At 35.6% G+C, this 72,089-nt stretch overlaps 1 long non-coding RNA gene across 1 annotated transcript; it reads left to right on the forward strand.

Moving 5' to 3' along the window:
* The first annotated feature begins 15,605 nt into the window (after positions 1 to 15,605).
* On the forward strand, positions 15,606 to 38,058 carry Gm41480. Its single transcript, XR_876186.2, has 3 exons — positions 15,606 to 16,245; positions 25,110 to 25,216; positions 37,964 to 38,058. It is a non-coding gene; the product is annotated as a predicted gene, 41480 (long non-coding RNA).
* Positions 38,059 to 72,089: the final 34,031 nt, after the last annotated feature.

The following is a 72,089-nucleotide window of genomic DNA, read 5'->3' on the forward strand; positions in this document are numbered from 1 at the left end:
CGTTTTTTTCTTTGTTTTCAACTGTATCAAAGATCAGAACCTTGGTTCAAGCAATTGTACACTGCATGTGATGCTGCTTTTATGACAGCACCATTTTCTGCCTCCATCAGTCTAAACCTTCAGGATATATATAGTTTAATAAGTTGCCAATGGGTAAGCAAATTGAGTTTCCTTCTCCAAAATACTTTGCACACACCATAAATTCAGATTAATTTAGCTCTGGTTAAAAAGATCTAAAGTCCTTCATCATCCAAGTAATATAGATTTGCTAAATTAAAAATACTACTGGTCTCAGGTCTTTAGCAAATAGCCATAAATCTATTATTTAATATTCAGTTAAATTAATCAATTGTATTGAATTATATATTCAATATATTGTGAGTTTACATTTGTAGGCATGAGAAATACTATACTAGTGAATTAAAGACTTGACTTAAAGTAGTGAAACTATTTCTGTTTAAGATGTCTTTCCTCCAATTATGGGCTTACCTCTCTCTCCATATTGTTTGACACAGTTAATAAGACAATAAAAAGAGAACTTAGTAAAGTCTTGACCCCTTCCCATTCAGTTAGAAAATGTACTTTTTGGGTCCTCTTTCTGTAACCAACTTCTGCTTGGGTATTTGACCCACTTTCATTTATAGTCTTCAAAGTTCTTACAGCTATCATCAGTTCTAAAATTGCTCTTTCTGACAGCAAAGACTATCTCAGTTTTCGGCAAGTTTGCAGAGACTTTTCACTGGAATATAAAATCAAGTTGTCAGAGGAAAAAGAATAAAAGGCATTCCTTTCCATCAATCAGATTCAATAGGAAATGAAGTCTACTGTAAGATTGTGTTTCTGTCATTCAAGGTCAGGGGATAGTTAAGTAACATCACTCAGGATATTGAAGTTAGTCTTCCTGTCCTCTCCAGAATCTGAGATTGCTGTTCCTCTCTCTGCTCTTTAACTATAGAAATGACGATAAGCAACTTCAGAAGAGAATTTTTATTTGTTAGAAGAAAGAAAATTTCCATGCCACAGTTTTATCTGTTTTTTGGTTGTTTTTGTTTGTTTGTTTGTTTATCCTCTATATTACATCCCCGTGTCCACCTTCAGAGACTGTAAGTAACATTACAGTTTAAATAGAAGGCCAAGGATATGATCATCAAGGCAGTCCTGTTAAAGATGTGGTCCTTTCAACATTAGTTAGGTTTTTGTTTCATCCTAAAATGCAGGATGGCTGGTAATAATTTTCTTAAATGTCTTACCAGGAAGCAAGTCCCCTCTCTGAATTATGGTTTTTTTCCTTTCCTTTTCTTTTCTTTTCTCTTCTTTTTTTTTCTTCTTTTCTTTTCTCTTTTCTCTTTTTTCTTTTTCTCTTTTTCTTTCTTCTTTTCTTTTCTTTTCTTTTCTTTTCTTTTCTTTTCTTTTTGTCTTCTCTCACAATGACATTCTATAATATTCTCATTTTTCAGGGTCTATTATTTCTATTGTCCGAAAGTTAGAGAACAGTATCTCTTTTATATGTGTATGATAAAGATCAAATTTTTGCTATTTTATGTCTGACTGTCTCATATACAAAACACTAATTTTTGAAAATACATGAAGTTCATTAAGGACATTTTTTTTTTGTTTTTGCATCAGTAGGTTCTTTCTTTTTTTATTTTATTGGGAATTTATTTCATTTACATTTCCAATGCTATCCCAAAAGTCCCCCACACGCTCCCCCACCCACTCCCCCACCCACCCACTCCCACTTCTTGGCACTGGAGTTCCCCTGTACTGAGGCATATAAAGTTTGCATGACCAATCGGCTTCTCTTTCCACTGATAGCCAACTAGGCCATCTTCTGATATATATGCAGATAGAGACACAAGCTCCGTGGGGTACTGGTTAGTTCATATTGTTGTTCCACCTATAGGATTGTAGATCCCTTTAGCTCCTTGGGTACTTTCTCTAGCTCCTCCATTGGGGGCCCTGTGATCCATCCAATAGCTGAATGTGAGTATCCACTTCTGTGTCTGTTAGGCCCCGGCATATCCGGGGATCCATCACATAATCAGTATCCAAACACTGACACCATTACATACACTAGCAAGATTTTGCTGAAAGGACCCAGATAGAGCTGTCTCTTGTGAGACATTATTGACATTTTTATAGAGGCCATTGACTATATATGCAAATGAATCATTTATGTGCCTATTGTTTGCTTGTTTGAAAAATGTTTGTCTTTATATCATTACCTCTGTTTCCATTTATAAAATTGAGAATATGCTGTAAAATTCAGTCACGTGATAATTTTGGCATGTTAAGTAAATCAATCTTATTCCGGCCGTTAAGACTCTTTTAGTCACTAGGAATTTTCAAAGATTATATTGACTTTGGATAACACTTTTGGTGGTAGTGCTAAAATTTTTAAAATAATGATTATTATATTTCAAGAACATAAATATAATTCCATTTATTTCTGCTTCTTTTATGAATATGCTACAATTTTCAATGATCTTTTCCTTTCTCCGTTTGATTAAATAAATATGAAATTTGTTTTTAATACTTTTATTCTTATCTTAATCTTAGTACTGTAGGTTGATGTTAAATCCTTCAACATGCAAAGCAAGTACTCTGCCACTGCTAAGTCATCAGCCTCAATATGTGCATTTTGATGCTCTTTGGGATAGAACTTAAAAATCTTACGTTGTTTTGTTTTGCTATATACAAAACTTTGATTTGTGTACATTAACCAGCAAACTAAGAATATCTGAAATGATTATCACTTTGAGAAATTCATGAATTACCTCAGAGACTTTTACATCAGCCTGAGCTCAGAACCAGGGGAGATAAACCTTAGTAGGGAAATTGAGAGCTCCATCTATCTTAGTTTGAGTTTCATTGCTATGAAAAGGCAACAGGACCAAGGCAACTCTTATAAAGGCAAACATTTAATTGAGGCTGGCTTGCAATTTCAAGGTTCAATCCATTATCACCATGATGGGAAGCATAGCCAAGTCTAAGCAGACAAGGTACCGGAAGAGCCAAGAATTTTACATCTTCATCCAAAGGAAGCCAGGCAGAAAGTGTTCTTAAGGTAGCCAGTAGGAGGGTAGCCAGGAGGACAGTCTCTCTCCAAACTGAGCAGAGCTTGAGCACAGGAGCAGACCTGAAAATAGAAACCCACATTGACTCTCTTCCTCTAACAAGGCTACACAGCCTCTAATAAGGTGACACCTCTTAAAAGTCACTTCTCTTAGGCCAAGCATATTCAAACCACCACATTGTAAATAATTCAGTCACTATACCATGTGTTTAGCAAAGTTCTGTAAATTGCCCAAGTGATATACTTCTCTCTAACTTGACACACCATCTTGTCAGTAAACCCCTTCGATGTAAATTGAAGTTGATGAATATAAAGATAGGAGTTGTTAGTTGCAAGTGTCTTTAAGAACAAAGCCACATGCCGACGTCAATACGTCAGAAATATTATTGTAATTATTAATTGTAAAATTACTTATTTGTGTTTATGTAAGCCTAAATGTATGTGTTCTATTGTGTGCAGGTTATTGCTGAGACCAGAAGTACCTGGATCCCCTGAATCTTGATTTACAATCAGTTGTAAACAACAGGATTCCGATCTCGGAAGCCACTAAGCCTTGGTCCACTGCTATAGCAATGAGAGCTCTTGGCCACTGAATCATCTTTCCAGCCACCTCAAAAAAAATTTAAGGTCTATTTATCTAATATTTTCCTCATTTGTGACATGTTTTAGTTTTCAAATTCTATAATCCACTGAGTATTTCAATAATATTTTCAAAAATAAGTATAATTGTGATAGTAATAATTATTTTCGTATAATTTTAAGGTTACCTGTCATTGTTAAGTGTATATCCTTGAATGCCCACATGGCAGAATTTATATAAGGAAAGTGTGCAATATTTTAAAATGAATAAAAGATTATTATCATTCATTTACTTTGAAATATTGTGATAAATTATATCTAGTGGTCAATTTAACACAGTCTAGAGTCACCTGAGAATGCAGACACAATTGAGGAGCTGTCCTATTCTAATTGCCTGTACCACTATGATGGCATTATTTCTAGTTCCATAATCCTTGGCTACCTAAGAAGGCAAAGTGCAAATTAACAATTCACATTTCTCCATTGGATTTTCTTTAAGGTCATGCTTGTGCTACAGTTTTGATATCCAGATTTGTTTACTGTAATCTATAAACATAAATAAAGCCATGCCTCTTTTTAGCTGCTTTTTTTCAAACTGCTTTTGTCAAGACCAAAAAATGAACTAAAATAGGTATTAAAGATGAAAATACATTATAAATTATATCTGTGGATCATGGATCTAGTTTTCATAATTTAAAATTAAACAGAGTAAGAAATGCTTTAATGACATTATAATTACATATGTTAAATTTTGCATTCACAAGTTCTACTGATTCTGGAGAAATTCTGCATTTGGGAGGTGAAATCCTAAGATTAGACTATGGTTATAACCTACTGGTAAAACACAACATAATAACATTACTTTAAAAACTTAAAACAAATATGTTAACGCAACTAACATAAATTTTTAATGGATTTAGTTGGTTTGGGAAAATATTATATTCCATGTATATTTTTTAAGTCCAGAAGTTATTTGTTAATTGTATTTTTGTAGATTTAAACTGTGTCCCTTTGCCTACTTTTTTTATAGAAAATAGTTACTTTCCATATAATATCTTCAATTATGGCTACCACAGCCCAACTCCTTTTAGATGTGCCTCACCTCATCCCTCACACAAATATACATCCTTTCTTCTATCTCTTTTTAGAAAACAAAGCAGTATCAAAGAAAATAAAAGTATTAATAAAATAAGATTAAACAAGCAAACAAGCAAAGAAACTAAAAACCTTACAAGGACAAAATAAACAAAATGAACAGAAAAACAAGAGCCAAAGAAAGAACAAAAGAAACACAAACAAGTAGAGACATGCACATTTTTACACACAGATATTCCTTAAATTGGAAGTCATAATATATAAGCAAAAGTACTATAGGGTAAGATTTTTTAAAAATGCATAGAAAAACCATCATGAGAAAAAATAAATATGCACACATTAATACACACACACACACACACACACACACACCCATATATATATATATATATATATATATATATATATATATATATACATTATATATATAGAGAGTATATATGTATGTATATATATATATATATGCATACGTACATACATACATACATATAAACACACACAACATTTTTTTCAAAATACCGCTGTTTTTGTTTTGTGTTGGCCATTCATCTTTTGGGGATGAGGCCTGTGTTTAAGAGCGTTTTGTACACCTGGTGATACCCAGTCAGAGAGAAACATGTTTTCATTTGCATGTGGTAATCTTGGCAATGGAGATAGTTTCTAGGTTGGGGTGATAGTCCAACATCCCCAGATCTGTGCAGCTTGTGAGCATGCTGCCAAAGTTTCTGTGTATTTATCTGTGAATTGGACTTGACGTGGTTTGAAGGCCTTGTTTCCTTTGTGTTCTCTATCCCTGCTTGGCATGTACAATCATTACATCTTCCCTTCCACAAAGTTCCCTGACCTGTCAGCTTATGAAATTGATGGAGACATCCCATTGAGGACACTCTGTTCCACTGCCTTTAACTCTTTGTACATTGTCCCACAGTAGGTCTCTCTTTATTCCCATCTTCTACAGAATGAATCTTCTCTGCTGGTGGCTCACCAAGAAAGGCACTGATTTATGAGAATAGCAGAATATCATTAAGAATTTTATTTTTGCTATATTTCCTTAGCATAACAGTGGAACATAGCTTTCCTCTAGGTTGTTGTTCATAGGTTCACACCACAGCTTTTTCTACCTTGGGTTCCATCTCATGAGTGGACTTTAAATTCAATCAGATATTAGTTGGATATTATCACAAGTTTTATGCCACTATTATACTAGTGCAAAATGTACACATGGCACCATTGAAATCCAAGGGTTTATAGCTGGGCTGGAGCTTATGTTTCTCCTTTAGTAGCATACAGAGTACCTTCCAGTAACAGGAACACTAGGCAGTAGTAGCAAAAGCTCCATTTAGGCACCAGCTTGTGTTCTCCATGTTTCATAAGTAAGTTTGTAGGTTTTGACTCTGCAACAGGGCCTTACCATCAGTTTGAGGAGAGCCTTGTCAATAACCTCAGTTCTTTGACGTTCTTGTGGGTCCCCTTTAGCCACAGTTTGGTTAGAAGTAACTCATTTGCAGAACTGAAGCTTCCTCTAATGAGGAAGGATGGTGATGTTTGTTCTCCCCTATCACCTGGCAATTTACTGTAGTTTACCATTATATGATTATATATTTGAGGAACCTTCTATTTTATGAGGTTCCCATATAACCACTCAAATAGACCTTAATTTTCTGTCTTCCCTGTATTTGATTTCTCAAACTCCTCTCTTATCTTGTCTTTATTTGCTTCTCCTTCTCAAGCCAGTCTCCCTGATCAATGGTAGCTAATGTATTTTATATCTCTTTCTCTGGGTGATCCCTTCCTCTCCTCTAGACCCTTGCTCTGTACCTAAACCCTCTGTTTATTTGGATTTTTAGCCTGCTTAACAAAGGTATAACCGCTAACACTAACACATAAAGAAATTCATCCTATATTTGTCTTTTTACATTTCAGTAGTATTCTATTATGTAAATATACCACATTTGTTTTTATCTATTTATCCATTGATAGGCATCAAGGCAGTTACCAAATTCTGCATGTTAAGGACAGATTCATCTGTGTAATATTAAAGTGAACAATATTTTATTTTAAATTGTAGAAAATATTGATTTATTTTAAATGATGACTCTCTCTCTCTCTCTAAGATTAAAAATAAATATGTTTGGGTTGCATGTGGTCACCATAAAGCAGTGTCTTCCTGTGCTTTTCTTATTGATATTCCTATAAGTTCATCAGTTCTTCTATTTCTAAGGCCATATAATCTCTTTCCATTTTACTTACTCCTTAAATTCACTTGGGTAAATTAAAAAACAAAAACAAAAACAAAACAAAACATGAAAAGAGATGTCTTTTTTCATGCCATTTGCTGAATTACATTACAGCAATATATATATACAATAAAGCAGTTTGCTTACCAACCCATGAAACCTACTGCTGATGTAGAAATATAAATGTTCTCCGTGATTGACTTTTAATGAAGACAGATATGTATACTTTCAAGTACATGGAGAGAAAGGATATGGGAAGAGAGGAAGTCAGAATAGGCACAGCAAGTGAATGCATGTATGAGCAGAGAACCTAGAGTTTTTCTTGTCTGATTTGATTGCTAGTCATGAGTTTGAGGGGGCATGTAATCCTCACTAGACTTGGGTGAGCTTTTATTTTTTATCATGCTTATTTCTTATTTCATCTATCTCTCAGCCCAGTATGAAGATGCCAAATGAAGCACCTCTATTTCTGATTTTCTGGTCTAATTCTAACAACCTTTTCTCAGCAGTGAACATCACTGTTACATTCCATGAAATTGCCTGGTTTCCAAAATGTAGTATGAAACAAGTAATTTAACTTTTCATGCTTCATCAAAAGTACATGCTCTTTGCCGTCTACACACTACACTGACCAATGGCGGCTTGTCTTAAATTTAAGGTGTCATCACCATACTATCTTAACAGTCTTTACATTTATATTTGAAGGTTTTAATTAGCAATACTGTTCAAGCTAGATTGCAAGAAAAATAAACTTTAGTATTAGTTTTATAATCTCTTTGTACATGTGCTTATAGAAATCTATGTAGTTTTGCAATTTCTTACATTTTACTAGAATTACCTTTATTTAGCTCAGAATCTTGAGAAAGATACATTATTGGCATCATTAGTTGTACTTAGCAGTGTGTATAAAAAGTAAGCAATGTAATGCTTACTGGTGATATTTTTAATCTTTAGGATTTTGTGATTTTCTTCTTGAATATCTAATTTCATTTGCATACCTGAATGAGGGGGTAAAGAGTAAGTTATTAGAAGCATAGGCTGATCAGCATATCGAATGTTGAAAAGGTTGAAGCAGTAAGGTGTCTTTCCCAGAATTCATGAGACATGATTTTGATATGTTTTTTTATTAATGATGAGATTACATTGATAAATGAAACTGGCACAAGAAAACAGTCACTATTCTTTAAAGGGCTAATTTTTTTCAAGATTCAAAAAAGATTGGGGTCTTTTTTTAAACCTCGAAATTTGAATAGTGTTTATATCAAACTGTTAGGTTAGATGTAGTTCATATGGCATACCAAAGTATATGGATATGTATGAGACATAAGCTCCATTGGTAGTTATATTTAATCTAATACTCTGTTTTACTGCCTAATGCTGCATACTGTAGCACACACACATATAGTAACACAGCTATGTCCATGAAGGTGTTAGATGACTCTGGAGGTTGTAATTTGTAAATATAGTAATAGATTTTAAAAGCTGTATGATATATAAGATCACAACGGAATCAATATAAAGAGAATTAAGAGTCTATCACTTTTCTCTAATCATATAGTTAAACATGAGCAAATATATAACATTTAGCTTCCTTTCTTCATTAAATGTGTCTATGAAAGTATGATAGTTTTAAAAGGTTACTTTGTATCAGTTATCATAATTACTAAATAATACTTTGTAAATTGAAGTAAACATAAAAAATTAAATTTTAAACTTGATATATCACAAATTTGGCTGGTTTGAATAAAAGTGATTTTTGGGGGGCCAAAAATAATTCTTAGAGATATTAATGATTCCTGATGCCTCTTCTTATCTAAATCCTAAGAATCATGATTATTGTTAGTTTAAAAATACTGTGAATGGATACAGAAAATGTGGTACATTTATACAATTTATTTATACTTAGCTATTAAAAAGAATGAATTTATGAAATTCCTAGCCAAATGGATGGACCTGGAGGGCATCATCCTGAGTGAGGTAACACATTCACAAAGGAACTCACACAATATGTATTCACTGATAAGTGGATATTAGCCCAAAACCTAGGATACCCAAGATATAAGAAACAATTTGCTAAACACATGAAACTCAAGAAGAATGAAGACTGAAGTGTGGACACTATGCCCCTCCTTAGAATTGGGAACAAAATACCCATGGAAGGAGTTACAGAGACAAAGTTTGGAGCTGAGACGAAAGGATGGACCATGTAGAGACTGCCATATCCAGGGATCCACCCCATAATCAGCTTCCAAACACTGACACCATTGCATACACTAGCAAGATTTTATTGAAAGGACCCAGATGTAGCTGTCTCTTGTGAGACTATGCCGGGGCCTAGCAAACTCAGAAGTGGATGCTCACAGTCAGCTATTGGATGGATCACAGGGCTCCCAATGGAGGAGCTAGAGGAAGTATCCAAGGAGCTAAAGGGATCTGCAACCCTATAGGTGGAACAACATTATGAACTAACCAGTACCCCGGAGCTCTTGACTCTAGCTGCATATGTATCAAAAGATGGCCTAGTCGGCCATCACTGGAAAGAGAGGCCCATTGGACACGCAAACTGTATATGCCCCAGTACAGGGGAACGCCAGTGCCAAAAAAATGGGAATGGGTGGGTAGGGAAGTGGGGAGAGAGGGTATGGGGGACTTTTGCGATAGCATTGGAAATGTAATTGAGGAAAATATGTAATAAAAATATTAAAAAATACTGTGAAAGGAATTTCAGGGTTCATTCAACACCCTTCCATAACAGTTTCTGTTTCAAAATTAATTCACAGAAAACAGAAATATGTTAAGCATGGAATATCCTATATTGCTTAAAATATCCCATTCACATTTCAAGTATGTTTGCCCCAATTTGAATCATAAAATGTAATGGGATGTTTAGCTTAATTATGAAATTAGTTGATATTCATCCTGAATATACTATTAGATATATAGTATATTGATAGTTTTGACCTTAGAAGTGTTTTACTCTTTTGATTGAATTCAGTATTCCTAATGAGAAACCTATATAGGTAAATTTTAATGTTCTTATTAGCATTGTTATAGTACTGTTGTGTAACACTATTCATAGACAGACAGGAAATAATACCTACTCACCCTAGCTAAATTACAACTTGATGTAATTAATTGAGGTTGTTTATAGCAATATTGTTACCTATAGGAGCATAAATGACTCAAAAATAAATGTATCATCAGAAGCCCACCCAGCATGGGGCGGGGGAAGCTGAGGAAAGCTGGAAAATTAAAGCACACAACACAGCCCATATCAGCATAGCCTACAAGCAGCACAACAGGTAGGTTGTATCATTGCAGATAGCTGAGGTGCTCTGAGACTCTTCTTTTTTTTTTTCTTCCATTTTTTATTAGATATTTAGCTCATTTACATTTCCAATGCTATACCAAAAGTCCCCCATACCCACCCACCCCCACTCCCCTACCCACCCACTCCCCCTTTTTGGCCCTGGCGTTCCCCTGTACTGGGGCATATAAAGTTTGCGTGTCCAATGGGCCTCTCTTTCCAGTGATGGCCGACTAGGCCATCTCTACTCAACCAAATTAGTATGAACTTCTACTAGAGAGCACAACTTATTTGAAAGGGTCTCTCAGAAGTCTTCCCTGTTGATATATGAAAGAAAGAGGGGTTTAATATATCTGGTCAGTTTTAAGGACCTCCTCAAACTTTTGAATTGTTTCCTTCCTGATCTTAAGGAAATATTTCTCTTATCTGAACACCTGGTGAATATACCTCCATTTATAACATCACATGTCTTAAGACTCCCCCCTTAATTTACTCCCTTGTTTCATCTCCACTTTTTGTCTTTGATACTTTCTTCCAAAATGGAAATGAATCTTCTGAGATTAAAGCATTCTATCTTGGAAGAAAGTAAATCACATTAAATGAGTAAACTTTATAACGAGGACAAAATAATACAATAGAAATTTGATATTTTGTGAACCACAAAAATCACATTTATTTAGCAATATTCAGATGCAATTTCCTTTGCTCTTGCCAGTTGCAAATCAAGCAAAAACATCTGCAGGCAGTATTCTCCTTACATGCAATTGTGTTTGACCTCTACTTTATGATAAGATGTACTTCAGAGATAAGATCCTCTAAATTTAGTCTACAGGCTTTCAAAATATGTTTTGTTGAACTACATGAAAGTTGTATTTACAGATCAGAAATGAATGATTGAAATGCATATCAGCCTGTCTCTGAGGTATTATTGGATAGCCATAAGTAGCTTTCTCGTTTATAGACTTTATCTTTTCCTTCTTTCTTGGATAGACAAACTTTTTCAGATTAAGTAAGATTATGATATGTACATAATCACAAGCAATATTTTCTGCTATCTATAGAATCAAATATATATACTCAAGTGTTATCTGCCTCCCCTATGTGGCATCACATTTTCCCTGCCTATACCTTTAAAACATGCCACTTTTGCATGTCACTCTGGCTGCTGTAATCTTTACCATATGTAATTTCTATTATTTGATGAAACATTAAAACAACTATAGAAAGTTTAACTGAAATGAATAAGTAGTGATTAAGCATTGCTTATGCTTTGATTTTTTTTCTATAACTTGACTCAATATAGTTAGCTGTAATTTTATCATTACTACTTTATTAGTTTATATTTCAGGTCAAACTGAAATGTTTTCAAATACAAAATATGGGTTGTGGGCTTACTCTTCAGGAATAATTTTAAATAGAAATAGATTCTGAGGAAAGCAAAATACAGAAATATTTTCCATTTTCCTTTTTATCACTTTTCAGTTTGTGTTAGAGTTATTCAAAACATGTATTCAGTGTTATGGTTTGAATAATAATAGCCTCCACAGTCTTATATATTTGAATGTTTAGGGATTGGCATTAGGGGAACTGTTCTTACTGGATTAGGTTTGGTTTTGTTAGAAGTGTATCACTAGGGGTAGGTTTTAGTGTTTGGAAAAGTCACGTAATTTCCTATTGCCTGCTGATCTAGAGGAAGAACTCTCAGCGACCTATCCAGCACCAAGTCTGCCTGGAGGCTACCATGTTTCCCTATATGATGAAAATGTAAGCCAGCTCTGATTAAAGGTTGCCATGGTCATGGTTTGTCTTTACATCCAGGTAAGTCCTAAAACAGAGGTTGGATTATGATGGTTTCTGCATTGAAATGGCTACAAGCATATATAGAACAGAGCATGGAATGTTGTGGTTTGAATAGTAGTGGGTCCCATTGACTCATGTATTTAATGCTTAAGGAATAATATTCAAATGTATGACCTTGTGGGGAAAAAAACCAAACACAAAGAAATAAAACCATGTCACTGAGGGTAGGCCTCAGGAAAAAAGTATTGAAGACAGACCCAGTGTCTTTCCTTCTTCTCGATTCCTGCTGTTCCAGATGTAGAACTATTAACTACTTACCCATCACAATATCTGCCCACATTCCACCATGCTTCTAGGCATAATGATAACCAACTACTCTGAAACTGTAAGCCAAATCCAATTAAATGTTTTCCTTTTATAAAAATTTCTGTGGTCATGGTGTCACTTCATAACAACAGAAACCTAACTAAGATATTGAGACACTTAGTAACTATGCTCAAAAGTGAAATTGCCTGTAATAATGATATTAATTAATAAATAAAATATAAATACCTAGAGGGTATTATGGAAATTATTGCTATCAGTTAAAGCCAGACAAAAATCTAGCTAACATAATTTAGTGAAAGAAAGAATAATGCAACCCATAAACCAATATATTTAAAATACTGAAAAATAATATATATATCAATGTATAAAAATCAAAATTCTATAATATGAATATATATATAATTTTCAAGTTATGACGTATTTGTCAAATTTTAGATGTAATAAAACTCAATTTTTAACTATATATATTTATTTTTTCTTTTAGTTTTTAAAGAGTCATCGATATACTAAGCAGATATCAATTTTTTCTATATCAACTTCTTGACTATGTTTCACATTTTGTACTTTAGACTATTGTTGACTCTTACTAAATTTTATGAGGCATATATTTCCATTCTTATTATCTCATATACAAATTTGATTGTTCAACTATTATTTATGGAAAATATCTTTTTTATTCTATTGCTTTATCATGTCTAGGATACTCAGATATAGGTTCATTTGGGGATTCCTTGTTTTGTTACTTTGACTTGCTTTTCACATTACTGTGGCTCTCTTCAATTATATACCAGCACCTGACCAATATCGATGCAGATAAACACATCCAACCACTAGACTGAGCCAGTAGACCTCAATGGAAGAGCTAGGGGAAGTACTGAAGGAGCTGAAGGGGATTGCAACCCCACAGGAAGAACAATATCAACTAACCAGATGACCCAGAGCTCCCAGAGATAAAACCACCAACCAAAGAGTATACATGGAGCGATCCATGACTCTAGATACATATGCATGAGGCATAGAATTGCCTTATCTGATATTGATGGGAGCGAAGGCCATTGGTCCTGTGGAGGTTTGATGCCGCAGTGTAGGGGGTTGCTAGAGTGGTAAGGTAGGAGTGGGTGATTGGGTGGAGGAGTACCCTCATGGAGTCAAAAGAGAAGGGTGAAGGGGGATGGGATGGGGTGTTTGTGGATGAGTAACCACAAAGGGGGATATCACTTGAACTTTAAAAGAATTAAATGATTAATTAAAAAAAAGAAGAAGAAGAAAAAAAACAACTAAATGAGAAACATCATAAAGTAGTAAATTACCCACAATAATTCCCTTAGATATATGTGGTAGTTTGACTATGCTTAGTCAATGGAAAAAGGTGCTCTTAGGAGGTGGAGCCTTGTTAAAGGATGGACTTATCCAAGGACTACTCCACCCAGGGGTCCATCCCATAATCAGCCACCAAACCCAGACACTATTGCACATGACAGCAAGATTTTGCTAAAAGGACCCTGATATTGCTGTCTCATGTGAGGCTATGCCAGTGCCTGGCAAATACAGAAGTGGATGCTCACAGTCATCTATTGGAAAGAACACAGGACCCCCAATGGAGAAGCTAGAGAAAGCACCCAAGGAGTTGAAGGGGTCTGCAACTCTATAGGTGGAACAACAATATGAACTAACCAGTACCCACAGAGCTAGTGTCTCTAGCTGCATATGTAGTAGAAGATGGCCTAGTCGGTCATCATTGGGAAGAGATGCCCCTTGGTATTGCACACTTTATATGTCCCAGGAGAGGGGAATGCCAGGGCCAAGAAGTGGGAATAGGTGGATAGGGGAGCAGGGTGGAGGAAGGGTATAGGGAACTTTCAGGATAGCATTTGAAATGTAAATAAAGAAAATATCTAAAAAAAAAAGAAAGAAAAGAAAAGAAAGTATGTCACTCTAGGGGTGTGCTTTGAGGGCTGCTACTGCTCAAGCTACATCCAGTGAGAAAGACAGTTTCTTCCTGGTTGACTTCAGATGAAGACATAGAACTCTCAGCTCCTTCTTTATCTCCAAGTCAGCCTGGAGGATGCTATGTTTCCTACCTTGATGAAAATTTACTGAACTTCTGAAATTGTAAGCCAGCCTCAAATATATGTTGTCCTTTATAAGAGTTGCCTTGGTCATGGTGTTTTTTTCATAGCAATAAAACCATTGCTAAGATAGTTATTTGTAGCAGGGACTGAGGTATTGCTGTGTCAGGCCTACCCATGCTTTCTTCTGGAGGAATGTGGATTTTGGGACTGGATTTGGAAAGCAGTGGTATATTTTAACTGGGGCTTAGTGGCCCCTCCTAGGAGGAATATGGAAGACATTGGGGAAGAGTGAGATTTGAACACTGGTGACTTTGCTCAAGGTGTTTTAGAAGAGGAAGATTTTAGTATGTTGCCATAGCGATCATTCTTATGATGTTTTGGTGCAGAATGTCGCTATTGTTTTGCCCTTGTCTGAAGAGTATGCCTGAAACTAATGTGAAGAGATTCAGATGGATTGCATCTTTTTTTTTGCATTGACAAAGGAAGTCTCGGAAAACTCCAGCATCAACTTTGCCCTGTATTTTACAACCATAACAACCATTTTCATCAGTCCTAGCAAACTTATGAAGAAGAAAAATAAAGTACAAAATGTATGGATCAAGTAGTAAAGGGACAGCAGGAAGTAAAGTGGAGCCGAATCTTGTGTTCAAAGATATTAAGTAGAACTAAGGGATTGATGAACTGTGGGCAAGATCCTGCAAAGTCCTATTGTTTGTATGCTTGCAGTTGAACAAGGAAGGGATAGTTATATCATGTTACACATTATTATGGACTGATTATTGTTTTCATTTGGATTTTTACTCTGGAATGGCTACAAACTAGCAATGGAGGGCACACCTGTGATCCAGATCATGAGGTTGGAAGACATAGGCATTTGATCTGGATAATGAGGCATAGAGGCTGTGAAATCTTACACCCATGGATGGTAGTACATGCCTCCAATCCCAGAACTCAGCAGACAGAGGCATACAAATACGAGTTCAAGATCAGTCTACAGAGCAAGTTCAAGGACTGCCAAGCTTAGGCAGTCAAAGAGTTAGAAAACAGAAAGCTGATTGTGATGTAATAAAACACGAGGGAAATATTCCAGCTTCAGAAAGCAGCAGAATTTCAGCCATAAGGTTCTGGATTTAGAGTCAAGATTAGAAGATGTTACTGGGAAGATGCTGGTTAGCTAGAATTCACAAAACAGTAGTAATTAAGACCAGACAGGCATATGGAAGTGAAATCTTCTAGGGAATGTTTTCTGAGAGCACAAATTATCTGTGTTCCAGAAATAGCCAGGTTTGTACCTTGTGCTTTAGCTGGATTTGATAATGCGTAAGAATCAATCACCCAGGTCATACTGGTTTTGAAGGCATTATGGGACCAGGAAGAGCGGCTGAGGCTTGGGAGTATAAGAGGTCAGTACTGGCCATTGGTGCAGCCTTGATTGCAGTGAAATGCCTAGGACTAAAAGGGTCATGCAAAGAAGTTGAGGTTGGGCATCTTGAAGAGGGGCTGCTGGTGAAGCCTAGTTCCATCAGAAGTCCTCTGCAAATTGGACATGCCAGTACCTTATGATGACAATCAAGAACAGAAGCAGGAGCAGTGGAGTGGCGTCAACCACTGCCTAGAGCGCTACAGAGGGCAAAGCAGCAGAAGTGACCCAGGGCCTTTGGAGGTGTCCAGAAGATCCTGTGTGGATTCTAGACATTGGAACAAGAAGCTGTGAAGTTGAAATTGTCTTGGATACCCAAAGTTGCCAGAAAGGTAAGATACTTACTGAGGAAATGATGAAACCAAACTGCCCCGCAAAAATAGTTTGAAGTATTCATCAAAACCTAAAGTCGTTGGACATCAGACATGTGGATGCAGAGTTTTGAGATTGCTCAGATAGATTTTAGTCTTGCTTTGGACTCATATTTCCTCACTATAACATTTTGGAACAGTAATACATATTTGATGCCATATGTTGGACATATGAGATGTGCTGTTTGTGATTTTATATGGGGTTACAGTTAAGTGACTCTATGAATTTCAGAAGTGACTTTGAAGTTTAAACTTTACATTGTTGAGACTCTAACAGACTTCAGAGACTTTTGTAATTGGTATCAATGAATTTTGAATTAATCTATGGTTAGGTGTGGTCCCCATAGTCTCATGTATTTGAGCAAACCTGTGGGGGCCAGAGAGTTGGATGTGGTGGTTTGAATACGCTTGGACAATGGAAAGAGGGACTCTGAGTAGATGTGGCCTTCATGGAATAAGTGTGACCATAATGGAGGAAGTGTGTCACTGTAGGGTGGCTTTTGAGGGCTCCTAGCACTCAACCTCCACCCAGTGAGGAAGAGTCAGTCTTTTTCAGATCATGATGTAGAACTCTTAGTTCCTTTTTCAGCATCAAGTCTCCCTGGGAGATGATATTCTTCCCACCATGATGAAAACTTACAGAACTTCTGAAACTGGAAGCCAGGCCCCAGTTACATGTTGTCCTTTGTAAGTGTCGCCTTTGTCACGCTGTCTCTTCATAGCAATAAAACCCTATTTCATTATATATTACTCATTATATAATGAAATAGAACAAAAATGTAGATTATTTTTTAAACAAAACAGTAAAGGGTAATTAAATTCTCCTGTGACTTAATCTGCAATGCATCTACAAAATGTATTTTGTTTCTCTGATGAGAACTGCCTTAGAAATCTGTCTATTAAAATACATCCAGGAGTTTGGTTTGTCAGAGGAGGAGGAGACAAAATGATGTGAGCACACAAAATTACAGCTTTGCAATTTCGGTGTAATTTGAATCTGATATAATTTTTAAAATATTTTTCCTCAAATTTTTTTAGGCTGAAAACAACTCTAAATTATATTAATAGCGACCTGAAGGTCTTGCAATTATATCAACTAGCTCAGTTATATCCATTATTTTCAAATTTATCACATGTTCAAGAAGCAAGTTCAAATCAGACTTTCCCTTCTGAAGATAACTCATTTTGCTATAGTTCAGAAAATTAGATTACAATTAGTATAATACACGGTTTCTATCTTCAGCTCACGTTTTATCCCTTTCTGCATCTGGAAGGCACAATTAGATAATGTGTACTGAATGACACAGACTGTAAAGTATTCAGAAAGATAAATTGCTTCATATAAATTAGAGATGGTAAAGCCTGATTAGATCCCTTTAGGTTAATGCATCTTGAGAGTCCCTCAGTAATTCTATGAAAAGTATTACCTGTAGTTATACATTAGAAGTAAATTACCATCGAAAATGAACAGCCCTGAAAATGATATGTCACTGGTTCATTTCCATCAAATGAGTTGCTTATAACTTGCCAGTACAAATTTAAAAGGTAATTGTGCCCCCAAAAGTCTTACTTTTCAAACTAAATATTTAGAATAAATTTAATTCTTTAATTTTCTATTAATTTTACTTGCAGCAACACTTCCTTTACAAAGACAGTTCAGGATATTGTACAAAATTATAAGGTGCTCTTTCCTGAGATATTTATCACGTTTAGGTTAGTATGGCACGTACATATTATCTTGTAACATGGTAGAGAATGTTGTCCAAACATAAAGAATGCTATCTCTTATGATTTGTTTATAATTACTTCCAATTATATATTTTCAGAATAGTACCTATTTTATTTCTATTAGAAGAAATCATTTATTTTGATCATGTTAACATAGTAATAAGTTGGGAGGCTGAAGAGATGGCAGAACAGTTAAGAGCATTGACTGTTCTTACCAGGCAGTCAGTCTTGTTCTGAACACCACTAATTGGGGCTTAAAGCTTCCTGTGGATACAACTCTAAATGATCCAGTGTCCCCTTCCAGCATTTGTGGAAAACTGTATTCTTGAACACATATGCACATGGCACATATATACACACCAAGAAGTAGAAAAATTAAAAATGATAGCATAAATAATCAACTATTGCAGTTTCACATAATATAATGGCATTACCTATTAGATTTTTTTTCCTGGAATTTTCAGCTGGTAACTTCAAGTAAAAGTTTGCTTGAAAACAGAAAATACAGCTATGAAGATTAGACTAAAATATTACAAAGGTGAATTGCTGAAATTGTACATAGAGTGTTTGTTGAATATGGACACGCATTCATTTTTTTTTCTTACTGACAGTTAAAAAAAGTGTACTGGGGAGTGGTAGGTGGGACATTGTAGAACTGAAGGAATATAATCTAACTACTTGAAATACAAATAAGAAATTATCCTGACTGTTCAATAGAATTGATACTATAATTTTCTGATGCATAAAAAATTAAGTAATATTTAATTATTGTTTCTGAATTTCATACAAGATATTTGTTCATATATTCCTTTTCCTAATCTGGAATCCTCTTGATATATATCCAAAATTATTAACTCCTGAAACTTTGTATTTGTGGGGGGGGGTCTCTAAATTATAGATCTGAACCCCATTTTATTTGGATTACTTGATTTGTTGATATCTAGTTTCTTGAGATCTCTCTTTCTCTCTCTTTTTTTTTTAATTTGTAGCAGAAGAAGGCCTAGTTGGCCATCACTGGGAAGAGAGGCCCCTTGGTATTGCAAACTTTATATGCCCCAGTACAGGGGAAAGCCAGGGTGAAGAAGACAGAGTGGATAGGTAGGGGAGCAGGGCAGAGGGAGGGTATAGGGAACTTTCAGGATATCATTTGAAATGTATATAAAGAAAATATCTAATAAAAAATAAATTAATTAAAAAATAAATTTACCTTTTAAAGACACTGTATCAAATTTGCATTACTCAAATACTATTGCCTGTGGGGTTTGCCCTAGAGTGTAATCAGCATACCAAGGACTGCATACTTTATTTATTTATTTATTTATTATTAGATATTTTCTTCATTTACATTTCAAATGTTATCCTGAATGTCTCCTATACCCTCCCCCCTGCCCTGCTCCCCAACCCACCCACTCTTTAAAGAAAAACAACTCCTCCTCTCCCAGGAACCCCAGATACATCAGCTCCTCAGGGAGATGAGTCACTTCCCACTCTTCTCTGTCCTCTCTGCTGGGTTTTGTCTGCTTGAGATTTCTTAGGTCTTTCTGAATACTGTCACAATCATATATTTGTTTCATATTTTTTTCTTTGACGGTGTGGCCACTGTTTGTCCATAGTGAATGACCACACATCCATGAAGACATTGGCTGTAGTATTTGGAATTATTTAGTTTAAAAACTAAATAAATAGGTAGATAGATAAAAATGACACGGCAAAAATCTCTAAAGAAATATAAAAAATTGCTTAACTTTCACCTATATTATTTATTGTCTTCCTAATATTTGATTCTTCTCTGTGCTTTTCTAACTTGATTTTATGAGTTAAAAATCATGGTGACTTTGACAAGTGAAGGATTATGATCAGCAAAGCGTAAGTCCTTCGGATACAGGGTTTTCCTTTTCTTTTTGAAATCCATAATCTGTTTAGCAATTATTCCTTTATTTTGGAAAAATGTGCAGATGCTATAGCCATGTTGAAGTCAAGGTGTAGCTATTGTGGATTATACAAAAATGCTAGTGAATGCTTCTAACTTTTATCTTTTTATACAATGATAAAAGTTAGAAGTGGAGCCCTAATTTGTCTGGCAGTGCTACACAATTTCCTAGCATTTGTTGTTTTTTAACATCCTGAGCAAGGATTAGTTGTTGGCTATTGACAGTAACTCAAGCCCCATGAAAGGCTTTTCCTTCCTTGGGCAGTTATTTTCTTATAAACTTTGTATATTCTCAAGGTTTCCAAGTGGCCTGGCTCCTCATTATGAGCTTCAGTGGCCAGGCCTGGCACCAAACTTTCCCTATTTGTTTTTGAATGACAGTATTTGGCTGTTCCCATCCCAAGGCAGGACAGTAGCCAGGATTGGTCCTACAAAACAAGAAATCCCACCAATCCTTGAGTTTGCCCTACCTCACAAGAAATTTCATATAAACCTTGTGTTCTGTCCAGTTCTTTGTGGCTTCTCTCCCTAGCAGAGGAAGCTATCCTCCTAGGTTTTTCCATCCCAATAAATCTCTTGTGTGAGGTTTTCTGTGTAGTGTATAAAAGTGGTATTCCTTGTCTCAGGACTGCCAGGATACCTTTTTGCATCTAAGCTCCTATGCTCACATTAGTGAACTTAACTTCACAAATCAGCAAGACTAACTTGCATAACTAGTAAATTTGGTTGCTTAATAATTTAACCTCTCATGATGTGTTTTAGATATAGAATATTTTAAGATTTATTTTCAGGCTTTTCAGCAGTAAAATCTCTTCTTTGCTCTTTTCCCTAGAGTAAGCAATTCCTATTGTTAGAGGACTGACAGATAATTATTGAATTTTATAGCTAGAAATCATGACTCAGAGACCATGTCACAGATAATTTCTTAACTAACTTTTGAAGCTTAAGCTTTCAGCAAATTCTGATACAATTCCTGTCATTTGGGGAGAAATAAAATTTGATTTCCCAGAGAAATGTTATCTAATTTTAATATTATCATTTTCTAATTTCATAAAACTTGACATTGATTTTCCTATGGCCATTATTTCTTAAAGTAAGCAGTAGGAAGATATATTCAATTTTTATTAGATATTTTCTTTATATACATTTCAAATTTCAAATGCTATCCCAAAAGTTCCCTATACCCTTTCCCTGCCCCTGCTCCCCACCCACCCACTCCCGCTTCTTGGCCCTGGCTTTCACCTGTACTGGGGCATATAAAGTTTGCACTACCAAGGGGCCTCTCTTGTCAGTGATGGTCGAATAGGCCATCTTCTGCTACATATGCAGCTAGAGACACGAGCTCTGTGCGTACTGGTTAGTTCATATTGTTGTTCCACCTATAGGATTGCAGATCCCTTCAGCTCCTTGGGTGCTTTCTCTAGCTTCTCCATTGGGGGCCCTGTGTTCCAACTTATAGAAGACTGTGAACATCCACTTCTGTATTTGCCAGACACTGGCATAGCCTCATTTTAAAATTAATTATAGATGTACTTTTCCAGTGAATTGGAACATATAGCATATAAACCCTCTTAAATTTAGATATTTTTTATGCTTTTAACTAAATTTTAAGTCTCTTAATAGTTTAAAATTTATAATGTGCCCTTAAACCTAGTTTGACACCTTCATCAGGCTATGGATATGAGTACATCTTTTCTCTATGAACAGTTTTTATATAAGTGCTTATATTTCTTGCATCCTAGAAATGTAATTAGGTTATGTGACCTTTAAATTCTGTTATTCGAATCTTTTTGTTCGATAAAAACTGCAACTACCAAACTTATAAGATTAGCAAATGCATACAACACAAGTTTGTATTCATTTAAAGGTTCATAAGTGTTTGCAAAACAATGTGAATATAAACAATTGTAATTTTGTCAATAGAAAATGATCCAATTGATCATTGTGATTATGAAAGCTTTCTATAATGAGAAAGTAATGTTATACAGTGCATTACTCAGAGGAAGAGTATAAATCTATTTTTCAGCATAAGTTAAATATATACAATAGAAGCCACCTTGTCACACTGTCATATATATATGTGTGTATATATATATATATATATATATATATATATATATGTTGAATTATCCTACCTTTTAAAGATTTTAACTTTTATATATGTCTTATTACTCACATTATATGAATGCTTTAATTCTATTTTAATGGACTTTCATATTTTATACCAGACATATATTTTTAGTATAAGGGAAATTCACAAGTTATTATTCTGCATAACAGAAATATCATGTTATCACATTCAGCTCATCTGAAATCATGACTGGTGATACGACATAGACAATTGATCAGTCAGAACTTTACAGACATAACAATTTACACTCAATCTGTACATTATTCATGTTCATAACTTGTACATTGGTTTTGAAAATCACGTCTGTTCATTTAAAATACTCTTAGACAACTAAATTCAACCAACATTTTACACAGAAGCAAATCAAATGCTCCCTGAATTAGAACAATTTTGACTTTACTAAACAGAACAGTTTCTTTTTAAATGATTTGGAATCATTTCAGAATATTATGTTATCTTCATTTAGTAGTCAACAGTAATGTATTGAATAATTATCTTCTGTTGTATGCCAGGAACCTCTCCAGTTAAGTTTTCACAATATTTCCCTTTTCAAAATACTCTTTTATCACTTTAAAAACTTAACAAGTGTTATTTTACAGTTTCCTGAGTGTAAACATATATTCAAGCCCTATTATTGACACTCTCCTCATCTCCCTCTAGTCCATACCAGCATCACTCCTACATTCTCCAGCCCTGCAAAATTCTTTCTACTAGTCACACAAAGTTCAATCAGAAGCCTTTTGACTTGACTTTGAAATGATCCATCAGAGCCTGGTAGGCTCAACAATGAATATACAATCAAACACCAAATTGCTGCTCTGCCATTATCTGTTGGTTGCCAACAATTCAGCAGTGTGTGTGGTGTCTCCCTGAGGAGTTTTCCTCTCAGGAGATATCTCTTAGAAGGGCTTGACTTCTCTGGACCCAGGACTGATACACAGAGCAATGGTGAGATTTTTGCTCCCATGTCTCTGTAGTGCTTAGATGACAATATTCAATGATCCATCTGGAATGTATATTCTTTGAAAGTGTTGCCTGAGACTTAAATGTCTGGGTGATAATGTCTTCTCAAGGCTGAGCCCTACTGTCATTAATTCTGAGCAACCTCTGAAGCCATTGGTCTTTTGATTTCATATAACTACACTAATACAATTCTAAAATATTTGAAAGCTCTTTGAAGCATTAAATGGTGGAAATATATGGAAGTTATTTACTCTACAGATCGTTATGTACATGTGTGTATGTACATTAAGGCCCTTGATATTTTGTATGAAAACATAATAAAATGAAAGCACTATGTTGCTCTGGATGACTAGTAACCCTATACTGGTGTATAAAAATGAACTTAGATTGGTTTTCGTTTGTTTTTTTTGTTTTGTTTTTTTTTTTTTAATTTTTCAGGGATAACTTTCTAACATAAGCTTCATGAAACTTTCCTCACAATTTCTCCATCGCTAAGATATCTGCATCCTTCTCAAGAAAGAAGTAACTAATAAAGATTTAAAAAATTTCCAACATTATCTCCTTGATATTCATTTAGTGTTTTCCCTTTCTTATATTTTTGGGAGTTTTATAAATATGTATAGTACCTTTCGGTCAGGTCCATCCCTTTTCCATCTGATTCTTCTCTATCCTTCACACCACTTTCCCTTCTTAACTTCATGTGTCCTAATTTAAAAAAAAAAATCCATGTGTCCACTTAGTTTTGCCTGTATTGGTGTGAGTATAAGAACCACAACTTCATCAAGGACAGCCTTTTACAGGGTACACGGCTAAACAAAACAAAACACAGACTCTCCCTCTCCCAGTAGCCATCATCTGACATTTGCTTTTCTCAGCTAGTGATGTACTTCATAAGCCCTTCGTTATCCATGCAGGGACTTATACCTGCGTTCATATATATAGCACATATATAGCATATCTGTCATGTCCAGAAAGTAATTCATCACTGCAGACACCCACTATCTCTGGCTCTTATATTCTCTGTGCTCCTCTGAGCCTTGAGGATATGTGATTGAGACATACAGTGTAGAATAAATATCCATTTATTCTACTGACTATATTCTTTGCCTGAATATACATAGTAAACAATGTACAATCATGAAACACACATGCATTTAGCATGCAATGTACCTATGATGAAGTCAGCATATTTCACAGGCATATATACATACTGTAAGCATATTTTCATCAGGTTCTACATTTTGTCTTTCTCAAGAAATCAGCAAATAGTAGGAGTTATACTGTAACTCCACCTATTGATTAATGTGTGGAGGTGTTTCTGAGACATCACACTTTAATTAAACCATTTTAGACTATGTTAATTATTCTTATCACTCAGCTTGGCTTTGTTTGTGTGTATTTGTGTCTGCCTGTGTGTGCATGTGCCTGTGGGTGGGTACTCCAATAAGAAGGAAAATAGCTCTATTACCATTGTTGTGGTTAATTAAAAACTGAGACAAGGATAAATCATTATCTGTGTCTCCATTCTATTTTCCTGTTAATTTTCTTTACAGAGTTATTTAGCAACCACGAATTAAATGTTTTAAACTTGTTGGGTAGTACTTATTCTTTATAAGCAAATGCTACACAGTAAAACATGTATTTTATCATTTTAAAGCTGAAGAAGGGGGAGTGGATCTGGAATAGAGGAGTAGTGGGGGAACCTCGGAGGAGTGGAAGTTCAGGAAGGTGTGGTCATAATGAAGTGCATTGAGAAAAATATATTTTCAATAAAATCAAATACAATAAATATGTAATAAGGCGATTCTAAGAACGTAGGTTTTGTCTTAATGTTGTTGAAGCATAAACATTTTATTTATATATCAATGGGTTATATATAATATGAAAAATTGTGATCTGGCTTTTACATGTAGAAGGAAAAACAAAGATATTAAAACAATTATACGTTTAATAGATTTATTTGAAATCCTCCTTGTCGTTTTTGATTGGTTATCTTTAGGCATCAGAAAATATTCAAAAGAATATAAAACTCTTAAAATATCATTTATGATCTATACCAACTTTTTTCCTTAGGTAATGTACAGGAGCACAGAAACATGAAAACATCATTCCTCACAGTGATGCGTGTCCTCTGTTGTATTCCCAAGGGTTTTCATCACTGACTTGACCTCCTTGAGATGGTATGCTTTTATCATTTGGATTTAATATTGTTCCAAGAAATTAAAAGATCATAAAACTGAATTATTTTATATAAAGTATATTAACACTGGTTAATACTAAATTAAATTTGAATTTAATATTTAGTGCTATTAGTGATATATGGCAGATGTTATGATTGCTTCAAATTAAAATGCATTTCCTGTGGTATTTAATAAACAGGTGGATTCCCCAGAAACAACTAAGTCCTCCTCTCTTCAATCTTCAGTTGCATAAAGTCCTTTTCTAGCAATGGGATGTTTTTGCCTTTTCTGTGTTAACGTGTTTATCAGTGTTTTTAGGGAACATATATCGTCAGTCTTCGTAGTCGTTGGTAATGTATCATGTGTGTAGCATCACTTTCATTGCTAGGAGCTGCCATCTCACGGATGACTTCTTGTTTTACAGACTTTCTGCCTTTGTGTTATGTTTCCTGAGCCTTAGACGCAGAAGGCATAAGTTCTGAAATCATATATATTCACAGAGCACTAAATGCATTAAACAAGTTGTATTTATATCTGTATGCATGTAAATGCCACAATAATAATCAAGGGAAAAGGCCATGAATTTGAAAGAGAATCTGGGGAGGGCATAGAAATTCTTGGATTAGGGAATTTAGGGTAAATTGGTATACAGATAGGTGGAAATACCGTGAGTATATTTTAATGAAAGTTTCAAATAAATAAGAATAAACAAAATTTTATTTTCCATTGTCATTTTTGCTGGAGGCCGGTCACAGAGATAGCCAGATCGAACAGAGAAGATAAGGCGTCAGCCAGGGAGGAGGGAGCCAGGCGTGTGTGTGTGTGTGTGTGTGTGTGTGTGTGTGTGTGTGTGTGTTTGGGGAGGTGGGGGGCAGAGGAATCTTGCATTCTGACTGACTACCAATCAGAGTACTTCTTTATTTATACAGACCTCAGTAGACAGGAATTGATTCACATTGTTCCAAAACGTATATCATTTCTGTCCCAAGAAAAGGGTTTTAATTTCTTGGTTATAGGTTTGGTTATCATTGATAAACAGTGACAGAACGCAGTTACTTTTTTACAATTATCTGAGAATCTTGTGGTTTCAAGCACACTAGACAGAAAAACATAATCTGCAAGCCAGCATGAGCAGATTGTCGTGTCCCAAGCGATGTATTATTAACCCTTAATAGTTAGAGTCTATAGTGAGAAGACGCTTTTAATCTGATCTCCTGCCAACTCCTCTTAGCCCAAGGATCTTTTTTACCTTTTAAAATTTACTTTGTTCTGATTGTCTTGTTCCTGAGTAAGTATCGCGACAGATGTTCCAAGAGTATTTTGAAGTTAGAACCTCATATGGAGATTTCTGGCAAGTTTATTTTGAGTCAAAACATCCTGAGCATGAAGGCAATCTTCAAGGAGGGCCAGATAAGGATCACTCCCTAAAATGGGAAGATGTCGCATGCTCAGGGATTTCCTGGGAAATCTTAGAAGCAGCACTCCTGAGAGAAGACATAACGATTCCTAAGAAAAGTTCCATCAATCTAATATCCCAAGTTGGACAAATATTAAAAGACCCACGCACGCAGCATGTGCAGTTCCCAACAAAAACTGGAAAACTGCAAGACAGCTGTTGCCTCCCTCCGCCCAGCTTTGTGAAGCAACTGCGCAGTGTTCTGACGTTCCCTTTTCCCAATAGCTGGGCCAAAGTTTATTCTCTGTAGGTAAAAATAAAACAGGTTTACATAATTGGTTATACAATGTTAAATATAAAGCCACCAATATCAACTTTCATTCACACCACCTCTCTAATCCTTATTTTTATGAGCTAAGCTGGTTTCATTTACTATTATCCACATTAGTACATATTAGTACATATCATCCACATTAGTATGTACATATTGGTCACAGGTCAGATATTGTAGGTACAAGGTTTAATTTCAACTTTTTGAATACCATTTATGAAAATCGGTATATTCTCATGTCATATTCTATAATAGACTAACTGTGGGTTGTGTGGTTTATGGGAATACCAATAAGTACAAAAGGACGCCATGTGCTTGTGGTTCACTGGCCTCTACTTATTCAATGTTTTGTTACTATCTTAATGTTCAACTAGTAGGAGGTAAGGAGCGCCATTGTAATAAAAATAAACCACTGGATATTGCTTTAGTTTAATCTTCCTGTGATGCCAAAGGACTCCATTCTACCACTTGTACAATATATTCCTCTTAGAAATCACTAACAATCTTCTGACAATTAAATACTCGCTGAAAAGCCCTGGATCGTAAGATATACTTCTGGGTGTGGATGAGATACCATACTGAAGATAATTCTGCTGAAAAAAATTAAACTCACATGTTCAAGCACAGGCATGTGTGCGCATAAAACAATAAGACAATAAATATGAATAAGCCAAGCATAAAACTTAGCTATTTCACAAAAGTGATGTAACTCTCTGCTGTCAACCACATTCAAAGCTGAAACAAAAAGAACAGATGTCAACTGATCAAGTTTCCAAGCAATATTAAATTACACCAGCAAAACTGTAATATCCACAGTTAATTTTAATAGCTTGAGCATCTCTGACAGAAATGGAATGTTACTCAGTTATTAAATGCAGCAACATAAAACGTTGGAATACATTACCAGTAAAGGAATCTGGAATATTTAGAGTTATGAATTTAATAAGGAGTATGAATATAGAGAAATAATCTATTGCCAGAAAGAAAAGAGACTTTGTTTCTCATTTATTGCTTATAATACTGTCTCTTGCTACAAAAATGATATGAAAAATGTTAAGAAGAAATATAAGAATTTCTTCATTCATGGAGTCTTTGTGTGTGAGTATAAAAGAATATGAATATTAGAGAAATTGGCAGAGTTATCTCAAGTTTGAAAGCACACAGTGATGTCTTGGAGACCTTATATAAATTAAGAGTGGAAAAAAAATCACTAAATAAAGATGTTTCTAACATTTAATAAATATAAGAAGAAATAAGAAAAATGTCTGGTAAGTTAAGAATGTAATATTTATTTATATACTTTCATATATTACCTTTTTATCATCATCATACTCTTCATATTATTCCAATCTAAAATTTGATGACTTCTCAGTTCCACTCATAGACTTTTGTAAATAAGAGTCTCATTAAAACAATTGCTAAGTCATTAAATTGTTTCACTGCTGACTGAATTTTGTGATTGCTGCACAAAATATTCTATGAGTGCATAGTTCTGAATTGCTGCTGCTGTTACCCATTGTCTGAGTCTTCATTTATGTTCAAAATTTGCAAGATATCCAGCACAATATTGACTACTGTCTATGACTGAAGAATCACCTTGCTTTTATTCTTCTTTAAAATAGATTTTCTTATTAAACTGATTTAATCAAAGTTTCTCTTCTCATAGTTTTATTTCTTGTGGGATTGCTTATGCACGTTTGTTATTACTGTGTTTGTAAATGTCAATGTTGCTTTTATTTCTCCAGGAAAGGGATGAGATGAGAGTCACACCTAAGCATTGGGTATACAAGGCTTGGGCTTGGCTCAAATCTTTTTTTTTTTTTATAACTTTCCTTAGATCAAGGCCTGGAAGCTCCTAGATTCTTTTTTTTTTTAAGGTATTTTCTTCATTTACATTTCCAGTGCTATCCCAAAAGTCTGCCATACCCTCCCCCCACTCCCCTACCCACCCACTCTCACTTTTTGGCCCTGGCGTTCCCCTGTACTGGGGCATATAAAGTTTGCAAGTCCAATGGGCCTCTCTTTCCTGTGATGGCCGATTAGGCCATCTTTTGATACTTTACAACCTAATCTTCTGCAAATCTGAACTTTGAAGACTTCACCTTCTGGGTCTTCTGACCTAAACTGAACTCTACTGAGCCTTAGTAGCCTCTATTATCTGTTCTTGGGTCAGTTGGGACTATGCTATCTCTGATTCATTCTGTCATATCTAACTCTGATATATCACTTTGTATGCCACTCATGTAGATGTCATTGTTTTGGATTAAAGATGTGTACTGAAGGCCTGTGTGTATTGCAGACAGAGGCATTACAGGCGTGTATTCCAGGCAGATGGATTAAAAGTGTGTACACTCACTGGATCATAACTTTAGATGTGATCATTGCCAGAAGAACCATATTGCTGGATTAAAATTTCTCTATAGAGATTGAAACCTTGCAGATACCACTCAGGTGTTCTACCACATAGCAGCATGCCCAGCAAATGTTTGCTTATTTCATAAATCACAATTTTATTGATTGCTTTATTAGGGTTATGCGGTCTTTGGAAAAATAATTGTGTCATTCCGTTTAATTAAAATATTTGAATTTTTAATTTCAGATCCATATTTTAAATTATCAATATTGTTTACTTTATTATTTTCTTAATATATTTATTATGATATCACTAAAGCAGCAGTAATGAGCTGACCTGTAATAAATTTCATTGATATTACTTTTTCCAAAAATGCAAGGTGAGAATCATCAGAGATAATTTGATAATTTTTTCTTTGAAAGAAAACAATTGAAAAGATCACAATTCTATAAATATTATAAATGAGGAATTTTCTTATGATTATAAACTAGGTTTGAATTTGAAGTTAACATGAGAGAAAATACAACCTGAAGTTTCAATATAAAACCAAGAAAATTAAACAGAACCATAAAAATTGTATCATTAGCTCTTAGGGATTTGCAGGGATTGGCTTGAATCTTATAATGTTTAGAGTTCAGCAATGTGCCCAAATTATCCTTATATAGTTACATTTACATTAAACATGTCAAATCTGCTCTTATTTCATTTGCTCTTACTAAAATGTCATTCTTTTGCTGTAAGACCGTATTACACCTTTTTATATATCAAATTAGTATGGAGTTTCTTTCTTTATCCTCTTGAACTCTGAAGAAGTTTATACTTGACTGTGTCACAGAATTCATTAAAATGTGTGTATTTTAAATATTTGGATAGTCTTTAAATTATTTTGTCTAAAATAATTTCTGAAGTTTGAAGTCAATAATGATTGTCAAATAAGTACTACTGTAAAATTGTGTATCATTATCAATAAGGAATTTTATGAAACTAGTTTTATTTTTTTCTTGGTCTAATACAAAGGGGTTTTAATATATAATTTAAAATAGTGGCCAGTATTCTGGGATAACAGTATGCTGAACATTTCCACTGGAACAGCAGTCATGGTTCCTAGAATAGTCTTATGCAGATAATTTCCTAGGTTTTCAATATGAATGACTTAGTAGTAGAACTATGTCAGTATTATACATTGTGTCTGCTTTATGAAATATAAGGTGTCTTACAGATACAGCAGGAGGGATGTACATAGGAACTCACAGCTACTATGGTGGCATTCAAAGACCTGCACAACTTCCAGCCACATAGGCTTCTAGCACTGCCTAGGGTAGTAGACATAGGGTATTAGCCATAACTAAGAAGCTATTTGTATATGATACCACAAAGAAGGTGAAAATCTGTTTTCTCGTCTGGACTGGCTTTATAAACCACACTTCAATGCAATCTTAAGGCCCAGGAACTGTAAAATGGACTCCATGGTTTTTGTTGTTAATGTTGATACTTTTTTTGTTCCTTTTGAAAATTTTTGATGTATTGATATTTTGCTTATTTGTTCCGATATTTATTTCTGTATGTTTGAGAAAGAGAGAGAAAGGTCAGGAGGGTAGAAGAATATGTGGTTTCAAGGAGGATTTGGGAGAAGGAAAACTTGTTTAAAATATATTGTGCAAAATCTTTAAAGTATATGTATATGTATGTGTATACACATACATACACACACAGTATGATTCAGAAGGTACTTGCCTCTCAACCTAATGATCAGAATTCAATGCTTCAAGTACATATATTAAAACCACTGCCTTCAGGTATTCTCTCACCATCTACACTCTCTAGGGCATGTATGCACATATACATGCACACACAGAGACACAGACACACACACAGACACACACAAACAAATTAAATAAATGCATTTGCAAAATTAAATATATTGATAGTTTTGAAAGGATATAACAATATCAGTTCCTGAAATTTACTATGTAATGCATTTTGCCTTATAAATCCATACTAAGTATTAATGACATTAGTCTAATATATAAATTTACTATGCTTTTATTGATGATCTCTGAGCCTTCAGATTTATAAAAAAAAAAAAAAATCACTATAAAATTCTTTAAAAGCCTAAGTAACCATTATTAAAATTTGCTTGTGTTAATTTGATTATAATTTGGGAATGTAAATGAAACATATTTAAATTAACAGAGTTTCATTTATTACCAGGAATGCTTTTGACACACCTGTTATTGTGAAATATCTGATCTTTGCTGTGGGAAGCCATTCCAGGCTGTAAACAGGCCAGCTGGATGGAAATCTGCTCCAGGCAGTAAACAAGCCCATGTTTGGTGGATGGCCCACCCTTAATCCCTGATTGGCTGAGCAAGCCTGCCTGGTGAGGTGATGTGACCTGTGGTGATTGGTGGGGGAGTGGTTGTGGCTGGAGTGGAGAAAAACACTTGTAACCAGAGAGGCTGGGGATTTGAAGAAAGAAGTTGCCTGAGTAAACTGCTTTAAGAAGAACCAGTGGTTGCATCTTTCTTTTTTTTTTCTTTTTTAAGATTTATTTATTAATTATTATTATTATTATTATTATTATTATTATTATTATTTTATTTTTTATTATTTTTTTGGCTTTTCTTTTCTTTTTTTTTTAATTAGGTATTTTCCTCATTTACATTTTCAATGCTATCCCAAAGGTCCCCCATACACACCCCCCCAATCCCCTACCCACCCACTCCCCCTTTTTGGCCCTGGCATTCCCCTGTACTGGGGCATAAAAAGTTTGCAAGTCCAATGGGCCTCTCTTTCCAGTGATGGCCGACTAGGCCATCTTTTGATACATATGCAGCTAAAGACAAGAGCTCCCGGGTACTGGTTAGTTCATATTGTTGTTCCACCTATAGGGTTGCAGTTCCCTATAGCTCCTTGGGTAATTTCTCTAGCTCCTCCATTAGGGGCCGTGTGACCCATCCAATAGCTGACTGTGATCATCCACTTCTGTGTTTGCTAGGCCCCGGCATAGTCTCACATGAGAGAGCTATAACTGGGTCCTTTCAGCGATATCTTGCTAGTGTATGCAATGGTGTCAGCATTTGGAAGCTGATTATGGGATGGATTCCTGCATATGGCAGTCACTAGATGGTCCATCCTTTCGTCACAGCTCCAAATTTTGTCTCTGTAACTCCTTCTATGGGTGTTTTGTTCGCGACACTTTGCTCATCAAATGTTTAAATGGTAATAGACCTTTTTATTTTCAAAGCTTAAGTTCCATTGTAATTAGTAGTTTTAATTGATACATTATCTGAAATGTGAATGTTTGATATTTTGTCAGTGAATAAGCACAATCCATGTTTTAATTTGCACATATATTTGAATTAATGTGCAATTGATTTTCTTAGATCATTATATTGAACGTTTCTTTCTGATTAAGTTTCTGTGCATTGAGCTCATCAATAAAAGTGATATTTAGAGTAAATAATAAATAATATTATCTATTAGTTTCGAAACCTTAAAATGCCATAAACATGCCACTTGGTGACAAATATAATTTTTTTCAGATATCTTTAAATGTTTAATAATTCAAAAAATATTATCGCTGGAGAAAAGGAAATAAATTCAAAAGATAGAACTATTAAGACTAATACAATTGATTTTAAATATTAGAGTGAATCTGTACGATGTAAAATTTAAAGAATTCAATGGACATCAATTTAATCATTTTCATATATTTAATTATTTATATTGCCGTATCTTTTTTATCATTGTTTTTAAAGAAATTAAATGAAATATTGGGACCAAGCAATAGCAGGATCATAATTTAAATATATTTTCAGATAAAGCTATTATATACATTTAAAATGAAATATTCTCTTTTGAATATGGAAAGATATTACAGTCTCAAATATTTAGTGCTTGGTTCTTAGTTGATGGTATAATTGTAGGGTAGGATATTGGACACGTTGAATAGTTATGAAAACGGGGTTTACATTGGAAGTTTAGATACATAGTCGCTGTTTCTTTCCTTTCTCTCTCTAGCTATTTGATACAATTTTTAATGATCTGAAAATCTTTTGACACGAGTTCATGTTGCTATGAAAATCTATCTCAACATGGGCCTCAAGTCAATGGAACTGCTGAGTATGCACTGAAACGTTGACGTAAAATAAGTATCTTCTAAAAAAAAATTATCTTGCCTGACTAATTGCCAAACACTGAAGGGTTTTGACACTAAGAGGAATAATATAGAAGTTGAGCTGAAGCAACTATGTGTTAAATTTCATGTAATTGAATCTTAAAAATGAATGTGACATAAGAGTAAGATGAAGAGAAGTTAGGGTGTTGTAAACAGTGGTAGAAAAGACATGCAGACATGCCTCAAAAATATTATACCACATAGGTATAATCATCCCACATATATTTTTTGAGCCAAGGGATGCATAAATATTTGGAGGAAATATTATGGAAAGTAGAATGTTAAGTTTTGAGAGGTTAATATTTCAAGGACATTGTCAATATAACTACTAAAACTGAATGATAGATATAACTCGGGTGCTGAGAAGTCTCCTGATGATAATAGTGGATACCAGAACATGAAAAATTAACAACTTATAGGCATGTGTGTGTGTGTGTGTGTGTGTGTGTGTGTGTATGGATTAACACCCGTTTTATGGATTTAAAGAAATAAGAATACTATTAAGTATTGTGTAAAAATGTGGCCAGGCACATGAGTATATATACCTCTGACCCTGAAGCAGAATGATTACAAAATTATAAAGACTGGCATGAGCTGTAGTATGTATTTCAAACAAATAAAACAGAATAACCAGACCCATTTCATATCACACCAAAGTCAAACAGTAAAAAATATGTAATTAATATCCAAATAATTAAACTTAAATTGGCCCTATCTTCAATTCTATGAATGATGATAATTTCATAGAACAATTAAACGTACTGATACCTTTGTAGATATTTATGAATGTGATATATAAAAATTAAAATAGGAATTTATAATGGTAGAAGGGCCATGAGATATTAATTTTGATGAATTGATTCACTATTCTCATATACATATATTAAAACACACTCTGGCACAAAATATTTATTAAGGTTGAGTTTCTATAGAAGTATGAATGTAGAGTCATGAATGAGTCGAGAAAACACCTGAATTGGAGCTCAAGTGAGTTGTAGTTTTCAGGGACAATAAATAGTATAAAAGACACATTCATGGTGTCCTAGAATCCAAAAATACATATTTTAAAATCTCAGAATAAGTACAATCCAACATATATTGCTTGCACTACAAAAGTAATGTGCACTAAAATAACGAATATTTCGATTGTATCTAATCCTTGATGCAGTCTGAGAATCCTTGAGGTAGCTAGAGGTGTTGCTACAGAAGGGCATTCAAGTACCATGCCTGCCTGCTTTCTGCAGTGTTCCGTGTCATGGAGGAAATGGACTCAAAGTGCTCTGTAACTGCGAGCCTCGCATAAACTTTCTTATAGAAGTTGCTTTAGTCATAGAATTGAATCACAATAGAAAAGAATAGACAACAATAGAAAAGTAAGTGAGACAGCAATATTTATTTGTCCATAATCCAATGAAAAAGAGTATGTATATTTGACTCAGCATAATAATTACTCCTAAAATTGTAGTGAATTTTCATTTGAGTGTGGTATATGATAAACCAGGGAGTACACTCAATTTACTCTTCCATCATATTAATATAATAATTATTAATCTTAATATTTTGCCTCTTAAGTATCAAATACTCTACATGCAAATACATATTTTCAATTTAATATCAATAGTTGATTGTGGAATAATGCTATGTGAAATAAAATCTTTAATATGAGAATGTAATAATGCCCTCGCATCTTACAAAATGCTAATATTTCTTTGCAACTGTAGGATGACATGCTACCACACACCTTGAATTCCTGCACATAGGAAGGAGAGGGAGAAAGTTCAAACATGAAGTGTCAGATTCATTTCTGCAGTGAATTAACGGCCAGGCTGAGGCAGCTTCCCACACCTCATTAATAAAACACACACACACACACAACAATTGAAAAAAATAATTGTATGGCAATGTTTTGGTTTTAAAACATTAATAAACTTTGTAATTAGAAATTAATTAAATTTAGTTAATCACACAGTGCTATCTTGTTTTATCATTTTATAATCTCTCACTTTTAAATGATGAATCTTTTTAATATATAATGTAGACACTTAAAAATTAAATTGCTCAACATTATTTGTGTGTGAATAATGTATATATAAAACCACACACACATACATACAAACATGTGTGTGTGTGTGTGCGTGTGTTTATGTATGTATGTATTGTGCATCCTCTTATCTTCTCATAACATTTTCTCCATACTCAATAGCTTTCATCTTGTTTAAATATAACATTTCTCCTTTTATTTATTTCACATTAGGCAATTTGTCACAAAGTACCAACAAAGCATGCCCTTTCCCACCAACATGGGTTGGCAGGGAGCTGAGTCATATATATTATGCCATCCTATCAGCTCTGATATTCTCCCTGGCTTTGGATTTTCAATTCCTTTAACATGTATTTATGTTTTATATTAAATTTTCCAACTTTCCAGGGATGTTGTTATCAACAAATTAAGAAAGAATGTTCAATTTATCAATGTCTAGGCAATATGGGTGCTTTGATTTCTTCTGTTGATCAATTTAATAAGGGCAGATTCAATGTATCTCACACATTAGGAGTAATTTTGCAGATGTAATTACATAACAGAGAACTTCTTCTACAAACAATGCCTGGGATGAAAATAACTAATTTTTGTAATTAAGCAGAAGTATTTTCAAAGGATTCTGATTCTCACACCAAAGCTCAAGATTGCTACAGAGTAAATTACTCTGGAGACATCTGGAGAAGCTGAAGTCTTCACTGCTTATCACCAGGACACAGATTCCTCTCACACCTGGCTTCAGGGAGAAGTTCACTGAAGAACAGATGCTAATGTTTCATGCAGTTTTAGCAGAGAATATGGTGATGAAAACATTTTTATTTAACTTCATTTGAGAAGAACACAACCTGCATGATTTGATAATGTTCAAATTGAAAGTTGCTTAAGGGGATAGAAATCAACACATTTTTAAAATTGTTTAAAATTTACAAAGTACTTAAAATGTCTCTCTGTGAATTACCGTGTTATTTAAGTCTATCTATGTTTGGAATGATGCTTGTATTATTCCTATTATGTGGTAATTGTCATAAAACTAGATAAATTTATTTTCTTTAATTGTGGCAGTTCCTATGAATATAAATGTGTATTTTTTAAAAAGATACCATATACAAAGAGCAATACACTACCATGTAGAATTACATTTCACAGCAGTTGTTTAAAATTATATATATATATATATATATATATATATATATATATATATATCCCACAATAAGTCTTTGTATGATTGATATTAATAAAATTAGTCATCTATTACAATAGAAGGCAAACTATCAAAAGATGACATTGATTTTACAAAGACTTTTATATTTTCCCTATTTGTTGTAACATATTTACTAAAGTTTTCATATTCATAGGCAGCTCTTCATCCTTATATCACTACTTTCTCTTACTCACATCTCTATACAGTTTGATAGGTATCTCTCTGTTTTGTTTTAAAAGGACCAGAATACTAGAACTCGGTTGTCTTAATGGGGAGACATAGGATTAAGTCACTATTTAAATATGACAGCTGGGATGAGCACAAATGAGCGCTTAGCAGAGAGTCAAGAGGAACTTACGAAGGGGTGTGTGTTTACCAGGGGAGCAACACTAACATTGACATCAATAGAGCAGAAGGGACAATAGTAAAAAAAAATGTATTAAAAAAACTGAGAATTTAGAATGTTTATAAACTTTTTTAGATTTCAAGACAAAATAGATGTCACCTCCTACACCCCTGTTCTTCTAATCCTCTTATCAAGGTTTTCAGTGGAGTGGCTGGAAAATATGCCCCAACCTCTGTCACTTTGTACTGGGGATTATTTTGAATCAAATGGAGATGCAGAAAGAAAACTCTGGTTGCACGATTTTCTTCTAGAAAGCAACATAAGAAAATATTGTGTAACAGACACACCGTCCGTACATCAAGAAGCAAGCATTCTTATCACCAGGGAATGATAAGACAGGAGGGATATTTAGCAATCAAAACTCATTAAGGTCACTATTAGCACCGCACTGCTTCACGGCTGATTGTTACATTACAACGTCTAAACCCTGATACCTGATCATGATTCATTCCATAATTGAGTAGTCATTTAGTAGTTCGAACCTACCTTCCCCTTCGGTCTTCCAGTCACTATTATAGCTTCTACCTATACATAAATCTCGAGCTGTTTTTCTCCTTCTATCAACCACACCACTTTACCCTTCACTTCCCACTCTTCCCACTCAGACACCCAAAGAGTAACAAAGAAGCTTGCCAGTCCTGCAATCCCATGAGCCAAAAACAACGGGATTTAAAACTCCTTATAAGTTGCCCTATAATTCAAACCTCCCCACCTATGATCAGAAAGGAGAAGTATAGGAATTGAATCTAACAAGAAGAATTCATTTTTAGGAGATACTATTTTTCACAGTGTATTCTACTTTCTAATCTCTGTTTTGTCCCCTGTGTGATTTTTTTTAACAGATTGCCTGGGCTACTTCTTTCTCTGGAGAGTGGTGCTACTCTTTGCTACCAGAAACATACATTAAATCTCCTGATGATTAAAACTTTCGACAAAATGCTGTAGTGTTTATTTTTAATCTTTGCACATTCCCCTCTAGATATTATATTGAACTTAAATCCAATGTAATGCATTATTTATGGAATAATGACGAGGAAAAGATGGTATAGGTGCTGTACAGCTGTAGAGACATAATCTTTAGATAATTTTAATCTTTGTTTTGCTGAATGCATTTATAAAACTTTATAGACATGAAAGCCAAATTCATAAAACTGTGTATGCAACATTAATCAACCAATGGTACTTTTGTTCTTCGATGGATCTTGCTTCTCTAAGAAGAACATGTTCTACTTGCTAGGCCCTTCCTCCATGCTGTCACTAACAGCTCGCCTATGTTTCTTGAACACTGCATTAGAGTTTGAGGTTGAGACCTACAATCTACCTTGTTTCTATCCATAAAACGTTCATATTTATTTCCTCGACAACTGATCTTTATTCTATCCCTATGTGTGGTTTGTGTGTAGGATGTACAAAAGGGCTCTGTCCAGAGACAACAGGAAACTCAGACATTTGCTATGTATTCAGCAAGTTGTTTTCCTGTCCGCATGCTTAATCTTCATAAAAGTACCTAATAGCACATTCTTTATCCTGCTTGAAAGTATAAAAAGACATTTTGCTATAAAGTAGAAATTGCTTGTATAATAGACTGGTCCAGGGCAAAATTAGCTCCTTAGAGACAGAAAGCATATCCTGATCCAAGATGAGATCTTAAAGATTTAATAATTTCTCATGGTTGTTTCTTAAAATACATCTAAAGAAGAAAATAGGCCACAAAGAAGGAGGAGGAGAAGGAGGAGAACAACAACAAAAACAAAATCATAACAAAAACACAATAAACAGACAACTAGAACAGAAACATTGGACGACCAGAAAATTTGATCAATATATGGTAATAGACTTTATTACAGCCATGTAGGAAATAGATTAGTGTTATCCTGTGCACTCTATCTTTGGCAATATTTATAACATTGTTTATATATTTATACAAATGTTTTGAAATTAAATCTTTTGTGCAACTAATTATCTGCTGTAAATTGATGATTTATGCAAATATATTATTGTGAGAATCAGTTTTCTATTATAAGTGTTTTTTCTAGTATTTATTGACGTTGAACAATCTTTATCCTTGCTAAATACATGTTACAACTTCTTAACAGTTAAAATATCTTAGTTCATAATTAAATATAAGTCACTCAGTTTTCAAAACAGAGACATAAAGCTATGAAGAATGCTGGCTAAGTATTATTGTTGGACTAATATATAATGTATATCCATAAATATATGGGCATGTCACTTTAAAATTTTTCAGATATCAAAAGAATGAACAGTAAAATGGTCTCTCATATATTATATTCAAGACTTCCTCTTGTGATAACATATCATATCCTTCATTGTCCTTCTATTTGTATATTTCCAACCTCATTTAGTCATGGCTATGTCAAGAGATGAGTATTTGGTCAAACACCATTCTAACAGTCACACAACTAACCAACCAAACTATTGTGTGTTTCTTATACCTAGAACAAAACAAAGAATATATAACTTATTTCCAGACATTAAAACATTAAACACAAAGGGGCAGGTGTTACAAATATGAAAAGTTACCTTACCATACCTTCTCATCTTCCCGTTATTTGGTAGCAGAAACACAATTTTCAAAACAGTAAACTGGTAAACTATAAAATATATAATTACATTTACTTGCATTGTTATGCATCAGTTTTCAAACTGTTTAACAAACATGTTCTTTTTTTTTAATTAAAAACAAAGATAGATTATTTTATCATAATGCTGGAGGCTAGAAATAAGAATTTAAGTCTATACAACCTTGTAGTGCACTAGGATTTGGCCTTTGTCTTCCAAGTTCCCAGTAGTTTGTTAACTGTTGACCTTTTAGCAGTTAATAGAGCCATCCTACCTTTGCCTGTATAATCATATGTCACCCTCCTCATATACATCATTTTTCATGAGGCCAGCTTCTGAAGAGGTATTGATCATAATTGATAAGGACTCTACTTCTTCGCCTTGAGTAAATTCATTCAAAGGATATGTTTGCTAATGAGAGCACAATCTGAGGTTCTAATGTTAACATTATCAACATGGCCTTGCGTTCCTAAAGCAAGAGGTAGAGCTATATGTCAAACTTTTAACATGGACAGAGAAGAATTTTACTTGTTTAGGAATAGAATTATTTGAAACTATGGCCTTTTTTGCCCAAAGTAAATATTTATCATATAATTCCATGGAGAGATTAACCTTCATATTCCTTCTGAGAGTTTATTAAGAAGAAAATAGTACATCTCCTTGAGATTACTTGATTTAAGAATATCTACTACCTATAAACAGTGAGATTTCACCTACTATTTTCTGACAAATGGAAGCTACACTATTTAACAATCCAATCATTTGCAATCTCCTCTGCTCCACAGTGGGGTGTTTTTAGTTAATCAGACCTAGTTAATCAGACCATCTCCTATTAAATGCTGACATTGTGCATTAACCCATGAAGATTGTCTCCTGATGTGGAAATGAACCAAGTGCAAGGATTATTAAGATTAATGTCACATTTGTCTGTATTGTTATAGATTGCTTTTACTGGCTACGATGACAGGGAACTATACATTGTTGGTCTTAAAAGGAATAAAATTCTTTTTTTATCATCTGTATCCATGAACTTTTCTGAAAAGAAATAGATGAAGTTCACCATTACCTATTCAGGGGTCTCTGAAAATATATTTCAAAGATGTCTGCCATAATTCCACATGGAATAGATTACAATAAATGAAATTTATCAATATTTAACAGATCGAAGAAAATAAGTAAATCAAATACTGGCCCTTTGACAACATACACAGGCTAAATATAATAACATAGTTAACTAAGTTGCATTCAGAAAGAAGAAACTCATGCACTTTTATGCTAAGTCTAAAATTTCTGACTCCATACCTGTTGGTAAAACAGTGGTGTTTCTCAAATGTTGAGGGAAGGCATCAAGGTGATGGGTTAGGGTGAGGAAATTTCAATCAAGTCAAATAATCATGTTAGTTACGAGAGCAAGAAATTGTAATGTTCTGTTACATTTTAGTAGTGTAGCTACAGAGAAAAAGAAAGTGGTGTATGCTTTAAAAGGTAGAATAAAGATGTTTGAATGATTTTTTTTCCTATGCGCAATGCATCATTGAGAACACAATTATGTTTTACCTAGCTTAAGCACTGAACCCATGTGGATATATCAATACATGGTATGAATCGATATGTATACTTTTGATTATTTTTGCTTTAGTTTAAAAGAGAGAAATCTCCACATAATGAATATTCAAAATAAAAATAAAAACAATGTTTCATTACTGGAAACTAAATTCTTCAATTTAATAGAAGATATATAATTTCTGAGAAAAATATGGAGTACTCCACCTTGTGAATTGTGGCAACATCAATAACAAAATATCATCAATAACATAATTGACTTTTCTATAGGACAAAAGGCTGATTAAAGAGACCATGCACGACACTATTAACTGATTAAAAAAAAACTATAGAGGCAAAGTGTAGATCACTATTCTCAGATTTTGAGGAAGGAAATGATTATAATAGCAGGCAGCATTAATGAAGAAGGTGGCATGTCTGTTGTATGTTTTGGTTAAGCTGATGGTAACATGCCTGTGTGATTTTGAAAAAAAAACTAATAAAATATAAATTCCCAATAAAACTTAATTCAACTACTTGAATGTTTGCATCTGTGTTAAACTCTCTGAAATTAGTGGTGCTTTGTCTTTCTTAGTCTCACACAGTTGAAATTACTCTATTTAATGCAAGTGCCTGTTGTTACCAACAGGAAATGCCCTCCATATTTGCATTTGTGATTTGTTTTACTTCAAACTGTTACTGCTTCAGGTCTTCTGTTCATGTTAGAGTTTGTTTGGTATTCTTTTCCATTGTCTTTATTGTCTCCATGTGAGTGTGTGTGTGTGTGTGTGTGTGTGTGTGTGTGCATTTGCATGGGTGTGTGTGTATGTAAACTTGAGTTCAAGAAATTGAGTTTTATTGTTTGTACACTCAATATAAAATCTTCATTCTTTTCAAAAACAAGTTTCCATGCTGGTTGAACTAAAAAGAAGGTAGAATATTTCTTCTCTGTGCACCACTTAAACTAGACTTATATGAAAATAATGAATATGTCACTTACCAATTGTCTCACTACCAAACTATCCTGCATTTAACAGTTAAAACCAGCAAGCTCTCATTCTTTACTGTTGCAGCTGCCTAGGCCCTTTTAACTGACTTCCTAAATCCATTTGACAGTGCTGATGATCTGTAAAAGTTGTTGAGGCTGAAGCCTCCAAGAGATTGGTGAAAATAATACCCTGATTGTGAGGAAAGGGCCATATTTAGTTCTGTAGTCTCAGACCATGCATTTTATTTTGAACATGTAGAAGGAGCCACATGCTTCACTGGATGTAATGATGAATTATAAACCACCCATGAAAACCAGCGGCAGCGAGGAAGTGAGAGGAAATGAGAAGTTAATACAAACCCAGGAGCGCCACTGACATAAATTGAACCAACTGTGTCTTCACTTATGTAGGGTTTACATTTAATTTATATTCACATGCACACTCACAAATAGCTAATTGCTTTGTGTGCATTTTTTTCGTCATCTTTGTTTCACAAAAAGCCTAGGTGATTGTTTCCATTATTCTAACTATGCTTAGCTACTCTTACACAGAATTTTCTTGATTTTTTTTATTGCACATTCTAAGTAGGCAAATGCTAGTGGTTTTAACTATATTAATTATTTCCATATTTTGTGCAATTGTTCTTTGATGTGGGTCACTTTGAAAATAGGTCACTTTTTCAGATAATTCAAAGAAACTAATTCATAGTGTTGCCATGTAGCTCTGCTTGAAATAGAAAACATGCTCATGTATAGTACAAATGCCTTGTTTAATAAATGGCCCATCAGCAATGTTTTCCTTGCTGGACATTGGCAGGGAATTCATATGTGTAAACTGGCAGCATTTCTAAATAGCAAGGCCTATAGGAAGAAGAAATCGACATAATGTAAAGAAACTCTGGTAGAAAATTTTCTGATAGTTGGGTGCTGATTCAAGGCCATGTATATAACTGAAGTGCTATGCTATTAAAAAAATAAGAAAGGAAATATGTAACTATCAAAAGCGTTTTAGACATGAAGAGTTCTGGGACAGGTAATAATGCTAGAGAAGAAGGAACAGCTAGATATTACTTCTATTTATATGTTTGCTTGCAAGGAACAGTTAAAATTATCATCTTTGTTTATGTTTATGCACGGTCATCTTACTCTTAATCTTTTTTTTTTTCAATTTGGGGAAAATATTTGGATTTTAATTAAGTTTGGTGTTTTGTCTCTCTACAACCTAGAAGAACATAGATGAGAGGTTTCAAAAGGCCCAAACAGATTCCATGCAGGCAAGCTGTGAGGTCATCAAAGCTCTGAACACTGACAGGTTCACAAATACTAGAAGGATTCACATATCTGATGTTGAAGTGTTCATAGATAATCTGTAAATTGTGCAGGGGAAGTTACCCAACCAGGTGGGCAAATTTCACTTAAATTATATATGTAGGTTTACATGCAGACTCATAAGTATTATCATTTAAGTTGGGAGATAATAATATATTTCTCTATGACTTTTTAATCACCCTTGCTGTAACCACTGAATGGTTATATAGACCATTTAGTGAATATTTTATTCATTACCTTCATTCTTTGGTACTAATCTCTTACCCCTATCCCTAATTAAAGTCATCTTCATTATGACTATCCACTATTTAAAATTACTTTACCTTATTTTTTCCTTCTCTATTACTCCCTACCTTCATAGACATTACTTTCCTGGTTTCTGCAATTGCATAGCTTATGCATTCATATCTGGATAATTTAACAGAGATGAGAAAGAACATGCTATATTTGTCTTCTGGGAAGTGAATGACTTCATTCACATACTGTATACATACTGCATGCTCACTCTCCAAGTGAAGGGTGGTTGAAGGAAATTATAGTTGTACTTAAATCCTGCACATTGTGAACAGAAAATCAATGAACATGACTGAGAAATTATCTGCAGAGTAGACTGAATTCCTTTTGGAATCTGCAAGAAGTGTTATGCTACATCTACTCCAATAGTGATTTGTTTGACAGGTTTAGGAACCTGGAAACAGTCCTGAGGCAAAGAGTTTCAAGGAAACTTAGTCTCCTGGAACTGTGGCATCCCATAGCATGTATGCTCCAATTTTGTCCTTCCGAATGGATCTGTGTGCTTCCTTTCAGTATTGTTTTGTTATAGGTACCTCTAAGCAATGACTTGCCAAATACCTAAGCAAAATTGAACTTTGCTTCCTGGCCTTCACCAATGCCCTAGGGAGACCTTGAGCCAAACCCGGGCTTGGAATTCAGTGAGAATGTTGCCCATTCAGTGACAATCAGAATTGCATCTAGTATTGTTAGAAAGATAATGAAAGAAATCAGGTATTACTATCTACTACATAGAGTTAGAAATCTCAGGGCAAGCTTAGCAAAATAAGATTAGAGTTCTTATTATAGCAGACTATATTACTTTTTTAGTAGAAAGTCCCCCCCCCCCCCACTTAGAATAAAAGCCAAGTTGCTCCCATATACAGGAATTTGCAATGGTTTAGGAAGTAGATCAGGCTGTGGTTTTAGAGTATTGCACTATTCATGAGAAAGTTAGCTAGAGCAGAACTCCCTAATTAGAACCATGATTTGGGTGTGAAAGCCTTTGTGCAAAGACCTCACACCTGGCTTCTAAGACTATAGCTGACCTTAGATAGAGCTGACTTTGTCTCAGGTGTTTTATTGCCCAGTTCCTGACAGCCTTTGTGTTTACATTCCTCTGTTTTGTGTAAGAGTCATTAAGCATCCGGTAACCTCAATTGTACCTTGCCAGTGTGTCACCTAACTTTCCCATTTTCTTCTGTATAAAAAGTTTGATGCTTAATTTGACATTACATTCAGATCCAACACACTCTCTCATGTCTGCATCACCTATCAATTCTCTCCAACTCTATGCCCATCTGTCCAAGACTCTGATTCCCATGGACTGAGGGGGGGCAACTGAGCCCAGTCTGTGGCAGTGGTACAGTTAGGCCAAATAATAGATTTGTTTTTATTGTTCTGAAGATATTTATCATGGGTTTTCAGAGTGGCTAGACCAGTTTATCATCACACAAAGAGTGAAAGGTAATTTCCTTTCTTCATACCTTTTCTAGCATTTTCTGTTGGTTTTCTTGTTTCGCTCCAGCATTCTGGCTGGGATAAGATAAAATGTCAAAGTTGTTTTGATTTGCATTTTGCTAATAGATGAGGGCATTGAACATTTAGAAACTATTTCTTTGCCTTTGCCTTTTTTTAAAACTTCTTTTAAGATTTCTCTGTACAAGAGACAAATTGTGGATCACAGACTGAAGGAATGACCATCCAGAGACTGCCCCACCTGGGGATCCATCCCATATACAGCCATCAAACCCAGACACCATTGTGGATGCCAACAAGTGCTTGCTGACAGAAGCCTGATATAGCTGTCTTCTGAGATGCTCTACCAGTGCCTGACAAATACAGAGGTGGATGCTCACAGCCAACCATTGGACTGAGCACAGGATCCCTAATGGAGGAGCTAGAGAAAGGACCCAAGGAGATGAAGGGGTTTGCAGCCTCATAGGAGAAACAACAATATGAACTAATCAGTAACACACAGAGTTCCCAGAGACTAAACCACCAACCAAAGAGTACACATGGTGGGACTCATGGCTCCTGCTGCATATGTAGCAGAGGTTAGCCTTGTCAGTCATCAGTGGGAGGAGAGGCCCTTGGTCCTGTACAGGCTCTAAGCTCCAGTGTAGTGGAATACTAGGGAGAGGAAGCAGGGGTAGGGATATTGGTGACCAGGGGGCAGGGTTATGGGGTAGGGAGTTTTCAGACAGGAATCCAGGAAAGGGAATAACATTTGAAATGTAAATAAAGAAAATATATAATAAAAAAAAATAAAATAAAAATAAAAGATTTGTTTGTTCAATTACATAGTACGCTTAGTGAATCATTTTATCAGATTATTTTAATTATCTCTATGTTCTGGATGGTAATCCTCTGAGAGGTGTATATTAGGAAAAATTTCTCTCCCATCCTTAGGTTTCATATTCATTTGACTGTTGCTTCAGCTGAGCAAAAGTTGTGTAAAATGTTATGAATCCGCACTCCTCAATCATTGGCCTTACCTACTGGTTAAATATTTCTTACTCTGAGAGCCTTTTCATATGCCTATGTATTGTAGGACATTGGTTAAGTTTTCTTCTATAGGTTTTAGTATTAAACATCTCACATTCCTTGATCCATTTATAGATAGATTTTTTGGTAGACAATACATATAGCTGTAATTTCAATCTTCTACCTGTGCACAACCAGTATTTCCAGAACAATTTGTTGAAGATGGTGTCTGCTACCTAGCATTTTCTTTTGAAATCCTTTTCTATATTAAATAACTATACTTATATGTGTTTATGTTTGGCTCTTTGACTTCCATTGGTCTGCATGTGTCAGGTGCTGGGCAGCCTCAGGCAATCTAACAAAAACACTAAACATATATTAATGTCCTACAGGGAAGATCTTAACATATCGTGAGCAATAAAAAGAAATTACTTTAAAATAATGATCTTTTTGTACAATTATTATTTTTTAAATCTTTGAATACGTGCACAGTATAGTAAATATTCCGCCTTTCTAAACTTTGTCTCAAATGCTTAGGGATTGAACTCCCTAAAAGTTTTGTAGTAGAACATAAACATTCCTACAAATCTAGATTAAGACTTAATCTACAAATGAGATCAAATTCTTGTTCATCTTACAAATAAATGAAGATAACTTTGTGCAAAATATTTGTTTTGCTACATTGTGACTATGACATGTAACAGGAATGTTAATGTAGAATTTTGTATTGTGACTATATTTTCACATTTTGATGCATTAATATTTTAAGATTTCTAGGTTATTTAGGCTACATGCATACAAGATTTGATTGTTCTAAAATTCTCATTTTTTTAAAAAAGTATTTCTACAGTATACAGCTGTATGAGAATTACATAATTTAAAAGTTAATGCTTCAAATTTTCATATACAAACATGCCTTTACATAGCTGTCACAAGATGTTGTGAATGTAACAAGATTTTCATATCTTCACAACTGTATTTTAAATTAAATCATGTTTTCTTCTTTCAATATGTTGTCACATAGACAGACAAGGGACAGAAACAGTGTTAATAATTACTGAATTGTTAAATCCATGAATTTGATTATTAACTGTATAATTTTGAATTCTATTCACAGTGGTGATCTCAATCTTTTCACCAAGCCACTCGCAGAACGATACAGAATTAGATTAGCTATGTTGTAGAATGTCTTCAGTCTTCTCTGTGAACAAGTGACATAATGTACTATAGAAGATTGATAGCAAGGAGAAATATATATGGTATAGAACTATGCACAGCGAATTGGCTTATGGACCTTGTTTAATGGAAAAGAAATTTACAATGAAGCTTGAATATTATTGTTTGGGTAAGTGCTTGTGTGTGTGTGTGTGTGTGTGTGTTGTGTGTGTGTGTGTGTGTGTGTGTGTGTGTGTAAATATACATGGAAAATTAAACAACAGAAGAGAGAATTTTGTGAATTGTTTAATACAGGGAACACTATCATTCAAAAAATTTCCAAGTGCCTTACTCTTGGCCCATTCTGTTTCTACAAGCTACATCAGTATTCAGTTTTCAATTCACAAAGACTCAAGGAGGTATGCTAAAATCATTTCTCCTCATAATGTACATTTGATCTTCTACACAATTGGCTATACTTACATGGAAGATATTTCTGAAGGCATAGCAATAGTATTTTAAAATATTACCACAAACATAACAAAATTAAGCTAAAACGGTATCTCTCTAAATTCTTTTACAGTATAAGTTGATCAAAGATGAGTAGTTAAGGGGGAGAAGGGAGGTATGAGAGATAACAGGGAGCAGAAGATGGAAGGAAAATTGCTGTAGGAATGGAATATATGAGAGAAGAATAAACAAATTAACTTTAATAAAGAAATTATTTCAAAATAGAACACCTGTTTTCTGGCTTAAAACTAAAAGTGAACCCTGAGGTTTTGTGGAGAAGCTATGTAAGATTATTTCACTTATTAGAAACTTGAAAACAAAACTGATATTGTAGCTTTACCTACAATATGAGATTTATCTCTGTATGGGTGAAATGTAAAACAAACAACAATAAAAACCCAAAACCAAAACAAGGAAACAATAAACCAAAAACAAAACAACAACAAGAATAAAACATTTCTCAAATAAGAAAACAAGGAGTTACTTACTCTTTGCACTATTCAAACTAGGCCATAGAAACATGCATTGCAATCTAGCTGTCAAGTAAAATTGCAATAGGTGGGCATCTAATACATATTTTTGCTTTCCTCCACATTAACAAGTCTCCTGATTGACAAAGGAAACCATCCTATAACTAAGGTTTTTACCTGAAGTATTTATAAAAATTGTATTGATGTTTGACTTATATATTAGAAGTGAATATAATAATCTATTTTAGTAAATAAAGTTTGGTAATCGATCGTGGAATGACATAAAGGCTAGATATTGAGCCTCTTTGTGTACCAATGGCTAAATAGCTTTTTTAATTATCTATTTTATTTATTTAATAGTAATATTAAACTGGATGTATCAAAAGCATAGAACATAATTTCAACATGAAGTGGATATACATATATATCCACTAATATATATATATATATTATTAGTATGTATATATAATATACATACTAATTATACTATATATATTATATATAATATATATACTATATATTATATATAATATATATATACTATATACTATATATATTATATATAATATATATATTAGTATGTATATATGCATCATGTTTAATAATGCATATGATATATAGTAGATGAAGTTTAGATGAAGCTTCCTTTCTGGCTTCTCCTGGCCTTAAACTCACTGTGTCAGGCAAGTTTGGATTAACCAATCTTGCAGCAATTCTCTTCCTTCACATTTTGTTTGCTGGCATTATGGTTTGAAACAACATTGTTGGTCATCACCTTTCAATTAAAATTGGTCTAAGAAAACATGTAGAATATTTTAGTATTTTTCTTTTACTTAATTATGATGGTTTGTATATGTGTGGCTCAGGGAATGGCATTACTAGGAGGTGTGTCCCTGTTAGAGTAGGTGTGTCACTGTGAGTATGGGCTTAAGACTCTCATCCTAGCTGCCTGGAAGTAAGTCTTCAATTAGCAGCCTTTGGATGACAAAATAGAACTCTTGGCTCTGAATGCATCATGCATATCTAGATGCTGCCATGCTCCCTCCTTGAGGATAATGGACTGAATCTCTGAACCTGTAAGCAGCCCCAATTAAATGTTGTTCTTATAAGAGTTGCCTTGGTCATGGTGTCTGTTCACAGAAGTAAAACCCCATCTAAGATGGAAGTTGGTAACAGGGACTTGGGTATTGCTGTGATAGGAGGGACCATGCTTTTGTGTGGAAGAATGTGGATTTTAGGACTTTGGGATTGGAACGTCATGGAATGCTTTACGTGGAGTTTGATGGGCTATCCTAGTAGGAATATAGAAGGGTTTGTAGCTCAGCGTGATTTGAACTTTGGAAACCTGGTTCTAGAGGCTTCAGGGAAGAACATGGCTGATAGACTGTTTTTGTGATATTTTGGTGAAAGTTGTAGGTGAATTTTGCTCTTGTCTGAAGTATCTACCTGAAGCTAAGGTAAAGAGATTTATATTACTAGCATTGACAAAGGAAATTTCAAGAAGCCCAGCAGAGACTTTTTTCTCCAGTTAAGTCTTATTAAGAGCATTCTGAACAAGCTGAACAAGTCAGGGGAAGCAAGTCAGTATGTAACATCCCTCCATGGCCTCTGCATGAGCTCCTGCTTGCTGACCTTCTTGTGTTCCAGTCCTGACTTCCTTTGGTGATGAATGGCAATGTGGAAGTGTAAGGTGAATAAACCCTTTCCTCCCCAACTTGCTTCTTTGTCATGATGTTTTGTGCAGGAATAGAGACTCTGACTAAGTCATTAATGAAATGTAAGTAATGAATTGTAACTAATAACATTTTTGTGGTTTGAATATGACTTGTCCTTCCTTAAATATTATAGAATTCTACTAAGAGTATTGATAACTAGTGGGGTTTATAAGATGTAATTAGAGAAATAAAATACATTGATATTCTTCTTACACAGATATATTATGTGCTAGAAGAACAGGATGTGGTAAATACTGAATTGTATGCTTTCTATCTGTGGCATGGGCATCAATGACAGGTTTTAAATATATTCTATAAAGGCTCACGAAGTTTTCATCAGAAAAATTTCTTTTATGTGTGTATGAGTATGGTATATATGTAAATAGACTTTGTATGTGTTTGCTGTGTGTTCATACAGAGGACAGAGAATGGCTTTCAGTGCCCAACAGTAACTCTGTGCCTTCTCTCTTTGACATAAGTTTTCTCAGTATATCTCTAGTTATGCTGCACATCAGCAAGACCAAAGATCCTCCTAATCCTTTTCCACATCCAAAAGTAATGTTATAGTTCTTGAGATTTCAATATTTTTTAGACACTCCTAAGTCTTTACATGGATGGTGGAATCTGAATTCAGAGTTTTATTCTATTGTCTGTCAAAATTAAGGGCAGGTGTTTCTGGGGTTGTGGCCTTTAATTCAAGGAAAGAGAAGCTCACATACATTTGAAAAATAGCAGTGTAACATGTTTTAAACAAATTGATGCACTATAAAAAATGACAGTGTATTGCGTCCCGCTCGACCGGCAAGAAAGACGCAACAAACCAGAATCTTCCGCGGCAAAAGCTTTATTGCTTGCTTCTCAGGAAGATTCCGAACCGGGAAAATGGCGCTGCTTTTATAACCCGCAGCGTGACGTTTCAGCACCTGATATGGCGTGACAGCTCCCGATTCGTTGCTTGCCCATCACCCCACTATTACACCCCGAGAATGGGAGTGACTAGGAGTGAATTCACTCTTGCACCTGCGTACAAGGCTTGTTTACTAGTTAGGCACAGCGGAGGCCCGCGCCATCTTATAATGGCGATTGCTCGCGGCACACACGGCTCTCCTCAGAGATTACTGGCGGCACACATGCGATTGCTCGCAGCACGCACCGGCTTTCCACATCTCCCCCTTTTGATTTTATTAAAATTTAAGGCTGGTCTAGGCCTGTGTAATTATGCCCATCTGCTGTGGCTCCTGTCTTAGGTCGTTCCTCCAATGTCACAGCTTTTCCTGTCATAGGGTAACCCTATCGCCACCGGGCCCCGTGTCTTAGGTTGATCTGTGCATGAGGAAAGTTGCCCGTCCCTGGATACCGCAGTGCTATATGACATTAACTACTAAATGACCTAGGGCGAACTCTATAAAAGAGGCCAGCCACCAATGTCAATTAATTTTTTAGCATAGATAGCCAGATTTCAGGGGAGGCCCCTTGCTCGATGGCAGCAAGTGCTTGAGTTATCACAACCTTGTCACGTGTTTGTTGGGTTCTGAGCTTGCAAACCAACCAGAGCATGACCACAAGTCCACAGCAGGTGGCAACGCCAAATAAACCTACCCCCACCCATTCCTTAAAATAAGAAAAGGCAGATGAAATCCAGGAGGAGAGGCCCTCTGTCAATGACAGGTCCACTCGTGTCGAGTTGATCTTTAGAACGGCCGCTCTCAGGGCCTCAAGGGTCTCATCGAATCTTTCAGACCAATTTCCTGCAAGATATAAAGAAAGCTGTCTAGACAGATTAGCTGCATAAGTAAAATTTTCATATTGGACACTGGTAATGTACAGAGCTTCCAGTTTTCTTTCACAACCCAACTGGGCCATCTGGTATAGAACACCTATCTGTTCCTCCGCCAGGTCAAGGCGCTGATTCAAAATCATCAGCCCTCCCTTTAACTTGGTACTAGCAGAAGTTTGGACAGTGATGGCATCAGCCAGATCTGCTGAAAGCTGATTTAATTTTGTGCCTGATTGAACCGCACTAACCATAGCGTACCCTGCAGCTGTAGCAGCAGCTGCACTGGCTGAAATTGCTATGATCACGGCAGCAGTAATGCCAAAATCTCTCTTTTGTCGAAACATAGATAAGGTGGAGGGTGTTTCCACCGGAACAGGGATCCAACGTGGGATCCGTGCCACCATGGCACGGGTGTTCTTTGTTACATCCCAACATTGAGAAATCCAACAAGAATCATTGGAACAGACTTCAAATGAATCATTTGAAAGAATAAACAAGAAAGGGGGGTAAACACAGACTGGGGTAGATGGATAATTAATCTGGTTTACCAAAGTTTTATTGAACCCAGTGATCTCTACACTGGTATTAGTATATCCATAAGAGTCCTGGGAGGCATCATGTATTCCCCAATACTGAGCAAATCTTGAGATGCCAGTAAAAGAAGCCTTTCCAACTGCTCCTCCCTGGATAAAAATCAAAGGATTGAGTTCTGTACAACTGCCATTGACTCCACAAAGCACCCACTTGTGAAAGGGATGCATTCTAAAGTCCTGTATGAAAAGTCCCTTTTTCATAACAAATTCCTTCTCTGGGTTATCTATCATGTTGGGAGAAAAGGAAAAGGTTTTACTCTGATCTGCCCAACGAGTGATGGAGGATTGACAATCAGACCAAGGCAGGATCAGCCCTTCATCTTCCAAACTACAATGAGGGGCTATTTTTGGTTGGTGTGGACGTTCTTTGTCTGAAAAGTTAGGTGGTAGAAATGTACCATTAACCCAATTTACCTCCTGCCAAAAGGTCCGATTTGTAAAGGTTATATCTACATTGGAAGTATCTTGGGTTGTGCTCACCCAACCTCCTCGATGCTCATTAAACTTCCCCAAAGCTCGGGCTGTGAGGTTGATACAATTTCCTGGTCCATTAATTTGAAAACATAAAGAACCCTGTTCTAGTAAAGAGCGATTTTCTCCTAATGGTGCTCGGGTGGGATCATAGGGTAAATATGGCAAATCCACTGTTTTATTAGTAGTAAAGAATTTTGGAAAAACTATAGCATCATGGCGAACTGGCATTGGTTTAGGGAAAGTCGAGAGAATAGCCCATCTCTGCTCGCCCATTATACTAGGAACCTGAGACAAGTTCAGCATTGTCAGGATCAGGAACAGTCCTCGGGAGGTCAGCATCTTCTGCACCATCCTTGATGAATATCCTGCGGGTGAGTCGTTCCGGCAGCCAAAATGGGTTGTCTTTACTCTGTGGAAAAACACAAACAGCTCCCCGGGATCTGATTAAGATAGGATCCGGGCCTTTCCACTGACCAGTTAAAACATCCTTCCATTTGACCATTTCTTTTGGTCTATCAGGGTCTGAGCTATGTCGCTCAGCTGCAGAGTGTCCCTGCTCGTCGAGATTCAAAAAATTAAGTGTAAAGAGTGCCATAGATACCGCTACTCTTGGCACTGAGGGCAGAGTCTCATCAACTCCCCTTTTTGTTTTATAAGATAAGATTTGAGTGTGCGGTGGGCACGTTCCACAATGCCTTGTCCTTGAGGATTATAAGGAAGGCCAGTCAAGTGAGTGACATCCATTTGATGACAAAATTGTTGAAATTTAGTAGAAGTATATGCTGGCCCATTATCCGTTTTAAGAATTGTGGGCTTGCCCCAAGCACTCCACGCTTCTAGGCAGTGCTGTATAACATGAGAGGCTTTTTCACCTGTTAAAGGTGTGGCAAACATTACACCAGAGCAGGTGTCAATAGAAACATGTAAATATTGATTTCTCCCAAAGGAGGAAATATGAGTGACATCCATTTGCCAGACCTGCAATGGCCTGACACCACGAGCGTTTACACCTACATGAGGAGTAGGTAAAAATTGACCACTACCTCTGCACATAAAGCGGAGGTGCACTAGGACCCTGAAGCCGACAGTCCAGAGGCCGAGCAGCAAGCTGGCTTTCACCAGCCGCTTTTTGCCTTTTTCTGGACTGAGTAGCTTACATTTTACCTTGCTGGTACCTTTCTCCCTTATAACGAACTGCTTCCTCCTCCGAGTCTGTTTCTTCAGAGGCGCTAACTCCTTCATCTGGTTCTGAGTTACTAAGAGCTAGCTGCTTAAATTCAACCAGTGGCGGGTAGAGGCTCCTTTCCTTATGTGCCTCTCCAGCTCGATCTCCCTTCTTCTCTCCCTTTCCATCCCTTTTTCTTATCTCTCCCAAGGCATTCTTTCCTTTATATCTCTTTTCCTCGGGCTCAAGGCCCGTGGAAAGGCCTAAATTCTTCAGTGCACTTTGTTTCCTCTCTACTTTTACTTTCTCTCCCCGCTCTACCTCTGATAGACTTTCTTGAATTTTGTCCAGAACTTTCTGCCCCGCTTCTACCATTTGCTGACAATCCTCATCTGTTAAACACGATTTCACCAATTTCCATAGCGGCATAATCCCTGCTTTAAGTTTGCCTTTCTGCTGTTCCCTAACTAGATCTCCTTTCAGTTTGTCCCACGAGGCGACAGTTAATGACCCTGAGCAAGCATACCATGGTGTGACACGGTCTATCTCTCTGACAAATCCCTCTAAGGTCTTAGTGGCGATTTTTAGGCCACACTGCTTCAAGACCGAGCATAAGGCCACTACTATAGAATGGGAGATTCCCATACTGCCGCTGTCCAGGCCTGACCGCGACTGAAATTGGTCACTGTCCAGGCGCTGTCCAGGCCTGACCGCGACTAAGAACCAGTCAGCAGTTCCAGTGGTGGAAACAAAATGAAACCGAAAGGAAAAGTGTAATCGCCGTGCAAACAATCAAAAGGGCTTCTAACTCTGAAGAAATTTCAAGATTGTACGTACCTTGTAGAGCCTTTTGTCCCACGGTTCTGATTCTGCCCCGCGAACGAGGGATCTTCCTTGCGCCGGTGTGATGACAGTTCCCGGGTTCTTCGGCGCCACTTATTGCGTCCCGCTCGACCGGCAAGAAAGACGCAACAAACCAGAATCTTCCGCGGCAAAAGCTTTATTGCTTGCTTCTCAGGAAGATTCCGAACCGGGAAAATGGCGCTGCTTTTATAACCCGCAGCGTGACGTTTCAGCACCTGATATGGCGTGACAGCTCCCGATTCGTTGCTTGCCCATCACCCCACTATTACACCCCGAGAATGGGAGTGACTAGGAGTGAATTCACTCTTGCACCTGCGTACAAGGCTTGTTTACTAGTTAGGCACAGCGGAGGCCCGCGCCATCTTATAATGGCGATTGCTCGTGGCACACACGGCTCTCCTCAGAGATTACTGGCGGCACACATGCGATTGCTCGCAGCACGCACCGGCTTTCCACAACAGTGGGCCACATGATTGTAAGGCTACTCCAAAGCTCCTGGTTACTGTCTGGGCCTGCATTTAGCGGAGACGTTTTGTTGTTCTGGTGACTGAGTTATTTGTTTGATAGGATGAGTTTATATAGGTTTTTGCTAATGCTGCACAGCCTTCCACATAATGCAGTCTATTTTTATTATAGGTATTAAACTGTAATAAATATGGAGATTTTTGATCAAAGTTCACCTACAGTATATATTTCCCTTATTGAGCATATATATCCCCAAATGATTCCAGTGATACTGGCCCCCTATCACCTCTACCTAAACAAAAACAGTGAATCACTGAATATAATCTATTTAAATTCACTAGTCATTATTGGAAAACTAATTTATTTCATTATTCAGATTGGGTTCTATACAGATTTCCACGTAGAAATCATTAACAGGATGTTAAGTTTATTGTTCAGATATGCATGTGTGTGTGTGTGTGTGTGTGTGTGTGTGTGTGTGTGTATGTGTGTGTGTGTGTGTGTGTGTGTGTATGTGTGTGTGTGTGTGTGTGTGTGTGTGTTTGTGTGTGTTTGTGCTATGTGAAAGGCATTCATTCTGCAAAATTCATGATTAAAAGAGAGGTGTGTGCATGATTCAAACCAGAAGATGTTCCATGTTGCTTAACTATTTCCTGTATTTGAGTGTCAAAATTCTTATTCTGAGCCAGTTCTCTAGCCCTCAGGTACAACTTTCATATGCTAGATTAGATTTCAAGTCTCCAGAATTGTAAATCAAAAAAACAAAAAACAAAACAAAACAAAAAAAAAGGATACTTTTTCTTCATACATTTACTATAAAAATAGAAAACATACAGGACAGAAATAAGCCAATAAATGAAACATATGCTTTACAAAGGTCAATATGCTGAAACATTTTAACAAATAAATCAATAAGTAGGAATTCTTGGCTTAGTTTCACCTATTCAATTTGTATTCCAGCTTCACATATGCAAAGTGCATTTCATCAATATAAGGTAAATAGAGTTAACACATTTGGAATCAATATGGCCAGAGGTTATATTGTAAATGAAGGGAAGGGGAACTGTGAAATGACAGTCAGACATCAATTCTTCCAGGGACTATGTATTCTGAAGAACTGTAATCAGGACAAAAAGAAACATAGTCACCTGCATCCACCAGAAGCATTCTAACAGAAACAAGTTAAAGGTCTGTGTTCTCATGAATAGATTAAAGCTATGGAATATCTACTAGATTGGTTAGTGTCATTTGTCTAAACAAATAGCATATAGATATCATCATACTCATGGATATATCTGAGTTGCAAGTAAGACAGTATCTAACACATATGCAATATCAGGAAGAGTCCCACTCACAGGATCTAGGAGAAATTTATTGTTAACCAGTTGCTAGAGTTAGCTGGGGGAAGGAAGATTATGGACACCAACTCTAGAACAGGCAAGAAACAAAAAGATACTGGAGAAAGATGGTTTTGGTTGCGCAAAAAGAAGAGAAGGAAAGTATTTGAAAATTTTACTAAGAGTTGCTACCTATTTGAGAATGTGACCCTCTTTAATCTGATGGAGATATTACATAAATTATGTGTATATTGAACCATTAGAGTATTCTGTTTATTTAACATAGGCAATTTTGTATGTTAAGTATCAGTTAATAAATACATAAATTTCAAAAGACAACAAAAATTTGGTAATTTATTATCTTAATGTGGCAATCAATTCCATTAGAAATGCAAATATCAAAACTTGAAAATAATAAAATGTGTATACTAGGTTACAATTAACAAACACGGTTGAATACATTTTAAGTAAACTAACCCCAGTTTTTACAAGAAGAACAAACTATTTGTTCCTACTGTCTTAGCATTCCCTATTGCTCATACAGCGAGCATATAACACCAGGGCCAAAAGTTACTATGGAAAGAAAGGGTTTCTTTGATAATACACATGCCAGTTCTTATCTACCATGAAGGGACATAAGGGCAGGAATTGGAGTTAAGAACGGATGTAGCAATCCATGGAGGAGTACTGCTCACTAGCTTCCTCTTCATGGCTTTTCCAGTGTGCTTTTTTATAGCATTCAGGATCACTAGTCTAAGTTGGCAGTGTTCATAGTGAGATGAACCCTCCAATAATAGTCACCACTGAAGAAAATACCCACAGGCTTGCACAATTCTATCTGATGGAAACATTTTCTAATGAATTTATGAAATTCCTAGGCAAATGGTTGGACCTGAAGGGCATCATCCTGAGTGAGGTAACACAATCACAAAAGAACTCAAATGATATGTACTCACTGATAAGTGGATATTAGCCCAGAAACTTAGTATACCCGATATATAAGATACAATTTGCAAAACACATGAAACTGAAGAAGATCGAAGACCAAAATGTGGACACTTTGCCCCTTCTTAGAATTGGAAACAATCACCCATGGAAGGAGTTACAGAGACAAAGTTTGGAGCTGAGACAAAAGGAAGTACCATCTAGAGACTGTCATATCCAGGGATCCATCCCATAATTAGCCTCCAAACGATGACACAATTGCATACACTAGCAAGCATTTGCTGAAAGGACCCTGATATAGCTGTCCCTTGTGAGACTGCGCCTGGGCCTAGCAAACACATAAGTGGATGCTCACAGTCAGCTATTGGATGGATCACAGGGCCTCCAATGGAGGAGCTAGAGAAAGTATCCAAGGAGCTAAAGAGATCTGCAACCCTGTAGGTGCAACAACATTATAAACTAACCAGTACCTGGGAGCTCTTGACTCTAGCTGCATATGTATCAAAAGATGGCCTAGTCAGCCCTCACTGGAAAGAGAGGCCCATTGGACTTGCAAACTTTATATTCCCCAGTACAGGGAACGCCAGGGCCAAAAAGAGGGAATGGGTGGGTAGGGGAGTGGAGGGGTGAGGGTATGGGGGACTTTTGGGATAAGATTGGAAATGTAATTGAGGAAAATATGTAATAAAAATTATTAAAAAATTAAAAGATTTACTCTTAATTAACAGCTTGACACCAGCTTGTGGTAAGTTGACATAAAAGTATCCAGTATACTGTCATTATATTTACAGACTGATACTAGTCTTATGAAATCCATCACTATCAAATGGGGCAAATTATCCCAGTAATTCCTTATTATGAAAGTAATTGCTAGTAAATGCTTCAAAACTAAGACCAAATATACCAATAGATCCTGATTTAAAATACAGTGTCTTTACAAATGAACAGAAATTCTACACTAAATTGGTTTAATTTTGGTTCAAACTTCTGTGTTATAATGTATAAGCACTTCAGAAAGTTAATTCCTAGAAGCAGTATTTCACAGTGAAGGTACAGATAGCACCGTCTAAAAGCTATAAAATTTTTTCAATGCGTATTTTATAAAATGGCATTGCGATTAAAAAGAAAAGCCATGTATTACAAAAGTAAATATAAAAATCTATACTATCTGGATTGAGTATTTTCACTAGAGTAGAACAAAGCATCACTATTACCACCACCAATAACTCTGAGATAATATATTTTAAAATTATCCAAAGAAATACTGTGTTCAAAAGTTAAAAAAAAATTGATTGATACCCAATCTGAATGTTGGTAATCTTGTAACAAAAATGGAAAGAAAAAATGGATAGATTGGTTAGAGAAAAAGCCAAATCTAAACATGTTTAACTCAAAATATTCAGGAAATTTTGTACACAATGGAAAGACCAAACAGGAATAATAGAAGTAGAAGAGGGTGACGATTCTCAGTTCAAAGTGACAAAAATATCTTCAACAAAATCATAAGAGAAACCTTCCACAACCTAAAGAAAGAAATGGCTATAAACATATAAGAAGCTTATAGAACACCAAATTGTCTAGACCAGAAAAGAAAATCTTCCTGCCATGCAATAATCAAAACACTAAATGTACATGACAATGACAATTATTAAAAGATGCAAGGACCAAAGACCAAGTAAGATATAAAGGCAGATCTACAAATATTACACCTCAATCAATATAGACTCTAAAAGCCAGAAGATCCTGGACACATGTCCTGCAGATCCTAAGAAACCATAGATACCCATTCTACTATATCCAGTAAGAGTGTCAATTACCATAATTGGAGAAACCAAGATAGTTTACAACAAAACTGAACTTAATACCTTTTTTACTAATCTAGACCTACAGAGGTGCTGGAACAAAAACTTCAGCACAAGAAGGGTAAGCACATTCAAGAAAACAAAAGAAGTCAATAATCTCAGGGCAAAACCAAAAGAAGAGAAACACTTACAGTAACACACACACACACACACACACACACACACACACCAAGCAAACAAATAAACAAACACAAAATGGGAACTAACAATCAGTGGTCATTAATTTCTCTCAACATCAATGGACTTAATTTACCAATAAAAAGACACAGGCTAGCCTTTCATGGTGGCACACCCCTTTAATAACAGCACTCAGGAGGCAGAGGCAGGCGGATTTCTGAGTTCTAGGCCAGCCTGGTCTACAAAGTGAGTTCCAGGACAGCCAGGCTATAGAGAAACCCTGCCTTGAAAACCAAACCAAACCAAACCAAACCAAACCAAACCAAACCAAACCAAAACAAAACAAAACAAAACAAAACAAAACAAAACAAAACAAAACAAACAAAAAAGACACAGGCTAACATCCATAAACAAGATCCATCGTTCTGCTACATACAAGAAACACAAAGCAAAACAACTCTTAGATTCCACCTCACACCACTCAAAATGGCTAAGATCAAAAACTCAAGTGACAACAGATGCTAGAGAGGATGTGTAGAAAGAGGAACACTAATCCACTGTTGGTGGGATTGCAAGCTGGGACAACCACTCTGGAAATCAGGCTGGAGATTCCTTAGAAAATTGGACATAGTATCACTTCAGGACCCAGCTATATCACTCCTGGAAAAAAGATTCTATAACATATAGGACACATGCTTCACTATGTCCATAGCAGCCTCATTTATAATAGACAAAAGCTGGAAAGAACCAGATGTCCTTCAACTGAAAAATGGATACAGAACATGTGGCACATTTACACAATGGAGTACTACTCAGGTATTAAAGACAATTACTTCACGAAATTCCTAAACAAATGGATGGGACTAGAAAATATCATACTGAGTGAGGTAACCTAATCACAAAAGAACACACATGGTATGCACTCACTGCTACGTGATTATTAGCCCCAAAATGAAGAATACCCAAGATACAGTTCACAGATCACATGAAACTCAAAAAAAGGAAGACCAAAATGCGGATATTTCAGTCCTTCTTAGAAAAGGAAACAAAATACCCATGAGAGGAAATTCAGAGACAAAAAGTGGAGCAGGGTCTGAAGGAAAGGCCATCCAGAGACTGCCCCACCTAGGGATCCACCCCATATACAGTCACCAAACCCAGAGACTATTGTGGATGCCAAGAAGTGCATACTGACAGGAGCCTGATATAGCTGTCTCCTGAGAAGCTTTGCCAGAACCTGACAAATACAGAGGTGGATGCTCACAGCCAAGTATTGGACTGAGCTCACAGTACCCAATGGAGGAGTTAGAGAAAGGGTTAAAGGAGCTGAAGGGGGTTGCAACCCAATAGGGAGAATAACAATATCAACCAATCTGACCCCCCCCCCCGAACTCCCAGGGATTAAACCACCAACAAAAGAGTACATATAGAGGGACCCATGGCTCCAGCCACATATGTAGAATATCCTTGTCAGACATCAATGAGAGAAGAGGTCCTTGGTCCTGTGAAGGCTCGATGCCTCAGTATAGGGCAATAGCAGGATGGAGAAGTGGGAGAGGGTGGTTGAGTGGGGTCATAGAAGCAGGGTAAGGGGGTTGGAATAGGGGTTTTCCAGAGGGGAAGCCAGGAAAGGGGATAACATTTGAAATATAAATAAAGAAAATATCTAATTAAAAAAAAAAAGTCATTCTGTTGAGCAATATGAAAAAAAGAAAGAAGAAACACACCTCAGCAACAAAGATCTTTCAAGGACTGGAAAAAAGGTTTTCAAAAAAATGGACCCAAAATACAAGCTAGAGTAGGCACTCTAATATCTAATAAAATAGACTTTCAACCAAAAGTAATCAACAGAGATGGAAAGATCACTTCATACTCATCAAAAGAAAAATCTAACATGATGTGCCAATTCTGAACATCTGTGTACCAAATACAAGGCACCCACATTCATGAAAGAAACATTAATGAAGCTCAAATTATACATTGAATAGCATACAATAATAGTAGGGGACGTCAAAACACCACTCTCACCAATGGGTTGGTCATCAAAACAGAAACTCAACAGAGAAACAATGAAACAAAGAGATGTTATGAACCAAATGGTTCTGCCAATATATATTCAGAACCTTTTACCCAACAACAGAAGAATATACCTCCTCAGAAATGCATGGGACCTTCTCCAAAATTGACCAAAATAAGGCACAAAGCCTCCATACTTTTCAAAACTGAACAACTCTCTGCTGTTCATAGAACTAAATGATTTCCAAATGAAATTTGAGAGATCTTATACTAACAATGTAAAGACCATAGAGCAAAATGTAAAGGCATACCTGAATGTCCTAGAGTAAAAGGAAGCAAACACTCCCAAGGGGAGGAGATGGCAGGAAATAGTCAAACTCAGGGCTGAAATCAAATAATTAGAAAGAATATAACAACACAAAGAATCAAGAAAATGAAGAGCTGATTCTTTCATAAAAATCACCAAGATAGACAAGGCCTTAGTCAAATACTCTAAAAGGTACAGAGACAGTATCTGAATTAATAAAATCAGAAATGAACAGTAAAACAATAAGAACAAAAACTACGGAAACTCAAAAAATAGTTTGGTCTTACTTCAAAAACCTGTACTTCACAAAACTTAAAAATCTAAGTGAAATAGATCATTTTCTACACATATACCACTTATCAAAGTTAAATCAAGGTCTGGTAAACTATCTAAAATGTCTTACACTGCCTAAGAAAATTGAATCAGTCATTAAAATCTCCCGACCAACAAAATCCCAGGACCAGGTGGTTCTAAAACAGAATACTCCTCAAACAATTCCACAAACTAAAAATAGAAGAAATATTGTTACATTCAGTCTATAAGGTCATGATCACCCTGTTACCCAAACAGCACAAAGATTAGACCAAGAAAGAGAATTACAGTCCAATTTCTCTTAGGAACCTCCTACACAAATATAATCAATAAAATTCTTGAAAACTGATTCCAAGTACACATCAAAAATATCATTCACCATGATCAAATGGGGTTCATTACAGGGATGCAGGAATGATTTAATATACAAAAATGCATCAAGGTATTCCACTATATAAACAAACTGAAAGAAAAAAAATCACATGATCATCTCATTAGATGCTGAAAAAGCCTTTGACAACATTCAATACCCATTCATTTTAAAATTATTAGAGACAGCATGGATACAAGGCACATACAGAGATATAGGATAGTCAGCAATCCCAGACACTATCACTGATGCCAAGAAGAGCTTGCTGACAGGAGCCTGTTATAGCTGTCCCCTGAGAGGCTCTTCCAGAACCTGACCAACACAAATGCAGATGCATGCAGCCTGACTGAGTAAGGGGACCCAGTGGAGGAGTTAGGGCAAGGACTGAAGGAGTTGAAGGGGTTTGCAACTCCATAGGAAGAACAACAGCATCAACCAATCAGATTGCCCAAAGCTCCCAGGGACTAAACCACCAACCAAAGTACACACTGGGGGACCCATGGTTCCAACTGGATATATAGCTGAGGATTGCCTTATCTGAGATCAAGGGGAGGGGAGCCCTTTGGTTCTGTAGAGGCTCTATGATCCAATCTATTGCTGAGGTCAGAGTGGGTGGGTAGGTGGGGAAGCATCTTCATTGATGTAGGAGGAGGGGTTGGGGATTTGTCGAGGGGATTGCATTTGAAATGAAAATAAAGAAAATAACCAATGAAAAAATAATAATATGAAGAAAAGGTCCCCCTCTATAACCAGGCAGAACTCCCAGTGGAGGGATAACAATCCAACCCAGTCACAAACAAACAAACAAACAAACAAACAAAGGTTTGGCCCAAAATTTGTCCTGTCTAAAAGAAATAGAGTGACAAGTATAAAGAGACTGAGGGTGCAGAATCCAAAATAAATTCAAGACCACCTAGCCCCTTCCCCCTCTGAAGGGACTTTCCAAACTATACTAGCAGGTCAGATATAGAGCCAGATAAGGAAGCTGGTCGACTAAACAATGCTGAGAAAAACCATAAGAGCAGGCAGAGTGGGAGACCAGGCCAAAGGTAGTCACCCTGGGCAAACCAATCAAAGCCTGAAAGGGTTATTTGCTATACCAATTAGAATAAGCAAGCTAGCCTTGTTGCCTAAATCTGCCCCTTACAAGCTATAAAAAGTGTGTTCTTTGTTTGTTAGGGGTCTCCTCTCCCCTGTATGCTGAGGGGGGTAGGGGTTGGGCAATGCATTAGATCAATTAAAAAAAAAAAAAAAAAAAAAAAAAAAAACCTCTTGCATTTTGCAGCAATCTCGGTCTCTGTGGTCTTTGTGAGTGAGGGTTTTTTGGCGAACACCAACACGAGAATACCCAATCAGTAAGCAGGCCAAGTTGAGGCCTATCCCTTGGGCAAGGTCCAGTTGGTGACGCTGTTAATGACACTCTTATGCTTGCAGACAAGAGTCTAGTAAAACTGTCCTCTGAGAGGCTCTACCTAGCATCTGGCTGAAACAGATGAAGATACCCAAACCCAATCATTCGATTGAGGTTTGAGACTTTTATGGAAAATTTGGGAGAAAATCGAAGGCCCTGTTGGTGATAGAAACTTCACAAAAAGATCAACAATATCAAATAGCCTAGATACCTTGAAGCTTGATACATTGAATTCTTGAGCCAAGAATCAATGCGCATATGCGGGCTGGGGGGACATACAGGGCTTGGTTTGAGGCCCCCTGCCCATTTTCAATAGACATGCATGTCAGTCTCCATATGTGCGCCCCTCCCAACAACTGGAGTATGGATATTGGGGGGGGGGGGTGCTACAACTGTTGTCTGACTGTGGAATCCATTCTCCAAAAAACTTAACACTTGAGGGCTGGGGGATCGGGGGGGGGGGGGGAGATGACCAGGGAGTTCTTTCACAGAAGAAGGAGAAAGCTAGGGTCTCTCTGAGGTGGGAATCAGGATTAGGGGACAGCGTTTGGGATGCAAATAAATAAACTCATGTAAAAAAAAAAAAAGTAAATGCTGAAGATAATAAAAATAAATAAGTAAATCAGGAAACAAGTACCTACCAGAGAAGTAATCACACATAGAGACTTAAGAAAGATGTTACTCACTTCCCCTACCCATCTTTCTTGCTTACTGAGTCTTCTGGAGCAAGTTCTGAGCAGCCTGCTATGCCAGGGGGAACCTCCTTTCTCCCCATACCTCTCCTCCCAATTTCATCAGACTTGATGAGCCTGAACCATACAGGTAAGCTTCTCTTTCCTCACCAATCTTCCCTGCTAGCTAAGACCTCTGAGGCAAACGAAGCTGCGGTGAGCAACAGGCTATCCCAGATTGAACTCCATTCTCTCACCATCTCTGCCATCTTCATCTGACTTGAGGATGCTAAACATTCAGACCTACAGATGCTGAACCATAGAGACCTGCAGATCCAGAACCATAGATCCCAATGGTACTTATCAAGCCATCAAGGTAAAAAAAAACGTACACAAGGATATCTGCCACACCAGACGATAGACCTTATCCAACCTCCCAATAACTACTAAAACAGGAACATCCAGGGACCAAAGACATCCAGATGGCTAAAGACAGTAGAAAGAACATAATCTGCAAAATCTAGAGTACTATGACACACTCAGAGCTACCCTACTACAGCAAGGCTTGGATAAATCCCTTAAAAATATATAGGAAAATGCAATTTAAAAGGTGAAGGAAATAAATAAAATTGTTCAAGACTTGAAAGTTGAAATAGAAGCAATAAAGAAAACACAAAATGAAGGAATCCTGGAGATGGGAAACCTAGTAGAAGAATAAGTATAGCAGATGCAAGCATCACCAATGTAGTACAGGAGATGGAAGAGAGAATCTCACATGTAGAAGATACAATGGAAGAAATTGATGCATCTGTCAAAAAATGTTAAATGTAAAACAGAAAAAAAAAGTGGGAGTGGGTGGGTAGGGGAGTGGGGGAGGGTATGGGGGACTTTTGGGATAGCATTGGAAATGTAAATGAGGAAAATACCTAATAAAAATATTTTAAAAAAAAACAAAAAATATGACACAAAACATCAAGGAAATGAGGGATAAGATGAAAATACTTCACCTAAGAATAATAGGACTAGAAGGTAAAGAGTCCCAGCTCCAAGGCCCAGAAAATATTTCAACAAAATCATAGAACAAAACTTTCCTAACCTAAAAACAGGAGATGCCTGTAAACATACAAGAAGCTGATAAAACACCAATTAGACTGGACTAGAAAAGAAAATCCTCCTGCCCCATAATAATCAGAACACAAAATCTAGAGAATAAAAAAAAAAGAAGAAGAAAGAGAAGATTATTAAAAGCCTCATGGGGAAATGCCAGGAAACACATAAAGGCAGATCTACTTAAATTATACCCAACTTCTCCACCGAGTCTCTAAAATCTAGAATCGCCTGGAGAGATTTCTTACAACCTCTGAAAATCCACATGTGGCACCCTTGAATAATATCTCCAGCAAAACACTCAATCACCATAGATGGAGAAAACTATATTTCAAGATAAATATAAATTCAAACAATGCCTATATACAAATTCAGCCCTACAGAAAATACTAGAAGGACAACTCCAAGCCAGAGAGGATAACTATATAAAAAAAACAAAAACAACAACAACAACAACAACAACAAAAAGACCAAAAAAACCAAAAAACAAAACAAAACAAAACAAAACAAAACAAAACAAAAAAACCAAACAAACAAAAACCAAAACCAAACCAAACTAAACCAAACCAAACCAAACCAAACCAAACCAAACCAAACCAAACCAAACCAAACCAGAAAATAATTAATTCCATACAAAGAAACAAGGGAAGCACACACACACACACACACACACACACACTAAAATCACCAATATCAAGATAATAGGAAATAAGAATCACTATTAATTACTTTCACTTAACATCAATAGACTCAAATAGTAAAAAGAGGCAGGCTAAGAGAATGGGTGTGCAAACAGGATCCATCACTCTGCTGCATATGGGAAACACATATCTGCAATAAAGAGAGAGATTACCTCAGAGTAAAGGACTGGATAAATTTTTTTTCAAAGAAGCAGACTCAAGAAGCAAGCTGAAGTAGCCATTTTAATGTCTAATAAAATAGTCTTTCATCCAAAATTAATCAAATGAGACAGAGAAAGACAATCCATATTCTAAAAAGGAAAAATATATCAAGATGACATCTCAATTCTGACCATCTATGCCTCAAACACAAGAGCAAGTTCCTTTATAAAAGAAACATTGCTTGAGCTAAAAATGCACATGGAACCTCACACTCATATGAACTCACAGAGACTGAGGCACAGGAAAGTCACTGAAAGCAAAGTCCGTCAATGTTGGCACAGAGAACATAGGATACCTGAGACACACCTGCTTTAGTAATAATGAACACAGCCCAAGGGAAGAGTCAGGTACCCAGAAGCAAGAGCCTTAGTAACCCTAAGACACTGGTTCCAGGCCCACACTGACTCTGCCAAGTCCACTCCCAGACAATGACACAGAGCCAAAGTTTCCTTTGTCCTTTCATCGGGGTCCCTACCATTAAGATTTGAAAAATGTGAATCTATAAAAATGTAACTTCTCAATATATCTAAAGTATAAGAATTATAATTTATTTTTATACTTACAAAAACAAACATGTAGCTCATTTTTAATGAAAGAGTAATAGAAGGAAAAAACAAAAAAGGACATAATTACTACCAAAGAGATTTTTCTTAGACTCTCAAGAAGACAAAAGAATAGCTTTAAATTATCTTCAGAAATTGCTTAGAACATATTTTTCTTGATTAAGCAAATTTTCCATTTGGTCATTATGTTACATTATGACTCAAGAATTTGTATTTATCTCTTAAAAATACTTAATTTGGTAAGATTATTAGATGCTTCTCAAACCTATCTTTCAGTCTATTTTCCTCCTGTTTTTTAAAACATAATGTTTTCATTAGAAAGATATTTGTACATTATAAGAAATTTACAGTAGAGGTAATGCAATATGATTTAAGAACGTCAGGGAAACATAGTTGCATTTTTAGTTTCTCAATATCACTGGATTAAAGTTGATACGTGAGTTATGTTGCTCTTTGGTGTTGTTTTGTTTTGCTTTGGTGTTGTTTGTTTTTGTCTACCATTTTTTGATAATACTCTCCAAAATATGATACTATTTATATGGTGTATTAATTAAACTCCAAAGCTTGATGAAAGTTAATCATTTTCCCCTCAGGATCTATAGGCTTCCACTTATATTTAATGAAGACAATGCCTTCTTCATTCATTCCAATTGACCTGATCGTACTCACTGACATTTTGTTTGCAACCTGAGTTAAAAGGTATTGAATGGTGGTTATGTAAAATAAAATCCTTAAATTTTAATTTGTCCTTAGCTCTTACTAATATGCTTCTCTGTATGCATTTCTGTGGTTTTCTGAAAGACACACTTGTCTCTCTGGCTTCCACAGTCTCCTCTCAGTGATTTTCTTCATGTTGGCCACTCACAGATTATTGTTTTATGAAATTGCCATGGTAAGCTATCAGATATCATCAAACCAGATGTCACTTAAAATGATCCCATCATAACAGCTACACAGAACTCTATGAGCAGTATAAATTTTAAGAATCAAGTATTGTTCCAATTATAACAAAGAATCACTGCAATATGAGACTTCAGAAATCTCAACCCTACTTTTTTCTTTTTTATCAGTTCACTATTTTGCCCAAGGCAAATAGACACTGACCATGTTTCTTCTTTCTTTTCTTTGTTCCTCTATTTTGTTTTATTATAAAACAACTTCCAAATGTCATAGAATAAAATCAACTAGAAACAAAGAGTATTCAAGTAAATGAACTTATAGACAGAACTGGTATTCAAAAAAGAAGCTGTAAAGCTTCTCATTAGATCATACAGTTTCAGTAATGATATATGTTATGCCCTTATCCACCAAAACCAAAATAAAATCCGTAATAGAATTAGAACAAGAAAATGTTTCAATTTTATGTGTGTTACCTGCATTCACTCCTCAGTTTAGATACACAGATACTTTCAGGAAATGATAGAAGTGCAGTATGTAGGTTTCCAACACTTCCCTGACATCCACAAAAGCCCCTTTTAGCAGACTTGAGGCGATAAAATGTCTCCATTCTTCATTTCCTGACAGCCACAATTGATTAGGGGTTGGAGGGATATTTGTAAGATGATAATAATTTTCTCCAAGTATATATTTTGAGAAAACCACAGCTTACAACTTCTCCTTGATCCTTTTTATAACCTGAAGGTAAGAAGGTTTCCAAAAGTTTAGAGAAAAATCTAGAAACCTTTGGGTAGACGTGTGGATTTTAGGCTATCTTCCAATCCCCACTGGAAGCTGACATCTATTCTTTCTCCGATATTCACAGACAATTTGCAAATTAACACATCGCCATGCCTGTTTCTAAGTTATCCTCCAAAACAAGGGGTAGAGAGAGTAGAGTAGAATTTCCTGAATAATAAAGCAAAGCAATGAAAAGGGGAAAAAAAGAAGAACATAAAGATTAAGAGGGAGTATCATCTATTTTCTTCTTGTTATCAGTATCCTTACATTTAGGGGTTAAACAAAACTTGCCAAGAGAAAAAGAATATATATATATATATATATATATATATATATATATATATATATATATATATATATATTTATATATATAAAATAACACACAGATTTTCATGTTTTTCATGTATTTTAATTATAGCATGCATTTTTATAGAGAGAACATTTTATATTAGTATATTATATAATATCATATCACATCATAGTATATTGATTACATTATACACCAGGCTCACAAAGCCAGCACATATTGAATGTTTATTCTGAATTCTTTTTTTTTTAAAATATTTATTTATTATATGTAAGTACACTGTAGCTGTCTTCAGACACTCCAGAAGAGGGAGTCAGATCTCGTTACGGATGGTTGTGGGCCACCATGTGGTTGCTGGGATTTGAACTCAGGACCTTTGAAAGAGCAGTCGGGTGCTCTTACCCACTGAGCCATCTTACCAGCCCTATTCTGAATTCTTATTTTCAGGGCTACATTCATTGCCTACATTTTCTACTGGCTTCCCACTTCTGTTTTCACAAATCCTGCTAGCTGGAGAATTGTTTCTTCATGCATGTGCCATACAAGAAATATCTAGAATATTAATATTAAGCCTCTTTTGAAGTAGAATGATTTGAATCTAGAATTATGAATGCATATTTTGGTGACACACTCTGTGGTCGCCAGCCCTGGCATGAAAGTTCAAATGCCTTCAGGTAATAGAAGTTTTTCTCTCTTTGCGTTTATAAAGATCATTTTCACTCTCTCAAATTCTAAATGCGCCTAACTAATGGCATTAGCTAAGGTTGACATTTTAAAATGCCATCAAATGTGGACCGTGAAAAGGGTCTTTCACAGTTTAAGAAAATCCACACACAGAGTAGATTTGTTTTTGGTCAATTAGTAAACTTAGATATCTCACAAAACGCAGGATTCCCTGCAGGCAGAGAGCATCTCTAGGATGTGTCTGCAATAACATATAGTAAGGGTATGTATATATACACATGTATATTTAAGATTCAGTGAGCATACACTAAAAATGTTTCTTCTAAAACTTGAATTATTAGAATTATTTTGAGACCATACTGATAGGTGTCTGTAACTGAAAACCACTGGGAAATATTTGATGATTAAAGAACTGCTAATTTGTCAACAGAACTTCTGTTGAGTAAAACAGAAATACACCATAAAGTACATAAGGTAACGCTGAGCATGTTCATCACAAAAGTTCACAAATTTACAAACATATAAAACTTACTAATGAGAATTTAAAGAACATGAAGTATTCTATTTTTGCACTTTATCCTTCAAATACAGCTATATGTTTATTGGTAATGTATAGAGAGAAGCAGAGATGGTAATATTGCTAATGCAGTTATAGGACAGTCAAGAGGACCAGAGTTCTGATTCTGTACTATAAGTAGGGGAAGGTAGTGGGATTATTTGAATTTATTGACTAGACAGTCTACCGAATGAGTGATCTCTGGATTTCATGAGACTGTTTCTCAAAATACAGTAGAAAATGATTGAGAAAAATACCTATTGTTGACCTAAATTCTTCTCCTACACACCACTCATGTTCAGATTCACACACCCACAAATACTTGAACATACATATCAACATACACACACATTACGCATACACATACAAATATATCCATGTGCCGAGTCAAGAACTGAGGAGTCAATATTACATATATTTGAGAACAATCAAGGTTAAAGGTAGTTTTGTGTTTGCTTGGGTTACAAGGCAAAAAACAAAAAACAAACAAACAAAAAAACAGAAAGAGAGAAAGAGAGAAAGCTGAAAGAAGAAGGAAAGAAAGAAAGAAAAACAAAGAAAGAAGCACACATGTAAACAAAAGTAAAAATATTCTCTATACATTACAGTAATCATGCTACTAATTCAATGTAATACAATCCCTAAACAACTGTAATGGAATACCCATACCTATTATGATCTATGATATCTTGTCATCATTAACACCATAATAAATTCCCTACAATATACAAGCTCAAAAAGGAAAGACCAAGAAATATATACCAAATCAATAAAAGTGTTAGTTAATTGGAAGAACTTTCAAAAATAAATTCTAATTTCTGATACATGCCTGAAAATTAAGTCAATTTATTTAGACAGTAAGAATATACAACTCAAACAGTCTTGTTTGTATTCAGTTCAAATCAGAATGGGTATAAGGAAGAAAACAAAGGAAAGAATATGGGGAAAGAAAAATATACATACCACTGATTTTGAAAACATAAATTTGTATTGTCACTGTTTAAATAATATGTAGATTCTCAAACATAAAAGATAGTACTGTACTAGCCTTAACTATATACTTAAAGGATATTTAAGTCCACATGTCATAGAAATGATATTGCACCAAGCCTGATGCTGTACTATGCACAATAGCTAGTATATTGAACTAGAATATAAAACTTGATTTTAAAAAATGTGAAGATGCAGGGAGGTGGTGGCACACACCTTTAATCCCAGTATTTGGGAGGCAGAGGCACGCGGATTTCTGAGTTCGAGGCCAGCCTGGTCTACAAAGTGAGTTACAGGACATCCAGGGCTACACACAGAAAAACCCTATCTCGGAAAAAAAAAAGAAAAAAGAAAAAAGAAAGAAAGAAAGAAAGAAAGAAAGAAAGAAAGAAAGAAAGAAAGAAAGAAAGAAAGAAAAGAAAAGAAAAAATGGAGATATGTGTGTGT

Source organism: Mus musculus, chromosome 16 (assembly GCF_000001635.26).
Source record: "Mus musculus strain C57BL/6J chromosome 16, GRCm38.p6 C57BL/6J".
Lineage (NCBI taxonomy): Eukaryota > Metazoa > Chordata > Mammalia > Rodentia > Muridae > Mus > Mus musculus.